General features: G+C 37.8%; 1 long non-coding RNA gene across 1 annotated transcript; it reads left to right on the forward strand.

Annotated features, from left to right (window-relative positions):
• Nucleotides 1-6507: 6507 nt before the first annotated feature.
• On the forward strand, nt 6508-59874 carry LOC116899228. The gene is made up of 3 exons (XR_004387698.1): nt 6508-6834; nt 50283-50345; nt 59794-59874. It is a non-coding gene; the product is annotated as an uncharacterized LOC116899228 (long non-coding RNA).
• Nucleotides 59875-61188: the final 1314 nt, after the last annotated feature.

Raw genomic sequence — 61188 nt, forward strand, 5'->3', positions numbered from 1 at the left:
TAGTAAGTAATAATTTGGAGTTCTTGATTAAAAAAAAAATAGATTCTAATCGTGGATGCAGGCAGCTACTGTGTTGCCTATCATATTGTAAAAATATGTCTTTCATCTGAGAACTCAATAATCAAAGACGGGGTGGAAAGCCTGCCTATCAGATATGTCTAGACAGTCTCTTCGTGAATCTCAATAGTAGACACACCCCTAAAGGCTTTTGCTGTAGGACTATACCTTCAAATGTTTTAGCATAAGATATGAAAGTTAAATGAGAGAATATTCTGATACATGAAATTTAGCTCTACTCCAGTTTTTCAAAAATGCATCTGTTCATGTCTTAAGGCATACATAAATGAATTGATAATTTGATATCAGGGGGAGTTGGCCACACATGTGACACATTATGACGCTACAGAATTTGGAAGGAATAGCATTATGTTCTTTAAGTATTTTTGATAGAACAGTATTACAACTTCTGGTATTTAAGTGTGCAAACTAAATTCAAATTAACTACCGCATAGTATCTAATGTCCTTAAAATAGCCAGATTAATGGCAAGCTGTGAATTATTTCATATTAATCCGTCTTAACTATTCAGAAGATACTAAGAAAAAAACAGGCAACTACAAGAGTATGTGTGTTAAAAAAAGTCAACAGAAAATAATATCAGTTTGCCAGGTTCATGAAGTCAACTTTCTTATGAGAAAATAGACCCCAAAGAAGAACCATCAAGTGAACTGTTGAAATTTGGAACAAAGACATAGAAAAATAAAACCTATTTCATTTTATTTGGATTATGACATTGTAGCATTTTTTTAAAGGAAAGAAAATGACTTTATAAAGCTACCTATTAAAATATTCAGTCTATGATGTTGTATATTACTTGAGGTTTTGACCATAAGATAATATTCCCCATGTAACTTTCTAACTGGGCTCATAACTCTTTTTGTATCCTTGTGCCTGAATATGCATAATTTCTCTTCTGCTTGTAGTTAGGACTTCTGTCTTTACAGTATATGGGCACAAAAAGGCTATGTTATATTTGCCATGGGAACCATAATTTTTAAGACCCCTGTGCTTGTAAAATCTTTACCTTTATTACAGTACTATAAAGTCGATTTTGTATTTTATAGAGAATTACATATAAAAGTAACACAATGCTGCATTAGTACATGGCCTGTGGAGATGGTTTCATGATATTGTGCCTTATTTTTTTTTTAAAGCTCCTCATACATTATAAGCTTTTTGACCAGCAGCCTCTGCTGTTGGCTACCTGTCAATTGCCTTATATCACTAATCCTGAATCTTCAGATCGCCCTTACAGTGGAATGATTCATCACATCTTCAACCTACCGGTCCTGAGAGAAGAAAATACGTGTTTCCCTTTCATTGAGATATTGGGGTTGATGGTTACGCATCACTGTTGGGGCTAATATCATTCACATCATTGGTTCCTAAGCATCTGTCTTCCTTTGTGTCTGCTGAGTGTTTTTAACTGGTTATTCAAATGGGTGGAATCAACTACATGTGCAAAGACCAAATCAGACACTTTTGCTATTCATTTCCCAGGGTACAAGAAAAAAATATACTGCTTTCAATCTTCACATTTCAGGCATCTTTTGAAAAGAATTTTTTCAGATACTAGCTTAATAAACTGCCAATGTAATGAGGCTCAACTACTGGGGTTAATGTGTTGGAGCTCATCTATTCCTACGGAAAGGACTCTGGCAATAGACATTCTTTTATGCCGTAGTAAGAAGTTTTAACTAGTTCAAACATTCCCATGATCTAGTGAGGATTCTTTGTGTGAACATGCTACACGCTCACACCTCGTTCATGTGCTTGTATCACTGGCAGACACACTTGAGGGCAGTTTCTGTTTTTCTTGAGTCTTGACAATACTTGGCCAAGAACGTGTACTGGTGAGCAGAATGTCACTTTCAGGGTTATATTCTTTGTCCTGTCTTATTTCTGGATCTCTCTGTCTCTCTGTCTGTCTCTGTGCCCTGTTTTAATGCATCAAGTTTCTGTGTGGCAAGGTCCACATGGCAAGATCTGTGAGCAGCCTCTAGCTCACAGGCAGTTAGAGATTGAGGATCCTGATTATAAAAGTGTCAACTGACTCACTTTTGCCACCTCCAAACACAGATAGATGGCAACCTCAGTTAACAACTTAGTTACAAATGTGCAGAGACACCTGGAAGCAAAGACCCTGGTTAAACCACGCACTGTTGACCTCTGCTGCAGATTTAGAAATTTGTGCTGTTTCAAGTTGTTAAATCTGTGTCACTCCAGTACTTTTTATCACGTAATAATACTCTATTTAATCACATAGCAAGTTGATAATTTCTATAATGTGATACATACTTATTATTTGTTTCAGTCATTTATTGATCTTAACAACTTGGATGACCTAGTAGAAAGATTAAGTCCAGCCTATGCCATATTTTGCTGTGTCAAAAGCCAACCAACCAACCAACCAACCAACCAATTCCATCAAATATAAGAAATTTCGTAAATCTGGAAATAAATAAGATATATTGCTTGCTTTTGAAAGGCCTATAGAATGTCAGACTTTTTAGGCAGCCACTCAAAACAGAATGGGGTAAACATTTAAACATAGGAGCTGACAATATGAGCTGCATGGCTTATGATGTAAAGTGGACTTTACAGTATTTAAGTATAGCATCTAATACTAGGTGTCCATAAACACAATATTATTTCTGAGAGAAAATGCATTTATAGTTCTATGCTTTAAAAGATGATTCAGACAGTCTTACGTAAGATTCTGCACCTAGCAACTTATTTACCAAAATACAATGCCTTAGATATTGTCTTTGGCTTTAATGAAAGGTTTAAAATTCAGTGGCTTAAATAAGTTATGCATTTATCTTTCTAATAAAAGTCAGTGTAGACTATATTGACTAATATTGGGTAGATAGGTTTCCATGAAGCAATCCAGGGACCCAACAACTATGTTTAGTGACTCTGCCAGATTATGCATCCTGGGAGCTAGGTCACTATGACTATATTTTTGGAATAGAGTATGTAGCAGAAATAGAATGGGAGAAACACTGTAGGGTGGACATTTTTTATTTTTTTTGGTAAAGCAAGTAATATAGAAAATGAACACATTGCTCCCTCTAGCATTCCATGGATGAAAATGGAGTCACATGCCACACCCAGCCACAAGGGGGAATAGAAAATGTAGCCTCCAGATGGATGGCTGTGTTCCCAGCAGAAACTCAATTCCAATGGAAGAAGAGAAAATAGATTTGGAAGGGAGGAGGAGCCAGAAGTCTATCACGCATAGGTATGCAGACACGACATACAAATTGATTTCTGGTTTCAGCATTTTTATTTTCACTTTCTTGGTAGGCATTCTAAAAAATAATGTCAATTTTACTTTCTATGACTAGAATGAGAGTTAAGACGCCTCTAAAACCACACCTTCGTCCTATAGCTGCAGTGTGAGGATGGGACAGAGGATGAGACAAGGCTGTGTTTCACTTCGGTTCCTCAGAGGAGCAAAAAAACCACAAAGAGACTGAATGCATCAGTTTTATTGTAAAAGACAGCAACAATGATAAAGGATTGAAGAAGAGACACCCACAATCCTCTCACTTCCCAGTAGACATGCCATACTGCAGGGCTTATATTTTATTCCCATATTAGCCTGGCTTAGGTAGATGAAGTTGAATGTTCATACAGACGGAGGCTAAGACAGCAGGTGGTGGCACATACCTTTAATCTCATCACGAGGATGCAGAGAGACATGGATCTCTATGAGTTTGAGGCCAGCCTGGTCTACAGAGTGAGTTCCAGAACAGCCAGGACTACACAGAGAAACCCTGCCTTGAAATGCCAAAAACCAACCCCCCCCAAAAAAAATCAGTTATAGGCAAGGGCTGCCCCCCTGTAGCCAGCACTGTTTCTAAAGATTTGCGTTTCTTTGTGCATTAAGTTGTGTCACTCAAGACAAAGAGTTCACTTAGATATTGCTATATTTCTAACAAAGCTGAGATATTGTAACTCGTGAATTGTACTACAATAAGTCAATTCTATGGAATTATTATTCATCAGTTCAGTTTGTTTTTCTAAGATTACTTTAAAAAAAAAACAAACTGCTGAAGACTGAACCTAAGGGTTTATTCTCCACCATGCGCTATAGACACCATGGTCTTATAGACAGACTGTTTCTGAGTAATAAAGAACAAGCAGGAGAGAAGTCCCTCCTTAGTTAAGTTACTGTTGGGATCTATAGAATTGAGTTGCATTTAGTAGGGTCAGGTGGGCCTGCCAATCTTGGAACAACCAGGCAGGATACAGGTTGTGGGGGATATTTGGACTGTTTTTCTTATCTTCTTACATTTTTTTGTCACATCCTAGGCAAGCCAAGCCGGGTCCCTTACTGGCTCTTCCTGGCATTAAAGAGAATGAGTTCTCAGGCCTGGAGACCTAATATTCTAGCTGGTCGGGCCCTTCACTTGGCCAAAGGGCTACCCGTAGAAGGGTAGACTCACCTTAAGTTAGAGAGATAGGTGGGGTAAACTAGGAATCCGAGAGATCTTGCCCTCTTTCTTACCTAGAATCCCAATGCCCTGTGCAGGCTGCAGCTGTGTAGTTAGATAAGCCAGCCTACTTTTACAATCTTTTCTCTCTTCCTAATCTTGCTTTCCTTAACACTCTGGGCTTTCTTTGTTTTTGTAAAGTCTCCTTCCCTATGCAGCTGCTAGCTGGCCATGCATATCTACCCTCTGTGCCAGCTTCAATGGTGTCTTAATTACTGTTCTATTGCTGGAGGAAACACCATGACCAGGTCAGAAAATATTAATTGGCAGCCTGCTTACAGTGCCGTCATGGTGATGGGCATGAGGACGTGCAGGTAGGCATGGTGCTGGGGAAGTAGTTGAAAACTATATCCTGATCTGCAGGCTGAGACAGAGACAGAGACTGGGCCTAGCATGAGCTTTTGAAACCTCAAAAACCAACTTCCTTCAACAAGGCCACACCTTCTAATTCTTCTGTTATTCTACTCTCTGGTGACTAAACATTCCAGTGCACGGAGCCTAAGGGGGCCATTTTTATTTAACTACCACCAATGGCATGGCTGCTTCTCCCTCTTGGAAGCAGCTGAGGTTCACATTCTTCAGAGTTGTTCTTTTAATCTCTAATAAATTTTTTTTTATGAGACTAAGCATCCCAAGAGGGGGATACAGATTTCTCCTGTGTCATTTGGTGAGCACACAGAAGGACCTCTACCATCCTAGCAACACCAGCATATGGAAGAACCTCAGTACTTCAGGAAGGAGATGAGGCTCTGGGGTGAGAGCTTTGGTGCTGGAGAGGAAAGTCCCTTATACATTGTAGGATACCAGTCAGATGGCGGACTGCTGTATTGCTAGCTGGGAGAAGATCAATATCCAAACACTGCTTCTGCTCTGTTTCTTTGTATGATGTATCCTCCTGTTTCTTAGGATTCTGTTGTTAGTCCTCTAACTGTTAGTTCTCTACCCTCTCAGAATTCATGAGACTAATGTAACCGTGGGTTTAGCCAGAAGTTTCAATGAGTTTTTCTTAAAAAACATTTTATTAGCACTGATTAAATCTAGCATGAAGCACTCAACCTGTCCCATTTCTGCTACAGCGGGAAGGGAATTTAAAAAAGGGAATCACTGTGTGAAGTGTGGTATGCCTTCCTTGGAAGCTAGCTAACTTTCTGACCTTTCTCTGCATTGGGTTCCATACTCTGAACATAATGACCATTTCCTTTTGAGCTATTTGTAAAGATAGATTAATGAAAGAGGTATACCTCTCTTTCTCTTTTTCAACTCAAATGAGGTATTTACCACAGTAACTAGCGTTATCACTCAAAAGTTTTCCTACTGGAGAAGAAAATGCCAGTATCCCAATGCTGGAGGTTAAAGGTAATCTTAAATCATGATTAAACAGGGGCAGAGGGGGTAAAACCAGGGTCTAGTCATTTGCCAAAATCGTCAGTCATTAGATGCTTAGGGAGACTAGAGTCAAGAGGAAACCTATGTGGTTTTACAGGTGTGGGGTTGCTAGAAAAGAACACCTCTTTCTGAATTCATACAGAGGAAGTCTTCACAAACAGCTAATGAGTCCCTCCAAACAGAGTTGGGTGACATGAGCTGTCATCAGTCTGTACAGCTGTAGACCAACAGTGAAGGGAAGGCCATTTACAGGTGACAAGGAAATTGTCCGATCCTAGGCAGAGTGCCAGATTAGGACGTTCCCAGGGGTGACTTTTCTCCTTGCAGCCAATTCCACCCTGAGAAGCTGGTGGCAAGTGGGGTCCTGGGGTTGCAGCACAGGGCCCGCTCTTACAATCTAGTCTAGCCCTGTGTGGAGGCCCCGCGCGCATGCGCACTAGTATGGCCCAGGCAGAGCCTTAGCTCTCGGGCGTCCCCTCTTACCTCCTCACCCCGACCTACCCCAGACACCAGGCTCCCAGCGCGCCGGTCACCCGCGGGTCACCCGCCGGCTCGTCCCAGCCCGGCCGCGCGCCTGCGCTGGGGTCCTCGGGCGCGTGGGGTTACTAGAGGTGGAGCGCTGGGAGGGCGCGCGGCAGGAGGCGGACGCCGTTACGGCGGGAGCGTGGTCACGTGGCCGCTGGTCACCGCCGCCACCTCCCGCCCCATTCTCTTGCTGGTCGGGCCAGGCCCCGCGTGTTCCACGAGAGCCCGGCAGACTGACGGGGAGAGAGAGAGCGAGCGAAAGAGAGAGAGAGAGAGAGAAAGGAGAGACAGAAAGAGAGAGAGAAAGGAGGGGAGGAGGATGATTCAGGGAGTAGGAGCTGGGGAGCCCTGCTGCGCTACAGGTAAAAACATAACGATACTAACGGTGAAAAAGCGCCTCGCCTCCCCCGTCAGCCTCCCCGGCCAGCCGCACACCCGTCGTTCCCTCTCCGGCCTCTCCTCAGCCTCGCTGGGCCCGTCCCGCCACCAGGGAAGGCCCGAGCCGGCCGCGGATTGCGCGCGGGCTGGGAAGGGAGGCGGGCGGGGGCTCCGTCCGCTGGGGGCCGGAGGGCGGGCGGGCAGGCGAGCGAGCGCGTACACGGGCAAGGCGGCCCCTCAGCCCGCTCGTCTCCGTCCGGTCCCCAACTCCTCTGGAGGTCCGGGCGAGCTCGGCGCCTCAGCCATCCCTACTTCCTCCTTGGCCGGTTCCCTGTTTATTTCAGCCCTGGGCAGCACGTTTCCTTCACAGGCCGGAAGTCAGGCGGCTGGAGCCCTCAGTCCAGCAGCCTCGGAGGAGAGAAACCCTCTCCTGCCTTCATTTGCCTTAGTGCTAGTTATTCACACCAGCACCTGTGCGTTCGAGGCCTGTCAGGACCCGAGGAAAACTACCGGGAGAGTTGCCTGCCCCTGTCCCCTCCGTTTTCCTGGAGATGTACTGTCTTTCCAATACACTCTATACAGACAGGACCTAGAGTTTGGTCAATACTAGTTACTAATAGAGTTTCAGTATTAGTTACTAATTTAGCGCTTGAGAATACTAACAGCTTTTGAAAGTTACATCTTTAATAACCCCTCACCCTCCACCCACACCAACAAACATCACTTTCTGCACAGTCTCATTTCTCAATTCTGAACTGGACTGACTCCTAAAACCTTAACATGCAGGTTACATGCTAAATCGCTTGAGGTGGGTTGAGCTGAAATATCAGGGCTTTTGTACATGTATTACATCAGAATGTAGTCCGTAAACCAACTCTTATAAGTGCTGTTGCACAGGGTGCATTGCGCGTAAGCACTATTGAAAAATCTTTGAATCGAGTGGCGAAGAAATTCACTTTTACGTTATGTGTCTTTGGTTCTGTCCTGTTCTAGGACTGCAGCAGTCTGATAGAAAGCACTGATTAAACCTGAGTCTCCGAGGTTCTTGTTAAAATGGGATACTAATTCAGCAGATGTGATAGCTGATACAACTTGTTATTCTGCACTTCTCACCTGGTGCTGGACAAGACCTTGTTCAGTACAAAAGATTTAGATATCGTTTGTGTGGAGAAAAAAAAAATATATATATATATATATCTCCATTGTAATACTTTCTTCGAATGAAGAGATGGCCTGGTATAGGAAGGTTCAGTGACAGAATGCACTAAAAAAAAGTTTGCTGGGGGACTTAGCTTGAGCCAACGCTGGATTCCAGGAGAAGGAAAAGAAGTACAAATTTCGTGTTCTGTATGCTGTCTGGAGCTTTGGTCTAATTTTTGTTTTGTTTTTTGTTATAATAATTTGGTGTACTTCTTGAAAGACTTGCTCCCCAGTTCGTTGACTTTTTAATGAAGGCATAGGCTTGGAATCTTGGGTCCAAATGTAATGCTGGATCAAAGTTTCTTTTATCGGCAAAAGCATTGTGTCTAATGTCTTCAAGTGTAGCCTCAGTTGGGAAGTGTGTTCTTGATATTTGAAGTATATTGTTTAAATCAGTTGAGAGCCACATGACGGTGTCCTAACTGGATTCAGTTTTTTCCCCTTCATGTAATTTTTATAATGTAAGTGAAAGAGTTTAACAAACCTCATACTTTACATATATAAAAGTGGTAAAAGGGTCCCTTTACTTCTATGGTACAAGGAATTGAATGTAGAGTCCTTGTACAGGTTAAAGAGCTTTATGGAATAAAATCTTGTTCCTTTTTTTATTTCCTGCGTTCTAAAATGAAAGCCTCAGTGCTGCTCTTCTCTGAGAGAGGTGAGTATGACACACCTGTAAAGTTGGATTTCCCTTGCACTTCTTTGCACAGTTGGCTGTCCCAGTCTCTCTACATTTTTTGTGTCACCGCTAAACGTAAAATGTCTCCTTTGCTTTGACTTGGAAGGCCTTCCTGGCCTGCCTCTGCTCTGCCTTCAGCCCTCATACATATTTCATACTATAGGCTTTTTCCTACCCTTTTATCCCAATGCCTGGTTTTGATACAATTTCTTTGTATTTGTCATTTATACTTGTGATCTTAATATTTAGATTTAAATCTTAAATTCCTGGCTCTCTATTTGACTAGTAAGGGCAATAAAAACTAGCCATTGGTCATTAACATACTTGAACACTGAAAAAGTAGGAAGGCCAACCCATGAATAAAGGATTATATTTTAAGTTGAATAGTATATGTTTTATTGCAAATGAATATATCACCTTCCCTGACCTCTCTTATTGTGTCTTTCTCTGTGTCAGTCTGAAGAGTGGTGCTTTATTGTCAATCAAGGTAGTTCTTTCCCTATGGAGAGATCACTAGAATGGCAGTATGCTATGCTGTGGGCTGAAACTTGAGAAATTATTATTGTTTGTAGCATTCTTTTTCATGTATCTCTTCATAGTTTTAGTTTAACTTATTTGTAAAACCAATACTATTTCATTTGGGGGGTGTGAAGTTACATTCTGTAATATGATTAATGTATTTAGGCTAAACAAAAGCTATTAAAATTATACTGTGTCAGAAATAGAGTCTTCTAATTAGTCATGACTGGTTATGTAGAATAATGACATAAGTATTCCTATGCTATTTTTTATGGTATTCTGCTGAGGAAACACCCTATTTTTGACACATACCAATATTAATGTACTAGAGCTTTAATCTTTAATGGAAAAACTAGTCTCTTATCCATGGTTTTAAAATACAGGTTATCTTAGAGGTATAACTTTTATTTGAAACGTTGTAGTACTTTTTGTATTGAGTAATAATCCATTATAAAATCAGTTTAATCGGTTTTAGAAGTCATTGCAATATTTAATTACTTTTATATTGTTTGATTGTAGCCTCTTGCCAGGCAGATGGTGGTTGCTTTTAACCCTAGCACTTGGGAGGCAGAGATAAATCTCTGTGAGATAGAGGCCAGCCTGGTCTACATTCTGAGTTCCAGGCCACTCGACTACACAGTGAAACCCTGTCTCATAAAAAAAAAAAAAAAAAAAAAAAAAAATGCAGCGTCTGAAGGTGGTGGGATAAAAAAATCTACAAATTATCGAGGATACTGTTGTAATCGAACCTTTGTGGTTAGATGGAAAGAATCTGCAGTTTCCATGTGTTAGTCTGTGTGCATGAGAAAGCAGGAAGTTTTGTGATTAGACATTGCAGAATTTCATAATTTGTTGAGCCTTGTGTCACTGAATTCATTGTTCTTTCACTTCATTTGTAAATGATTGCAGACTATCCTAATTAAACATTGGAAATTATTCAGTTGGTACAGTTTGTTTGAGATGTCTAAAGTCTGAAAATGGTGGTCTAACAATTAAAATGGTTAACGTAATTAGTTATAGGTCTTTGTGTTGGGAGAGCTGATGAACTAACCCTTCTGATATGCTAGAGAAGAACTTTATCTTTCTTGCTCTCTTGTCTTTTTCTACCCCACTTTGGTGAGGAAGAAGGAAAAGCACTCAAGTTGTATCAGTGCCTCCTTAGTGGTGTTAGAGTAATGGTCTTCTAATGGTAGGTTAGTGTTTCTGAGACCAGTTTGTGGCCTGCTACTGCCATTAAAAAAAGTAGGAAAAAGCCAGTGCATTATGTATAGTCAATACAAATGTGGTTATTATGGAATTTTCATTTTAGCTATGTAATGGGTACATGGTTGAATATACCATTTATTCCTTAAAGAGGGAGGGTGTGTGTGTGTGTGTGTGTGTGTGTGTGATTTGTTGTTATTTGAAAAGAAGTGATGTGGAAAATACTGGTACCCATGTATCTACTAGAAAGCAGATGTCAAGATTTTGACGGAGGATAGTAGACAAGGAGCATTTCATCTTGTTTTCAGATACAAGCCCATTAAAAGAATGGTTGACTAGGACGAGCTAGCAAGACTAGTCTGTCAGCATAACCCACGAGAGAAGTAGGTAGGATGCTGGATTTGGAGATGTTGATCTCATTTTTGACAGTTTGTCAGTAAGACATATATAGTAATTGGGAATCATTTAGGAATCTTATAGTCTGTTTACTTATAGAACCTGAACATAGACTCAGTAAAGCTGGGATTTAAACTAGAATTATTTATGTTAGTTATTTGAAAGCTCGATATTAAAGATTCTTGAAAGATAAAGGCGCAAGTTGTTTCTGTTAAAAAAAAAACTTGTTTTATTTTTAGTTGTACTTTGATATTACCCATAGGGCATCTGATTCTAGAGGAAAGAAGGGAGGATTGTTAATAGGATTATAATCTAGACCCAGACAATACTGAGCTGAGATTCTACTTCTGTTTGTTGGTGAGTCAGCTTAGAAAACTTTGTGTACCTTTTCCCGAAATCATCTCATACAGTTTGAAATGAGATAGTGGTTTTATATAAATGTCTGGAGTTTTGTTCTCAGCAGACACTTCTAAATAATGTCAGGTCTCTTCACCTCCTTTGCATTTCTCATTTGTTCAGTGTCTGCAATCTTAAATTGATCGTTAATTTTAATTTGTGCATTTATGGGATGTTAAAATACTGTTTTGATGAGATCAAGACCATGCATTCAGAGATTAAGAAATGCTATTTATTTACTAAAAAAAAAAAAAAAAAAATGTTTTTACTGTGGAACTGCCCTGTTTTCTGAACTCCAGTTTGGACAGAGAGTGAATTATTTTACCAGTCTTCTACTGGGATTTTTTTTCTTGGTAATAATTAATGAAAAAAGAATTGAGAAGTCTTTAATGTAATAATCTGTTGTTAGCTTTTGAACCACTTATGGATTATGCTTACATTCCATATGTTTGAGGTGATTCTTTTTTACTTTGCTATTTTATAATCTTAAGCAAATGTGTTGAAGTATGTTTGGATAAACAGATAGCTTAACTGAATAGTCTGGTTTGATTTATCTTTACAGAGTTTTAAAAAAAAGTCCTCAGTTTTATGGATTTGAATGATAAGTCAGTGACAGGAGGTCCTTAACAGTTCTTTCCTCTGAACAGATGTCTTGGCCTGCAGTGACTCCAAATCCCATAATCTTTCCAATTTCCCCTCTACTAAGTAAGTCTCAAAAAAGTGACATTTTATTGTACGTGATTGATTTATTTCAGGCAAATATTGCAGCTGAGTAAAGACATCATCCCAATGAGAAATAATTTGCTATGAATAAAATGTTAAATTTTTTTATTTTTACTTTTAAGAATCTAAGGAATGATTTTCTCTGTATCTGTGTTCAGAATAATGTTTTTGTATAATAAGCTATCTTCTCTTTAAAGTTTTTAATACTTTGCTATGCTGAAATGTAGTCAGTACATTCTTTTTTGTTGTTTGTTTTCCAGAGCTAGGATTCTATGTAGCTTTGATTTGCCTGGTACTCACTATGTAACCCTGGCTGGCCTTATACTGTGTCTCTCCTCACTTCTCAGTTTTCCAAGTGCTGACATTACAGGCTTGGGGCACTCTGCCAAGCTGATAATTCATTTTTCTAGAAAATAGTAACCTTACGAGGTTATTCAACAGAGGAAAGTTAATCCAAGAACTAATTTCACTGATAATGGAATTGGTCAGGAACCAAACCAGGGGTCTATGAGCAGCTGAGATATTTGCCATAGAAGGAAGTGTCCACATATTCATTAGGTCTGCAGCGGCTGTGAGAGCAGGTAGCATTATCCAAATGCAGAAGATACGGCTTTGGGAAGGAACAAAGCACGTTGGGTGCTCTAGTTTCATTTTGTTGCTGTGATAAAACATCAAAATAGCACACCACAGTCAAGAGTAGAGAGAGGTGAATGTACTCATCTGCCTGATTTCTTATGTTGATACTCAGCTACATTTCTTTACTCTTACACAGTTCAGGGTGCAGTGGATGGAATATGCCACCCACAATAGGCTGGTTCTGTTAACAAGACCACATCCTGTAGGCACGCCCACAAGCCTAACTGATCTAGAAAATTCCTATTCAAATTGTCTTCCTAGGTGATTCTAGGTTGACATTTAGATGAACCATCACAGTGGGTTGTATGGTAGAAGCTAGTGCATCAGAAGACTGAATAGTCTGAAAGGACCTGGATTTAAGGAAGAGACTGTCAGCCAGGGATGCCACAGGATGGGAAAGAGGAGGAGAAATAATGGCTTCTAGCTATCTTGTAGTGCTGCCTCTCCACTGGACATGTTTTTGCCATGGTCAAGGGTGCTAGAGAAAAGTAACTGCCTGTGATACTGAGAAGGACAGGCTAGGTGTGGGGAATGGCTTGAAGTTTGTTGACCAGCTCAGCAATTTTGTTGCCTATGTGTAGTATTCGTCAATATTGCTAATTGCTAATGAGAATTTGGGGTACTCATTTGTTACAGATTTTCAAACTGAAACCACATCATTCCTCTCCCTTCCTTTCATCCCTCCAACCTTCCCCTTGTCCATATCACTCCTGCTTCGTCCTCCTGCCTTTCAAATTGATGGCTTCTCTGACTTTGCTACTGCTTACACACACACACACACACACACACACACACACACACACACACACACACACACACACACAGAGAGAGAGAGAGAGAGAGAGAGAGAGAGAGAGAGCGCTTAACTTGCTCACTTTCTTGTGTTACTTGTGATACTTAAGATAGTTATTTGTATTTGTTAATGAATTTGAGTACTTTTCTCTGGTGAAGATTATTTCTCCTGCTCTCAGTGTTCCTTAGTTGCTTGTAGTATTTTGTTTAGGGTTGGGGCCCTGTGGAATTTCTCCCTTCCATGATGATATATTTACTGGTAGTGTCCTTGTTCAGGTCTTATTTAAGGTCTTATGATGTTGAGATATCATGGGTACAAGAGTTGTGTTTAGCAGCCCACCATTTATCTCTGCAGTTTGACCAGTTGTGGTTTTCTGTGGTGGTCTGTCTATCGCTACAAAGAGCTGTTTCTTTGGTGAGGAGCAAGAGCTGTGCTTAGGTCTGAAGACATGGGCCTAGGAGCTGCAGATGAGAGAGGACGTGTTGCATCTGTCTTTCCGGGCTGGGTTACATCAGTATAATTTCTGGTACAATTTTCCTGAAAATGTCACGATGTCCGTTTCTTCACAGCGGACTAGTAACCCAGTGGAGCGGCAGTGAACATGGCTGAGCAAGGGTCTGGGCAGGATGCTGCGTGCTTTGGGCAGATGCCATGAAGTGGTGGAGCTGGTCTTAGGGAAGATTTATTATCAACATGTTGAGAGCTCTCCTCACAGGTTTTCTGAGTGATTGCAGCGGTTTTCAATCCTTTCAACAATGACCGAGGGCTCCCCATTGGCTGCAATCTTTTCAGCTTTTGTTGTTGGTTGTTTTGCTGATCTTAATCATTTTGATTGTGGAAGAGGAAATCTCAAAGTTGTTATGACTAGCATTTTTCTAGTTGATAAGGATGATGAAAAATTTTTTTTGAGATATTTCTTAGCCACTTTTATTTCTTCCTTTGAAAACTTTCTTTTCAGATCCATAGCCTGTTTCTTGAATGGGCTATTTGTTTGACTCTCTGCTTTTTTGATTCTTTATATTCTGGATATTAATCCTTTGCTGAATATATAGCTGGCAAGAATTTCCCCCTTTCCTTCCTCTACTTCTACTTGCTTGAATGTTTCCTTAGCTGTTCAGATGCTCTTTAGTTTTATGAGGTTTCACCTGTCAATTGTTGCCCTTAATTCCTGGGCAAATGGAGCCCTGTTCAGAAAGCTCTTCCCTGCAGATTTATAGCTGCTGCCTGTATTTCCTTCTAGTAGTCACAGCCTCTCAGGTTTCAGTTGGTCTTCGATGGACTCAGAGTTACTGTTAGTGCCGTGTGGTGGAGATGGATGGGTCTAAGCATCCTTCTACACATGCATATCCAGGTTTCCAAGCACCACTTGGTGAAGATGCTTTCTTTTCTCCAGTGTTTGTTTTTGGAGTCATCATTACATATTACATGATTGTAGTTATGTGTAGTCAGATTTTCTGTTTCCTCTGTCAGTCTGTCTTCGTGCTAGGTACCATGTGCTTTTATTAATGTAGCTCTATAATACATCTTACAGTCTGCACTGGTAATCCCTGCTGCTATGCTCATTTTTATCAGGATTACTTTGCTTATCTGGGGTCTTTTCCATATGCATTTTAGGAGGTTTTTTTAAAAATTTTTGTGAATAATGAGATAGGGATTTTGATTTGGATTGCATTGAATATGTAAATTGCTTTTGATGGAATTGTCATTTTCACAGTATTGTTACCAGTGAGTATGGGATGTTATTGTGTTTTCTAGACTCCTGCTCAATTTCTTCCTTTACAGACTTGAAGTTTTAATTGTAGAGTCCTTTCACTTCTTGGTTCTATGTATTCTAGATAACTTTCTGTTCTTTGAGGCTACTGTGAACAGGAGTTTGTCTATCATGCTTATTGTTGGCCTATAGAAAGGCCTCTGACTTTTTAACTTGATTTTGTATCCTGCCACTTTGCTAAATTGTTAAACATTTCAGTTTTCTGCTGGAATTTGGTTTCTTTTATGTGTATTACCATATCATCTGCACATAGTTTGACTTCTTTTGTTGTTTGTAACCATTTAATGTCCTCTTGCCTTACTGCTTCAACTAGTGCTTTGAGCACTACATTGAAAAGGAGTAGGAATGGTGGGCAGTCCTGTCCTGATTGTTATGGATTGATTCAAGTTTTTCTGTGTTGGGATGATATTGTTTGTGGGTTTCTCATGTACAGCATCATTATTTTGAGATACATGCCCTTCAGTCCTGAAATTTCTAGAACTTTTATCATGAAGACTTGTTGGGGTTTCTGAAGGACCTTTTCTGTATCTATTAAGATTATTATGTGAGTTTTGTCTGTAAGTACATTTATATAGTTTATTGCATTTATTAATTTGTTTGTTTTAATATCTTTGCATCCCTGGGGAAAAACCAACATGGTCATCATGGACAATCATTTTGGTATATGCTTGTATTAGGTTTGAACATATTTATTGAGGTATTTTGAATCTGTATTCATCAGAGATGTTCACCTATACTTTTCTTTTTTGTTGAGTCTTTATCAGGTCTTTGTATTATCTAAGTTAGGGTTCCTATTGTGTTGATGTAATACCATGAGTAGGACTATATCTTCAGAAGGATAGCATTTATTTCAGCTCAAGTCTCAGGTCACAATCTGCCACTGAGGGAAAGCAGAGTAGGACTCTGGAGGTAGGGACCTCAGTAGAAGCTTTAAGGAAATGCTGTCTTCCTCCTCATTGTTTGCTCATCTTGCTTTCTTATACACCCAGGACCACCTGTCCAGAGATGGGACAGCCCACAGTGGGTTGGCCTCTTTGACATCATTGGTCAATCAAGACAGTGCCCTGTAGACTTGCCTTCAGGCAAATCTTATGGAGGCATTTTCTCAGGAGTCCCTTTTTGTGACTGACTCCAGCCTGTGTCAGGTTGGCATAAAACTTAATCAACACAGGTGACTACTGGCATTATAGGTTTCAAAGTGATCCTTCTGTGTATATTTTTTAAGCAATTTGAAAAAAAGATTGTAGATTTTCTTTGAAAATCTAGTAGAGTTCTGCTGTGAACCTGTTTGACCCTTAGTATTGTGTATTTTTTTTTTCTAGAAGGCTTTCTATTACTATTTAATGGAGTACACATTTTAAAAGTATTCCTTTCTAATATTCTAATTTTTTTTTTGGTGTCTGCTGTAATGTTTCCCTATTTATTTTTGATTCTCTTGTGTCTTTCTTTTGGTTAATTGGGCCAAGGGTCTGTTGCTCTTGTTTAACTTCTCAATGAAGCAGGTTTTGGCTTTTCTTTTTGTTTTTGACCTACTCACTGTTCATTGACTAATTGTTTAATCTCCATGTTTGTTTTGTTCTTACTTATAGATTTGTTTGCTCTGTCAAGTTTCATTTGCATAATGGTCAGATTTGATACATATAACTTATTTCTGTTTTTTTTTTTTTAATTTCTTGAAATTTGTTTTGTATCCTTGGATATGGTGTATTTTTGTGAAATTTCCGTGGGCTGCTGAGTAGAGCATAGGTTTTCTGGTGTTTAGGTGAATATCCTTTAGATATTTGTTCAGTGTGCTTGGCGTATATCTGTGCTTTCTCTTGTGTACTTTTTGTCCAGACGGCCTATCTGTTGGAGAAATTGGGTATTGAGACCACCTAGTGTTAAAGGTTGATGTTTACCTGTGTCTTTAATTGTAGTACTAAGGTGCTTATAGAATTGGGTGCATTGGAGTTCGGCGTATATATGGCTAATATTACAATGTCTTCTTGGTTAACTGTTCCTTTGATTAGAATGAAGTGCCATTCTTGACCCCTTTTGATTCATTCTACTGTGACGTCTTTAGTTTGATAGACAGTAGGATGTCACTGCCTGTTTGTTCCCTGATCGTGTTTGATCGAGGAGCTTGTTCTATCTTTTCACTTTAAGATGGTGCCTATCTTTAAAGCTGAGTTTCTTGTACAGAACAGATAGATCGATTTTGTTTTTTAATTTATTCAGCCAGACTATATCCTTTGATTGGATAATTGAGGCCATTAACATTTAGTTCTTTTGGAAAGATGTTGATTACCATCTTTTTGTTATTGTTTTTTGTTGTTATTTGTGTTCCTAGACATATTTTGTGTTTTGGTTATTATAGTTTCATTTGTGTTTTGATGGGTATGGTAGTCCAAGCTGGCATTCATGGTCTTTTAGAAGTTGACCCTAGGCTCTTCTGACTATCCAAGTTTATACCTGAGAAATTAATGATTATTCTAGTGGATTTTTCATTTTATTTGACTATTTAATTTTCTTTTGCAACCTTTAAAACTTTTTCTTTACTCTGTATATTTTCTATTTTAAATATCATATGCTATGGGGAGTTTATTTTCTGGTCTTGTCTATTTGGTATACAATGTGAGCTTTTTGTATCCATGTGGGTACTTTGCTCTAATTTGGGGACATTTTCTTGTATAATTTTTTTGAAGATCTGGTCTAGCCGTTGACATGGAAGTCTTCAAATATGCTTATAATTAGAAGATTTGATGTTTTTATGTTTTACAGTTTCTGCTTGTTTCTCTCCTGTGTTAATGTGTATGTGATGTGATGTGTGTGTGTGTGTGTGTGTGTGTGTGTGTGTGCGTGTGTATTCTTTATGTATATGCTTTAGTTCCTCTTCAACTTTGTCTTCAAGTTCTGTGTAATGTTCTCTTGTCTACTTGCCCCATTCTACTTGTGAGACCTTGAATTTTCTAACTGGAATGTCGAGTTATTCTTCTTTCATTTTATCATGAGTTCTCTTCAATATTATTATCTCTTTATTGAATTCTGTTTTCAAATCCTTGATTGTCTCCATCACTTCATTACTTAGGCATTTGTTTTCTTAAAGTTTATTCTCTTTTAGTTCATTGTTTCTTTATGTAGATTCAAACTGGTTAGGTGTATGCATGTGTTTTAAGTTCTGTGGTGTGGGGTTCATCTGTTGTCACTGGAGATGGAGATGTAGGACTTGTGGGTTTTTAGGGGAGGTGGTGACACTGTCTTGGTCTTTCATGTTATTTGTGTTTTTCTGATGATTTTACATGTGGATTTCTTTTCTGTTGGTTTTGTGTCTGATATGGACGTGATAGAATGGGCCAGAGTACAGGTTATATGAGTCAGGTTGGGCCTGAAAATCGGATATGATATGGATAGTGAGAGGGCACAGGGGCCTGCACTAGTGCATGCAGTTGCTTCCTGCTCTAAGCCTGGAGGTGGATGATGTGGGTATGGCCAGCCAAACTAGGCTCGGGTGCTGGACTCTATACTCAGAATCGAGGAGGCTGCAAGGAGGGAAGGACCTGGCGACTTCACTAGGCTGGGGTATGGGTCTTGACTGGGATGTGGGTGCTTGTTGGGGTGGCTGCACTGCAGGTGGAGAGGAGTGTAGGTTTCCCATCGAGAGAAGCAAGGACTCTGTGAAGGCAGGTGGGGTTGCTGCTCCAAGTTGGGGCTCCCTACCTTAACAGAAGTGTGGAAAGTGACCCAGGGAGGTACTGTGGGTATCAGTCTAGAGTAGTGTAGAATGTAGTGTGGTGTCAGCCCTAGAGTAGAGGGGGGGAGGCATTTGGAGGCAGAAGTCTGTTTTGCTTTTTAATTTTAAGCGATAAAAAGAAATAATTATCTAAAACTAGGTATATACGCAGTTCATATAAAACATAAATATAAAATATAAAGATGAAAATTAACCCTTGGTTTGGTGACACTCAAAGTCTGTTGGAAGAAAGAAATACACTTTAAAAATTATTTTAGTTTTTTATGGCATGTATGATAAGAGATGTGTATGTGGTTTTGTCAAAATTCAAGTGAGCAAAGTGTAGTCAGGTTTGTAGTTTGTGAGTGTTCTTTAGCTGGGTAGAAGGAAATGAGCCATGCTTTGATAGAGCGCTCAGAGTGGGTAAATAGGCAGAGGGACTCGAACGGAACATGGGCAGTTATTAACAAGGGCACACGGCTAAACACATTTCAAGCAGGTTTGTGAAATGTGAGGAAGGTTGCTTGCTAGAGCTTCTGGTTTGTAGCATGCAGGATGGAATTGGAGAGCAAGGGTCAGTTGAGATTATTTCCAGTCTCAGGTTGACTGAATGCTGTTTGAAATTGGTAGAGAAAGATGAGTTTGGGAGTGTGGACTTCCATGTTGGAGAACAGCTATGTAACAGCCCAGACAGTGGAAGAGCATGGCTTCTTTTTTTTTATGACTTAAGTTACTCATTTAATCTAAGTGCCTCCCACTGTCAGGCTTTTAAGTCTATGCCTTAATTTTTCATACCTTTCCTCTATGTTATTTGGAAATTCATAACAATTAAATAATGTGACTTGAAAGTAAAGAACAGGGAAAACACTATTTTGTTTTCAAGTTGCATATGCCTTCTTGGCTAATTTGATATTCTTTAAAAAAAAATGACTATGATGGGGCTAGAAACAAGCAGAATCTTGTTTTCATTTTCTGGGGGAGGGGATGTAAAGTGTTTATTTCTGCTCCCTTGCTCTTGATCACAGTTCCTCATAAAAGAAGTCAGGGAAGGGAAGGGATGCAAGGCAGGAATCTTGAGGCAGAAACTGAATCAGAGAAAATGGAAATCACTGCTTTGCTGGGTTTACCTTGTATTGCGAACCCTACTTTTTTTTAAAAATTTTTTTACTTCAGTTTTTTTTATTGGTTATTTTATTGATTTACATTTCTATTTTTCCTTTGATTGGATTTTTTTTATTTATATTTCAAATGTTATTACCTTTCCCGGTTTCCCAGATATAAGCCCCCTATTCCTCCCCTTCTCTTTCTACTATAAGGGTTTTCCCTTACCCATCCAACCCCCATCCCTGACTCTCCTCCTAATATTCCTCTACACTGGGGACCCAACCTTGGTAGGACCCAGGGCCTCTCCTTCCATTGGTGCCCAACAAGGCCATCCTCTGCTACATATGCAGTTGGAGCCATGGGTCAGTCCATGTGTAGTCTTTGGATGGTGGTTTAGTCCCTGGGAGCTCTGCTTGGCTGGGATTGTTGTTTTGTGGTGTTGCAAGCCCCTTCAGCTTTTCCAGTACTTTTTCTAATTCTTCCAACAGGGGTCCAGTTCTTAGTTCAATGGTTTGCTGCTAGCATTCACTTCTGTTTTTGACATGCTCTGGCTGTGTCTCTCAGGAGATATCTATATCCGGTTCCTGCCAGCATGCTTCAATCAGTCTTATCTAGTTTTGGTGGCTGTGTGTGTGTGTGTGTGTGTGTGTGTGTGTGTGTGTGTGTGTGTGTGTGTGTGTGTGTGTATGTGTGTGTATATGTATATATGCCACATGTGGGACAGGCATTGAATGGCCGTTCCTTCAATCTCTGCTCCAAACTTGCTTCCATATCCCCTCCTATGAATATTTTGTTCCCCCTTTTAAGAAGCACTGAAGCATCCACATTTTGGTGATCCTTCTTCTTGAGCTTCATGTGGTCTGTGGATTATATCTTGGGTAATTTGAGCTTTTGGGCTAATATCCACTTATCAGTGAGTGCATACCATGTGTGTGTTTCTGTGGTTGGGTTACCTCACTCTGGATGATATTTTCTAGTTCAATCCATTTGCCTACAAATTTCATGAAGTCATAGCTGAGTAGTACTCCATTGTGTAGATGTACCGCATTTTCTGTATCCATTCCTCTGTTGAAGGGCATCTGGGTTCTTTCCAGCTTCTGGCTATTACAAATAAGGCTGCTATGAACATAGTGGAGCAGGTATCTTTTTTATATGTTGGGGCATCTTTTGGGTATATGCCCAAGAGAGGTATAGCTGGGTCCTCAGGTAGTTGAATGTTCAATTTTATGAGGAACCTCCAGACTGATTTCCAGAGTGCTTGTACCACTCTGCAATCCACCAACAATGGAGGAGTGTTCCTCTTTCTCCACATCCTTGCCAGCATCTGCTGTCACCTGAGTTTTTTATCTTAGCCATTCTGACTGGTGTGAGGTGGATTCTCAGGGTTGTTTTGATTTGCATTTCCCTGATGACTAAAAATGTTGAACATTTCTTTAGGTGCTTCTCAGCCATTCCATATTCTTCAGCTGAGTATTCTTTGTTTAGCTCTGTACCTCATTTTTTAATAGGGCTATTTGTCTCCCTGCATCTAACTTCTTTGTATATTTTGGCTATAAGCCTTTTATCAGTTGTAGGATTGGTAAAGATCTTTTCCCAATCTGTTGGTTGGCATTTTGTCCTAACAACAGTGTCTTTTGCCTTACAGAAGCTCTGTACTTTTATAAGATCTCATTTGTCGATTCTCGATCTTAGAGCATAAGCCATTGGTATTTTGTTCAGGAAAAATTCCCCAGTGCCCGTGTGTTCAAGACTCTTCCCCACATTAGTTTAAGTGTAACTGGTTTGATGTGGAGGTCCTTGATCCACTTGGACTTACACTTTGTACAGGGGGATAAGAATAGATCAATTTGCATTCTTCTGCATGTTGACCTTCAGTTGAACCAGCACCATTTGTTGAAAATGCTATCTTTTTTCCATTGGATGGTTTTAGCTCCTTTGTCAAAGATCAAGTGACCATAGGTGTGTGGGTTCATTTCTGGGTCTTCAATTCTTTTTTTTTTTTTCTTTTTTTTCAGAGCTGGGGACTGAACTCAGGGCCTTGCAAGCGCTCTACCACTGAGCTAAATCCCCAACCCCCGGGTCTTCAATTCTATTCTACTGGTCTACCTGCCTGTCTCTGTACCAATACCATACAGTTTTTATCACTGTTGCTCTGTAATACAGCTTGAGGTCAGGGACGGTGATTCCCCCAGAAGTTCTTTTATTGTTGAGGATAGTTTTCACTATCCTGGGCTTTTTGTTATTCCAAAGGAATTTGCAAATGCCACTTTCTATATCTATGAAGAATTGAGTTCGAATTTTTATGGGGATTACATTGTTATTCCAAAGGAATTTGCAAATGCCACTTTCTATATCTATGAAGAATTGAGTTCGAATTTTTATGGGGATTACATTGAATCTGTAGATTGCTTTTGGCAAAATGGCCATTTTTACTATATTAATCCTGCCAGTACATGAGCATGGGAGGTCTTTCCATCTTCTGAGATCTTCTTCAATTTCTTTCTTCAGAGACTTGACGTTCTGTCATACAGATCTTTCACATACTTGGTTAGAGTCACTCGGAAGTATTTTATATTATTTGGGGCTATTGTCAAGGGTGTCATTTCCCTAATTTCTTTCCCAGCCTCTTTATCCTTTGAGTAGAGGAAGGCTACTGATTTGTTTGAGTTAATTTTATACTCCGACAGTTTGCTGAAGTTGTTTATCAGGCTCAGTAGTTCTCTGGTGGAACTTTTGGGGTCACTTAAGTATACTATCATATCATCTGCAAATAGTGATATTTTGACTTCTTCCTTTCCATTTTGTATCCCTTTGACCTCTTTTTGTTGCCTGATTGCTCTGGCTAGGACTTTGAGTACTATATTGAATAAGTAGGGAGAGAGTGGGCAGCCTTGTCTAGTCCTTGGTTTTAGTGGAATTGCTTCAAGTTTCTCTTCATTTAGTTTGATGTTAGCTACTGGTTTGCTGTATATTGCTTTTACTGTGTTTAGGTATGGGTCTTGAATTCCTGATCTTTTGAGGACTTTTATCATGAAGGGATGTTGAATTTTTGCTAATGCTTTCTCAGCATCTAATGAAATGGTCATGTGTTTTATTTTTTGAGTTTGTTTATATAGTGGATTACGTTGATGGATTTCCGTACATTGAACCTTCCTTGTATCCCTGGGATGAAGCCTACTTGATCATGATGGATGATCGTTTTGATATGTTCTTGGATTTGGTTTGCGAGAATTTTATTGAATATTATTGTGTCAGTATTCATAAGGGAAATTGATCTGAAGTTCTCTTTCTTTGTTGTTTTTCTGTGTGGTTTTGGTATAAGCATAATTGTGGCTTCATAGAAGGAATTTGGTAGTGCCCCATCTGTTTCTATTTTGTGTAATAGTTTGGACAGTATTGGTATGAGGTCTATGAAGGTCTGATATACTTCTGCATTAAACCCATCTGGTCCTGGGTTTGTTTGGTTGGGAGACTTTTAATAACTGCTTCTATTTCTTCAGGGCTTGTTTAGATGATTTATCTGTTCCTGATTTAACTTTGGTACCTTGGTATCTGTCTAGAAAATTGTCCATTTTCTCCTGGTTTTCTAGTTTTGTAATAGGATCTGCCTTTTCATTTCTCATCTTGTTAATTTGGATACGCTCTCTGTGCCCTCTGGTTAATCTAAGTGGTTTATCTATCTTGTTACTTTTCTCAAAGAACCAGCTTTTAGTTCTGTTGATTCTTTTTTTTTTCAGAGCTGGGGACCGAACCCAGGGCATTGTGCTTGCTAGGCAAGCACTCTAACACTGAGCTAATCCCCAACCCCTAGTTCTGTTGATTCTTTGTATAGTCCTTTTTGTTTCTTCTTGGTTGATTTCAGCCCTACGTTTTATTATTTCCTGCCTTCTACTCCTCTTGGGTGTATTTGCTTCTTTTTGTTCTAGAGCATGTAGGTGTGCTGTCACGCTGCTAATGTATGCTATTTCCTGTTTCTTTTTGGACGCACTCAGCGCTATGGCTTTTCCTCTTTGCACTGCCTTCATTGTTTCCCATAAGTTAGAGGATGTTTTGCCTTCATTTTCATTAAATTCTAAAAAGTCTTTAATTTCTTTTATTATCTCTTCCCTGTCCAAGTTATCATTGAGTAGTGTGTTGTTTAACTTCCATGTATATGTGTACTTTGTGTAGTTTTTGTTGTTATTGAAGACCAGCCTTAGTCTGTGGTGATCTGATAGGATGCATGGGATTATTTCAGTCTTCTTGTATCTGTTGAGGCCTGTTTTGTAACCAATTATATGTTCAGTTTTGGAGAAGGTGCCATGAGGTGCTGAGAAGTTTTTTCTTTTGTTTTAGGATGAAATGTCCTATAAATATCTGTCAAGTCCATTTGGTTCATAACTTCTGTTAATTTCTCTATGTCTCTGTTTATTTTTTGTTTCCATGATCTGTCCATTGATCAGAGTGGGATATTGAAATCTCCTACTTATAATGTGTGAGGTGCAATGTGTGATTTTGAGCTTTAATAAGGTTTCTTTTATGAATTTAGGTGCCCTCGCATTTGGAGCATAGACATTTAGGATTGAGAGTTCATCTTGGATTTTTCCTTTGATGAATGTGAAATTTCTTTCCTTATCTTTTTTGATGACTTTTGGTTGAAAGTCGATTTTATTCAATATTTGAATGGCTACTCCAGCCATTTGCTTGGAAAGTTGTTTTCTAGCCTTTTACTCTGAGATAATGTCTGTCTTTGTCTCTGAAATGTATTTCCTGTATGCAGCAAAATGCTGGGTCTTCTTTATGTATCCAGTCTGTTAATCTATGCCTTTTTATTGGGAAATTGAATCCACTGATGTGAACAGATATTAAGGAATAGTGATATTTGCTTCTTACGGTTGTTTTCGTTGTTAGAGGTGGAATTATGTTTGTGTGTTTCTCTTCTTTTGGTGTCATTGCAAGGAGATTACTTTCTTGCTTTTTCTAGGGTCTAGTTTCCCTCCTTGTGTTGGAGTTTTCCCTGTATTATCCTTTGTAGGACTGGATTTGTAGAAAGATATTGTGTAAATTTGGTTTTGTCATGAAATATCCTGGTTTCTCCATCTATGTTAATTGAGAGTTTTGCTAGATATAGTAGCCTGGGTTGGCGTTATGTTCCCTTAGGGTCTGTATAACAGTTACCCTGCTTTCATAGTCTCTGGTGAGAAGTCTGGTGTAATTCTGATAGGTCTGCCTTTATATGTCACTTGACCTTTTTCCCTTACTGCTTTTAATATTCTTTCCTTGTTCTGTGCATTCGATGTTTTGACTGTTATGTGACGGGAGGAGTTTCTTTTCTGGTCCAATCTGTTTGGAGTTCTGTAGGCTTCTTGTATGCCTATGGCGTCTCTTTCTTTAGGATAGGTCCCTGTGCCCATGGGGCACAAATGGCACTATGCGATTTTTTTCTTGGCTCAGGAATGTGTAGCTGTCTCCTCTGAGTTCTCAGCAGTGTTTGTACTTTTGAGGGTCCAGCTCTCTCCCCAAGGGGATTTGGGTACAGGGAGCTGTGTGAACATTTCAGTTCCAGGCACAGGCAGAAACCAGCAGGTTCCTGCTGCTGACTGCTCCTATATTCCTGTGTCTAGAGGCACTATGCAGTTTCCTCTTGGGTCAGGGATGTGGGCAGAAATGGGCAAAAGTCGCTGTCTACCTTGCAATCTTAGGATTGTCCGCACTTCTGGGAGTTCAGCTCTTTCCCTTGGGATTTGGGTGCTGGGAGGTGTGAAATGGTTCAACTCCTGAGTCTTGTTTTCTTAAAGCAAGAACGAGCAACACCAATTAGGATTTAGTGTCCTCCATACTTTTGAAAGAGCTTGCTTTCTTGAGGTAGTAACTATGCTATGGTGGCATGCAGTGTTTTCATTGGGGTTCAAGATACTTATTCCTGTGTTTTGTAATGTAATTTCTAATACTTTCAAATGACAGATTTGCAATATGATATTTAAGTTTAGTAAATATATCCTTTAAAATACCAAAGTCTTACACTTGAATGAGATCCATTTCACAAATTGGTTTTAATGTATATTTTCTAATTTATTCTGATATGTGAGATAGGTGTCATTGGTCTATCTGATATCACCCATTCTGTCTCTCTTATATTCAAATTTAGACTCTATTACATTAAGCCTAGAGGAATTTAAGAAATTATTTTAATTTCTTAGTAGTTTCTAAGATAGGGTTGGTCTGGTGGCCACCACTATTACTACCACTATTGTCATTTAAATAGTTTTTATTATTTTAAAATCATTTTTAATAATAATTAAAAATATTTATTTATTCATTAGAAGCTTAAAATATCTTTTTATTATATTTCCTGCACCCAACTTCTCTCAGATCCCATCTCCCTACTTACCTAACTTTATGTTGTATTTTTTAAAAATAAAAAAAATACAGAAAAATTAAAACCAAAACCATAGAGTCCAGCTTGTGTTGACCAACTGTTCCTGATGACAGGACCTCCCCTGGATCGTGCTTGATATACTTAGTATCACTCCATTAGAGAAAACCAATGTGTTTCCCTCTTCCAACAGCTATCACTTGCCAAGCTTTTTGACTAGGGGTGGGATTTCCTGCTTCCTTCCCATTCCCATGCTGTGATTTTGTCTGCCTTGAGCTTGTGCAGGTCTTGTTTTGTCACAGTGTGTATGAGTCCGTGTGTGTGTGTGTGTGTGTGTGTGTGTGTGTGTGTGTAACTGTGTGTCACACACAGTTTGCATGTGGATGTTAGAGGACAGCTTTGTGGAGTTGGTTCTCTCCTCTTTTATGTAGGTTCCAGCTTTTGAACTCAGGTTGTCAGGCTTGCTTGGTTAAATGATTTATTGGCGTCTTACCTGCAGGCTAGTGAAATTTTTACACTATCATATATGAGAGAATTTTGATGACTAAGTGTTTATAATCTAAAGGAGGTTGACAGTAAGTACTAAGGCAAAGCAAAGAGCCTTAAAAATGAAGTAGAAAGTATAAACATTGAATTGGGAATTTAAAGAAAAATCATTATTTTGTACATTTCTATTTTACTATTTCTAACATTGTTAACCATCTTGTAGTTTGCTGCCATCTTGAATATGAAGAAATGTGTATATTTTGAGAATAGCATAAGCCTTTAGGTGTTGTTGGATGAGCCATTTGGTTGAATAGTAAGAATTTTAAGATAAAGCATCCAAACATGAATCCTGTGGTGTTCTAGAAAACTGGTTCCATTTGTGACTGACAAGACTCAAGAATGATGATATAAGAGGTAGTTTGAATTCAGTTTGTGAGAGACCAAGGGATTTGAAAAGGACAAAGTATGGTATGTTTAAGACTTTGAGGTTTTTGATCTGTTTGAAAACAAAAGGCCACATTAGAAGAGGAATAAGGGAGAGAACCTTCTTTTCTAAAGTGATTGGTCTTTTAACCGACAGAAAAGGAGTTGAAGTGGAGCTGACAGAAGTGGTTATTTAATTTGGAGTGGAATGGTTGGTTTCAAGATGAGGAGTCCAGGTTCAGTAGCATGGCTGGGACTGTAGCACCTGTTGGATGAGACCAGCATTCTGGAGTAGGAAGGAGAGTTTGATCTTCGTGAGTGATGCGTTTCTTTTTGTCATACATAGAATAGAAGTAGAGAAATTCAGGTGTAGAGGACAGAAGAGTTGTCAAGGCTGGTACCAGAGATTTAGAAGTCTTATGTAGATTAATTGAATACTTTTGAAGGAATTAGATTTATAGAAGGACAAAGACTTTTATAAAGCTGAGTAACATTGTCTTTTTAACAGTTTGAAATAGGCTGCACATAACAAATATCTATTCAATTGAAAAGTATATAATGCAATAGTTTCCAGATGTTTATGGCTTTGTGTAAGTTAGCTTTAGTTTTAAAATAATTTTACTCTTCCTGTAAACATTGTAGCACCTTTTTGTGTTTATGTAAAAAGTCATAGAATTTGGTAGTGATTTCATCGAATCTTACATCACTTTGGGTGATTCTAATATCTTAATAACTCCTAATGTTGATACAAAAACACACCTTTAATCTCAAAGGGGAATAAGTAAGTTGTTTATTCTGGAGCCAAATATGAGAGACTATGGCTTCGAAACACAGTTACCTCAAGCTTCATATTCTGATATGATAACAGCCTGAGGTAATTGTTATAGTAACAGGACAAAGAAAAGCTATAAGTTAAGGTACTTTGCAAATACATTGATGGGAACATTGCATAGGTGGGTTAAAGCAAGGTGGGGACATCTCTGCAATGAGCCTTGATTCTGTCTGAAAACTCTCAGCCTTTTGGTTGGTGGGAGCTAGTGGCCTGTTAAGTTAATACACCTTAAAAGACTTTTACCCTTTAGTATCAAGGATGTTAGGTCAGACACAGAGAAGGACAAGAAATGGCTATTAACCAGGCTTACGATTACCCACAATAATTCAGGCATGGTAGCATACACCTTTACTCCCATCACTTTTGAGCAAAGGCAAAAGAATCTCTGTGAGTTTGAGGCCAGCCTGTTTTACAAAGGAAATTAAGGTGTGGAGAGGTGCCCACAATAACTTATAGTTATATGATTAGACTCTTAGGCAATGACCTGCAGCACCATGACCTCTCCAGAGGGAATTTCACTTGTAACTAGTTAATAAGTCTTACAGACGGTTCAGTGTAAAGTTTGGTTCTCACTGCCTATGCACACAGATGTCTTTCATCTCTTTGAAAAGCTTGTAATTTATCAGTGTTCAAGTCTTGTTCAATCTTGTTTAGATTTGTTCCTAGTTATGTTATTCTTTGTATTCTCTTGAAAGTAGAATAGCCTACATTTCCATTTTGGGTCATTTATTCCAGATGGGATTATAGTTAATTTTTCTGTGTTTATATTATACACTGTAACTTTACAGACATTTTTTGGTGTAATTCATTTATTATAGATTCTTTATGGTTTTCTAGATATAGGTTCATTTAATCAATTAAAAAGTTTTACTTTAGGATGATGATGATGATGATGATGATGATGATGTGTGTGTGTGTGTGTGTGTGTGTGTGTCTGTGTGTGCATGTGTGCATGCACGCACACATATGTGTGTCTGCTTTATCATGGTCTCTTTAATTGAGTGTTTTGCCCCTTCCCCATTTCTGTTTTAATGAAAGAGTATTTGGGTATTGTCAGATGAATTTTATGCATCAGTTGATATTGTTATGTTTGTTTTTCTATTAACATTTATTACATTGGTTTATATTGAATATCTTTGTGTGTATGCAATAAATCCTACATGGCATGGTATATAATCCTTTTAGTATGTTGTCAGATTTTGTTGGTTAGACTTTTTTTTGAGGGTTTTTGAGACAGGGTTTCATCAGGCCTAGGTTGGTAGAATGAGCAGCTTGGGATGGTCTTTACTTCTGATTTTCTGTCTCTGCTTCCTGGTACTGTGACTGTAGGTCACAACACAGTATGATTTTGCTTGTGGTCAAACCCAGGGCTCTATATGTGCTTGTCCAGTACTGTATATAATCAATCTGAGCTCATCAGAAAGCTACGGTGCTGGCTTTACAGAATGAACTATGGAAGGTTTTATTCCTCTTTCAAAAATTTGAGAGAAATTAAGAATTGGTCTGAAATCTATGACTGTTCATTAGAAATCACTAATGAAGTCACTTATCTTGGATTTTTCTTTCTTAGAAATATTAAATTACTGATTCAATTTGGTTTTAACAGGTTTACTGAATTTTTAAAAATTTCTATGTAAGTTAGTTTAGGTAAACGCTGTGTTTCTAAGAATTTGTTGATTCATATTTTTTATCTAGTTTGCTGGCAGTTATTCATAATTTTCTCTTGTAATACATCTTATTCTATAAGATTGATAGTAATGCTTTCATTTTCAGTTTTCCCCTCACCCCACCCCCACCCCCAATAAGAACCAGTCTTGGGATTTGCCAAGTTTATTCATCCTTTTGAAGAACCAGCTTTGAATTTTGTTGATTCTCTCTGTTGATCTTGTTTAATTTTTCAATTTTCATCTTTTCCCTTTTCTGATACCTTTGAGTTAACTTAAACTAGCCTTAAAGGTAAGGTATTGATTTGAAATTTTGTTTATTGTAAGTATTTACATTATAAAATCCATGTGAACAGTATCTCAGTGGTATGCCATGACTTTGGCATGTTGCGTTCTCATCTCTGCTTATCTCTAGTCTCTAATTTCCTTTGTGATTCTTTTCCCCTTTGGCCAACTGGATGACTTGTTTCCTTTCCACACATTTGTCTAATTCCCAATTTTCCTTCCATTATTGAAGATAGGTTATTCCTTTGTAACCAGAACAGATGCTGTGTATGAGTTTAGCCTTTCTAAGTTATTGAGACATAGTTTGTGGTAAACATATGGTCTTATAATAGTCTTTCTTGGAGAATCTTCTATGTATGCCTGAGGTGAATGTATATTTTTGCATTGTGTTTTGTGTTCTCATATTTCGTGTTCACTCTCATGTCTTTTACTCTCTATAAAAATGTGTATATATGTGTGTATACATATATATACATATGCACATATATAGGTGAGTTCTTGTTGAATTATATTATTGTTTCTTATACTGTTTCTTCATCCTCTTCCAAATTTATTCTTGAGCCTTGGAAAGAGGGTGATGTAATTTATAGATTTGTTTTATTATATAGTTTCTTATCGTTTGCACCTGGCTAGTTGTTGGTCTCTATAACTTGCCATCTACTGCAAATAGAAGCTTCTCAGATGAGGGTTGAGAGATACATGGTCTATAGGTCAGTAGCAGTTCATTTAATCTATGTCCATTTATCAGAGTAATACTGGTAGGTTTTCTCTTAGTGCCTATAACTTGTTCTTGGCCAAATAAGATAACACGTATAGGTTTACTTTATGGAACAGGACTTAAATTCAATCAGAAATTGGATGACTACTCCCATGATTCATGCTACATTGGACAAATGGGCATGACTTGCTAGTCCAGTCATTGCTTTAGCTTATAGAATTTAAAACTGGGTATAACCGATGATTACTTTTTTCCCCAATAGTTTGCATAGTTCTTTATAGAAGTACTATGAAAGCTAGCCAGTAGGAATGAACCTTGCAGATCTATAATCAGCTTGATTTTATTATGTTTCATGACTTAAGTATAAGTAAGGAGTCTTAAGTCCTGGGGTCTTATTGTCAGCTTCTGTAGATTAGCCAAGAACAATGGTAATAGTCTGTAAGATGTGAAGGTCCAAGAGACCTAATTGTCCCACAATTCCAAAGGAAGTATCTCATTTCTGGCATTGTGATTTCTATTTGTCAGCCTTTGCTGTCTAGTAAGGGCATTGTTAGTGTGCCCCGGAAGCATGGTGGCACACAGGTAGACATGGTACTGGAGGAGCTGAGAGTTGTATATCCAGATCTGTAGGTGGCAGGAGAGAGACACTAGACCTGGCTTGAGTATTTGAAATCCCAAAGCTCAACCCCAACACACTTCTCCAGAAGAGCGCATCCATTCTAACAAGGCCACACCTCCCAATCACTGTCAGTTAGCAACACTCCCTAATAACCAATCATTCAAATAGATGAGCCTATCGGGGCTATTCCTGTTCAAACCACCACATCCCACTGCCTGGCCCTCATAGTCTTGTAGCCAAATAATAATGTAAAATACACTCAAAAGTCTATCACAGTCTCAAAATTATTTAAAAGTCCAAAGTTCAAATTCTCTTAGGAAAACCATGGTAATCTCTTAACTGTAATCCCCATAAAATCAAAATGAAAAAAGCAGGTCACATACTTCCCACATACAGTGGTGCAGAATGTACATTAACATTTCAAAGCAGAGGAAAAGGAGCAGAGTGAGAAAATACGGGACCAAAGCAAGACCTAAAAATAGCATGGCAAATTCTAGACTATCCATCCCATGTCTGACGTCAAAGCACTCCAGTTCTCCAACTCCTTTTAGCTTTGTTGACTGCAATGTAGCCAGACGTTTTACTACTTTTGTGGGTTCTTTTTTCTTCCATCCTTTTCTACCCCTTTTCTTCTCTTTCAACCCCCTAACGCTAGATAGGAGAGAAAAACAAATAGAGGGAGAGGAGATGACATTATTGTTAGACTATTTCCTGCTGATCAGGCAGGAGTTCCTTGGGCTGAGTTTCATCTCCACTGTCAGGATATCTAATTTCTTCTTTTTCTTCTTCGCACACAGCTACTTACAAACTGACTAACAACCAACAGCAACCAGCTAACTACACACACCGACCGCCTCTCAGGGCCTGGCATTCGTATATCCTCAGAAAAGTCCCTAGGATTCCCAGCATCACACTGTCTGCTGCTGGCAACATCACGCCTCTGTTAGAGCAAGAGGAAAATTATAGACAGTTGCGCAGACAGTCTGAAGTAGCCCCACATCTCTATACCTGGGATTAAAACAAAAACATGTTCTTAGACTATTTCCATGTTCTTCAGAGAAACCCAAACTCTAAGGTGGTCAGTACATCGCAGCACATTCCTCTCTTGGGCTTTTCCACACTGGTCTGCAGGGTCCCCTCAGCTCTGGTACACAGTGGCTATCCATGCCGAAGAAACCCCTGAGGCATAGCTGGCTTCAGCAGCTTTCCTGAGCTGTGGAGGAAGATTCAGTAGCTCCTTTCTTGACTCTAAAGCGGGGGCTAGAACATAGCCCTCTTATTCAAATACATTTTTACTAGCTTTCTGTTTTTTTGATACTTTACTAAGTGTGCCTGTCCTGGAGCTCACTCTGTAGATCAGGCTGGCCTTGAACTCTGATATCTATCTGCCTCTTTGGAGTGCTGGGATTAAAGGGGTGGGGGCACCACCACACCAGCCCTAAGCTGTTCTTTAATTCATTTTCACAAGTTGAAAGCTTAACTGATTAGGGTCTTGCCCTGAGGTCACAATTTCCTTTATTAGCATCAGGGGTTTAAGTTTTTCCTAGTGTTCCATTTCTGTACATTTTGTATTTTTCTTTATTCAGCCTGCATTTTACCAGCTTTTTATTATAGATTGGCCTAATAACCGTACAGCATAGTCAATACTAGGCTGTTTTGAAATTGTCTCTACAATGTTTGTTTGTTTGTTGTTTTGGAAAAGAACAGAAAACAGCCACATTTTCTTTCTTTCTTCCTTTCTTCCTTCCTTTTCTTTTTTTTTTTTAAGATTTATTCATTTATTACATATAAGTACACTGTAGCTGTCTTCAGACACACCAGAAGAGGACATCAGATCTCTTTTCAGATGGTTGTGAGCCACCATGTGGTTGCTGGGAATTGAACTCAGGACCTCTGGAAGAGTAGTCGGGTGCTCTTAACCGCTGAGCCATCTCTCCAGCCCCACATTTTCTACCCAAATGCCATAAGACAGATCTCTAGGTCACTTATTAATAATCTCTAAAACCTTTTGAGAGCTAGGCCATCACAATGTACATTGCTTTCAGACCCATGGTTTTCCCCTCTTCCCTGCTCCTACAACTGTGGCCCATTTAGCGCCCCTTAGAGCATTCAACTGCATTCCTAACCCAAAACCCCAAAGTCCACAATCTACCAAGAAGCATAGTCAGACCTGTCACAGCAATATCCCAGTCCCTGGTACCAGCTTCTGTCCTAGTCAGCATTCTGTTCTTATAAAAGAAAGCACTTGGGGGCTTCCTTCTTACTGTTTCATTGTTTTAGTCCATTATCATCATGGTGCAAAGGATGGTGGCATGAAGACAGTCATGGTCCTGGAGAGCCTGTGGGGCATTCCTTTTTGGAATCACCATATTGGGTCTTTTGAGTTTCCACATGAAATTTAACATTGTCTTATCAACTGAAAAATTGTATTGGAATTTTGATGGTGGTTATACTCAATCTGTACATTGCTTTTGGTTGGTCGGTTATTTTCACAGCATTAATCTTGCCAATTATGCATATGGGAGGTCCTTCCTTCATTTGTTATATTTTTAGTTTCTTTTTTTGGTCTTTAAAAGTTTTTCAGTCCAACAAATCTTCTCACCACTTTTGTTAGATTTATTCCAAGACTGACTGATTTTCTTCTTTTTGGAGATGATATTGAATGGTATTGTTTCCTTGACTTTTTTTTGGGGAGGGGAGTAAAATTTTTGTCATTTTTATTTAGGAGAGCTGCTGATTTTTTGTTAATTTGTATTCTGCTACTTTTTAAAATATAGTTATCAGTTATTGGAGTTTTCTGATTTAATCTTTAGGGTCTTGTATGTATAGAATCAAATCATCTGCAAATAAGGATGCTTTGGTTTCTTACTTCTGACTTGTGTCCCCTCCATCGTAGTGACTTGTCTTATTGCCCTAGGTAGGTACTATGCTGAACAGGAGTGGGCAGGATGGATATCCTTATCTTACTCTGACGTTAGTGGAGATGGTTTTTCTGTTTAGGATGGTGTTGGTGGTGGGATTCCTGTCTGTTGCCTCTACTGTATTGAGATATCCGTGTATCCATAGCCTCCCCAGGCTCTTTATTCTGAGTTGGATCTTATTAAAGGTCTTTTCTGCATCTAATGAGATGGTAATGTTTTAAAGCACCTTAGTCTGTTTATATCATAGATTATATTTATCGATTTAGATATGGTAAACTATCTAGATCAGTATTCTTTTTGATGTGTTCTTGAATTTGTTTTACAAGTATTTTATTGAGAATTTTGTATCCATGATCAGAGACAGTTTCAGTTTTTGGGATCTGGGTATCTTTGTCTGATTTTGATATCAGGGAAATACGGAATGTTCTTTTCTTTTCTTTTTTCTTTTTAAAATAGTTTCAGAAGTACTGGTATTAGTTTCTCTTTGAAGTTCTGATTGAATTCTGTACTAGATGTTTTTGAGTTGGGAGAGTTTTAATTGCAGCTTGTATCTCACTGGCTGTTATAGATCTATTTATAGTATTTATTTCATCTTTATTTAACTTTGGTAGATTGTATACATCTAGAAATTCATTCATTTTTTTCCCCTTGAATTTCCTGTTCGGTAGAATATAGACTATTAAATTTGGTAGAATATAGAATATTAAATTACATTCTTAGTATTTTCTGAATTTTCTCACTGTCAGTTGTAATGTCTCTTTTTTCATCTGTTTTAGTATTTTGGATAATCTCTCCTTGCTAGCTTGTCTAACAGTTTGTCACTTTTGTTAATTTTTCAAAGTAACAATTCTTAGTTTCATTGATTTTTTTTTTTGTATTGTTTTTGGTTGTTGCTTCTATTTCATGAATTTGAGCCCTGATTTTGATTATCTCTTCCTATCTACTTAAAACAAAACCTTTTATTGATTTTTGTGAATTTCACATTATGTACCCCAATACTAATCATCTCCCTATCCCTTTGTATCTGCCCTCTGCCCTTGCAACCTACCTAACCCCCCCCCCCGAAAGAAAACAAAAATTAAAACATACCAAAAATATCTTAGCGGCTGCAGTGTTTCATGTAGTGTGTTACAGTATACGCTATTAGCTACATAAATTTACTTTCAAATGTTCATTGCAAATGTTCATTCCATTCTTCCTGCTGGCCCTCAGGCCTTCAGTCCTTTTCCCAACCCAATACCAGATTGTGTTTCCCTTCCCTTCCTCCCTCCCGTCCCTCTCCCCTTGTGGGTGCTTTCTTCTCCCTCCCAAGTGGAACTGAGGCGTCCTCACTTGGGCCCTTCAGCTTATTGACCTTTTTGAGTTCTATGGACTGTATATCTTGGGTATTCTGTACTTCTTTTTGTCTAATATCCACATATTAGTGAGTATATAACATGCATGTTCTTTTGGGTCTGGGTTACCTCACTCAGGATGCTATTTTCTAGTTGCATGAATTTGCCTGCAGAACTCAGGATGCCCTCATTCTTAGCAGCCCAGTAATATTCTTGTGTAAATGAACCACATTTTCTGTATCTACTCTTCTGTCCTAGGACATCTGGGTTGGTTCCAGCTTCTGGCTATCACAAATAAGGCTGCTATGAACATAGTGGAACACATGCCCTTGTGATCAAGTCAATGGTAGGACATCTTTTGGTTATATTCCCAAGAGTGGTATTGCTGGGTTTTTAGGTAAATCTATTTCTAATTTTCTGAGGAACCTCTATGTTGCAGTAAAAATAAAAAGTGGTAGGACCTGTTTCTGTGTGTACCCTGGTGATCCCTAGTTCTGGCTCCAGCAAGCCATTGGAGCTAATTTATCTCAGATTAGTATCTCTCCTGGCGGCTCTCCGCTAGCTGCAAACTCTCTGCTTCCAGCGACTCAGTAAAATCATGGTTCTGGAAGTCCAACATGGCTGGCCTATCACAGCTCCCCACCTGTGTCTCTGTTTACTTTGTTTCAATGACCTGTCCATTGGTGAGAGTGAAGTGTTGAAGTTATTGTGTGGGGTTCAATGTGTGTTTTGAGTTTTAGTAAAGTTTCTTTTATGAATGTGGGTGCCTTTGCATTTGGGGTATAGATAGGACTTTCTCTTGGTGGATTTTCCCTTTGATGAATATGAAGTGTACTTCATCATGCTTGATAACTTTTGATTGAAAGTCTATTTTATTGGATTTTAGGATGGTAACTCCACCTTGTTTCTTGGAACCATTTGCTGGAATACCTTTTTCCAGCCTTTTACTCTGAGATAGTGTCTGTCTGTCTTTGTTATTGAGGTGTGCTTCTTATATGCAGCAAAATGCTGGATCTTGTTTGTGTATCTAGTCTGTTTATGTCTTTTTATACGTGAGTCGAGTCCATTAATATTGAGAGATATTAAAAATAGATTACTGTTGGTTCCTGATGTATTTGTTTTTGTAGGTGGCTTTATGTGCTTGTGGTTCTGTCCTTTTGGCTTCTTTGTAAGAGGATTAATACCATCTTTTCTTTGGTGTAGGTAAAACTCCACCAAAACTCCTTGGGTTGGAGTTTTCCTTCTAGGATCCTCTGTAGGGCTGGATTGGTAGATAGATACTGTTTGAATTTGGTTTTGTCCTGGAGTATTTTGGTTTCTCCATCTATGTTGATTGAGGGTTTTGCTGGGTACAGTAGCCTGGGCTGGCATTTGTGTTCTCTTAGAGTCTGCATGACCTCTGACCAGTCTCTTCAGGCTTTCATGTCTCTGTTGAGAAGTCTGGTGTAATTCTAATAGGTCTACCTTTGTGTGCTACTTGGTGGCCCTTTTCCCTTGCAGCTTTTAACGTTCTTTCTTTGTTCTCTGTGTTTAGTGTTTTGTTATGTGATGAGAAGATTTTCTTTTCTGGTCCCATTTGTTTGGTGTTCTTTAAGCTTCTTGTAACTTTATGGCCATCTCTTTCTTTAGGTTGGGGAAGTTACCATATCTGATTCTGTCGGAGATGTTTTCAGGTCCTCTGAGCTGGGAGTCTTCCTTCTCCTCTACTCCAGTTATTCTCAGATTTGCTCTTTCCATTGTGTCCTGCATTTCCTGGATGTTTCCAGTTAGTGGTTTTTTATGTTTTGAATTTTCTTTGACAGTTGGGTCATTCTTTTCTAAGGTATCTTCTACATCTGAGATTCTGTCTTCTTTCTTTTGTATTCCGTTGGTGATACAAGATTACATCTTTAATTCCTGACATCTTTCCTAGGTTTTCCATGTCTAGGTTTGCCTCCGTTTGTGTTTTCTCTGTTGTTTTTACTTCCTCTTTTAGGTTTTGGACTGCTTTATGCAATTCCTTCACCTGTTTTCTTGTATTTCTTTAAGGGATTTGTTTCTTCTTTAAGGGCTTCTACCTGTTTACCTGTGTTCTCTAGTATTTCTGTTAGTGAGCTATTTAAGTCCCCCTTAAAGGACTCTATTATCTTCATGAAATAGGGTTTTTAGGTCATTTTCCTGACTTCAGGTGTGTTGGTGCATTCAGGGCTTGCTGCGGTGGGAGAACTGGACTCTGATAATGGCCACATAGAGTAGGGTCTGCTTCTTATGGTCTTGCGCTTGCCTCTTGCCATCTGTTTATACCTTGTGTTTACTGGTCTGGATGACTTTGTCTGGAGTTTGCCTCTTCTGTTGCTGGATTGCTACATGTCTCCTGGTAGTCCTGTGTTCTGGCTGTAGTAGACCTCCTGTGGGGCCTTCCAACTTGGGAATCTTCCAGGGGCAGAGAAGCTGCTGATCTGTTGCTTTGGCTGCAGTAGATCTCTTTAGAGGACTTCAGACTATTGGGTCTTCAGAGAAGCAGTCAAACTGTTGTCCTGTGTGAAGCTGTTCTTAGGGGTCCTATGGACTGTGGTTTCTGTTTCCCTGTTTGCAGCAGAACTTCAGCAAGGCTTTCAGGGTCAGTTGCTCTGCATGCCACAGAGCCCCCAGGAGGACTTCAGACTGTGGTGTCAGTTGCCCAGTTGCCCTGTGTACAGAGGAACTCCTGGGATGCCTTCAACCTGTGGAGCCCTGGATGCAGTGGATCTCCTGGGATGTCTTCGACTGTTGTGTCAGATGCCCTGGGTACAGCAGATCTCTTGGAATGCCTCAGGATGTGGTATCAAATGCTTTGAGTGCAGCCAATCTTCTTTTTTAAAGATTTATTTATTTATTATATATAAGTCCATTGTAGCTGTCTTCAGACACACCAGAAGAAGGCATCAGATCCCACTACAGATGGTTGTGAGCCAATATTATAAGGAATATATAGATATGAAGAATAGATACCTAAGGAAGATACAAGAATAAATGAACTACAGAAAACTAACCCAAGGAGACCTAATAGAACATCACAAAGGCAATAAAAGTGGACAGAAATCAATACATGTTCCATAATAACTTTTATTAATGGTCTCAACTCCCCAGTGAAAAACATGGTTGCACTCACATGTCTGGCAGCACTCAAATGCACATCAGCTAGAGGTAGAGTGAATAAATTGTGGCGTGCTCATATATTGATGTGCTATTTAACTGCAGTGGATGAGCTCCAGGTTCTGATGTCCACACTGATCACTTTAAAAACTAGTATTTAGTTTCTTAACCAAACAGTATCGGAGTGCTCACCACATACAATAGGAAAGTCAATACCGACAATAGCTAAATGTTTTAATTTGTATTCTACATACGGAGGGAAAAGTAAGAACGCAGTCACGTTCAGTTCAGTATGATGTTGATTAGCTGTTGTGTATGGGGCAGGACAGATTTGGGGAGGAACATAGAAGTAGAAGATATTGGAGATGCATTTACCATTTTAATCTTATACTTAATACATTATTTTTATTTATGACTTCAGGATATATGTTTAAAACTCTTGGGAACAAATGTATATATCTGTTATAAAAATACTTTAGATAGAAATAAAATTCTTAAGACAAAATCCTCAGCACTTCCTTACAAGATGGCAATAGCCACTAGTCTTGAAATGCAGTGCTCTGTCCCAGATCTCAGTCAGAGTCAAGCCTCAGGGCTCCTCTGACACTTACATGAACTTAGTAGTGCTAAAGATATTATAGTAGAGTTTTACTGAAGTGTTTCCTGATGGAATGAATAAATAAATATAGACACTTTCCCTCATTTCCCTTTTTAGACTATTAAGCCAGTGATGTGTCAAGCTCACTTTGTTTCCTTGGTTTTTGCAGCCAGGGTCTTCAGAATTCCTGGATTTCAGGACCGTGTATACCTTTGTTTCCAGATTGATTCGTCTGTGTTTTTTTCTTCCTTAGTTCATTCTTCTTGATTCTTTATTAATCTTCCTAAAACATCTATTTGGTCATCCTGTACATTTCCCCAGCAACTTTTATGATTCCTTAGATTAGAATATTGAGGGAGATCTTTAGATTGGGTACCATGCTTTTCTAATTTGATTTTCACCATGGGCCATACTTACTATCCATTCCTTGAGGGGACAGATCTGTTTCTTTTGGCTTTTTGGTACTGGAACATGAGAGATATGGAGAGCTGGTGTGCTGGGATGTTCTTATTACTCACACTGTCTTCAATTTCTCCCCACCCACCCCCTTTTAAATTTGGAACACTCTCAAGGTAACTTTATATTTTTGTATTTTTATTTTTTAATTTTAATGATAGTGAGCTATTGTTTCCTATCTTTGTGGTGTTCCTTTTAGTTTGTAATCTGCCTTAGTCATCTAGTCTCTTTCTCACTCTTTCACCCTCTGTCAACCATCTGGTATGGTTGCAATAACTGACAGTGAAATTGTTAACCATTAGTGTGCCATAGCATTCATTATAAATGCTTATGTGGGTGCCTGCATCAGGAGCCCCACAAAGGTTGGCTATATAATTTAAGAATTTTTATTAGAAAATAGCCACAGACATTTCACAGAACTAATAAACAGGGATGTTAGCTGATGCTTTGTGTGAGGACTAGAATTTAATAATTGCATGGTTTAGATTTAATTTTTGTGACAAGAGAGAAAGACTTGGAATGTGTGGTTAGGTCACCATTTTGATTTAGTTAGAATCCATTTTTAAGGTCAGTTTGATAACTTAACAGGTATATATTTTTATTGTAAATGTCTGACTGCTTATATGTAGTCTGCTTTCTTATTTAGAAGTCAGCATTAAAAGTGAAAATTGTACTATAAATGATGACATCATTCAGCATATTTCAGTCAGTTATTTAAACAGTTTGGTCTTGAAAGCTTTAGCAGGAAATGTAGACGAGGCATTGTAATCTTGGGTCTTCTGAAAAGACAGTTTTAAGAAGATTGAAGTAATTCAGTATATTAATATTAATAGCGTGGATTCTCAAAAAATGTGTGTGTGTGGGAGGAAGCAGGGGAGGGGGAGGGGGAATGGAAGGGACTATTCTGTAGATAATGTTCTTACTGAAGTTTAGAGGCGTTCTTTTCTAGTAGAAACATGTGCACACCACTTGACCTTAGATACCTTCTAGTGGCGTTTCCCTTTGGATAATTAGGGATTTATTTCCTTAGAAAATCGATCACTGTAGATTATCAAGTTTTGTTAAAGATGTTTGGAAATAGAGAATATTATATGATGGTAGAAATGTATGTTGGTAGAGATACTTAGTGAACAGTTGGGCAGTATCCAGGTAAGTGGGAAGTATATTCCCCATTCTCTCTGGAGACATTACGGCAGCAGTTCTCAGAAGGATCATTTTACAACTGGGGGACACCTAACAGTGTCTGGAGACATTTTTGTTGGTCATATAGGGTATTATTGATCTCTACTAGACAGAGGTCAGTGACATTGCTAAACTTGCTACCTATAGTAAGCCACAAATATAAGGATTACTTAGTCCCAAATATAGCTCCTCAGGTGAGAGGCTTACTGCTTTAGAGAAACTACATTCTCTTTGTCTGTTTCTCTCTGTCTCTTTCTCACTATCTCTTCCTCGGTCTCTTTCACACATACACACAGAGAGACAGACAGAGACTTGTTCAAGAATATTTTTTAGAACCTTGTAATAGTGAAAAATGAGAAATACCGCAAATGTTCATTAGTGAGGGAATGGATAAATAAAATATATGCCCTACTATTTTATAATAATTAAGACTAAATAAGTAGATTGATGTACAAGTAGATCTCAAAACTACTATCGAATTAAAAGTAGCAAATATTTTTAGTGTGATACCATTTATAACAATAGAATTGAAAGATGTAATTTTTTTTTTCCTTTTTCTTTTTTTTCAGAGCTGGGGACCGAACCCAGGGCCTTGTGCTTGCTAGGCAAGTGCTCTACCACTGAGCTAAATCCCCAACCCCTGAAAGATGTAATTAAAAGATGAGACGTGAATTTACCTTCAAATTAGGAGAGTGGTTACCATTGAGCAGTGCTTCTCAACCTTCCTTGTGCTACGACTCTTTAATATAGTTCCTCATGTTGTGACCGCCAACCATAAAATTGTTCTCACTGTTACTTCATAAGTTTAATTTTGCTACTGTTATGAATTGTAATGTACATTTTTGATATGCAAATGGTCTTCTGTGACCCCCGTAAAATGGCAGTTTGACCCCTAATGGTTATGACCCACAGCTTGAGAACTGGTGCTCTAAGGTAGAGCCTCCTCTCCAGAGGTTGTGCACATGACCTTCAGTTTACTCTTTTATAATGGACAGAGAACTAACATTCTTTTACATTTATTTAAATTAGAAGGCATAATATAAATTTTACTCAATATAAATTTTAATTGGAAACAACTCAGATATTGTAATGGTACTATGTGCATTTCTTAAAAATACTTTTAAAAATTTCAACCTGAAAAGCCAGTTAGTAAATTTTCTGTAAGATTTAGTATAGCATGTTTTTTCCATATCTTATATCTAAATCTATATCAGGAATCTTAGCTTTTTATAAACAGATATAGATATGTATTTTTGCTGTTTATGTATCTTCTATGTGCAATTGTGAATGAAGTGTGCTAAGTAACAGTGATTATTAAATTTGTGTCTAACTCACAAAGATAAAAACTCGTATAAAGAATTACTAAACTACTTTGTTTATCTGACTTGTGTGTGGTAAAATATTGAAAACATTGTTTCTACAGCAGAATGTAAAGTATTTTTCTTACTTAGATATTTGTTACATTGATTTTTGTTGTAAAAATTTTTGATTATGGTAGTTTAAATAGTCCAATCAATAACCATCCATGAAGTAAAATTTGGTCTCTTAAAGTGATTCTAGGAAATTTATCCATAAACTACTTAGATAAGTTCATATTGACTAACAAATTCATTATGGGCTGCACTTGACTATAGACATTTTACAAATGTTATTGAAGATTGAAAATGAGTGCAGTTCTCTGAGAACACAAGGATTAATTTTAATATAAGATAAAATGACAGTAAAATGAAATGGAAATGGTATATAACCTTAGTTTTTCTTAAAGTGACATTAGAATAAGTATCTCAACCATAGTCTAATTAAAAGTTATAATAACTATTCTTGATGTCTTTGAATTTAAATTATCTTAAATTAAGTAACAGATTTAAATTGCATTTATAATTATATGGCAGTTTATACTTTTTAAACAAAAAGCATTTACCAAAAATTATCCCAAGTTTAGGGAACCTAATTTAAATTGAAAAACTTTAAATAACCTTTAGTTAATGATTTTTATTTACACTTGTTAGTAGGAACTTAAATCAAAAAATAATAACCTATATATCTTTACTTGTAAATGTCAATCTAATCAAAAGATGACTGAAAATTAATGACTTTGTTTACAAAAAGGTCGTAGAATTTTAGATCTATTTTTTTGTTAAAAGATTTCATATAAATTATAAGAATGGCTTAATTGTAAAATTCATAATGATAATTTAAATTCAGAATATTTAATTTATTATAATTTCAGTTCGGATATATAATTATGAATAGTTATGATTTTAAGTATATAGAATTTGAAATAAGTCACATAACCTTTTAAGATAATTTTTATAATTAGGTGAGAACAAGGCATGAACTATTTCTACTTGATTTTCTTGCTAATATTTACAGCTTAACACTAGTGTTAGTTCTTAATTGATGGGAAAGATGATGATAAAGTAGTTAGCAAGTATTCTTCTGTAGAATAATATGTAGTGAATTTTAAGAACTAACCATTGAAAAATAAAATGCTACTTCAAAAGTTTCAGAGGAACCTAGCCTGGTGGTTTAGGCCTGAAATCCCAGGTACGTGGATGGTGGAAGCAAGAGGATTAAACGTTCAAGGATAGCCTCACCAATTAAATACTTCCCTACCCACCCTAAAAGAAAAAAAAAAGATGAAAAAAGAAAGAGAGAAAGAACAGCAGGCTGGGAATATGGCTCAATGGTCGAGCTGTGTCCAGGTGTGTAAGGCCCAGGGCTCGCTCTCTGGTACCACATCAATGTGTGTGGGTAGACATGTATGTGTCTGTGTTTGTGTAAAGGCACTCTTAACTCATTGATGTGTTTAGTTTTATAGGGGATAATAGCTGATTAGCTGTAAAAATTTCATATATTTTCTTTCAAATATAAAATGTGAGCTATTTTGAAAAAAGAATAGTATTATGATTTGAGCAGTTGACCTTTAGGTCTGCTCTTTAGAGACATGCAAACAGGCTGCATTCTTCTCAGATGCGAATTCTAAATGGCTATTTCGGAGTGGGAGGAATTGATGTAAGTATCGTGACTAGGCAATATATGTAACACGGTGGAGAAATGGTTACTATACTAGTTTGGGGTCTTAGTTCCAGAGCAGTGGCTAATGCAGTGCCTGTTACAGATATTTTGGAATAAGTGCTTGTGATCCTGATTCATGATTTTAGTGTTTAGATATTGTAGTTTTGGTTATTAAAATCTCTATAATAATGTTCACATCCTCATTGACATTGGCAGATTTAGAGGCAAGCCTTTTGGTTTTTTTTTTTTTTTATTGTTTGGAAGAAAATAAAAAAGTAATACACTTATGATTTACTTTGATAATTTAAAATCTATTTTTAAAGTACATTAAGTTTTATTTTGTATTGTTCAAAATTTTGTTTATTCTTATTTAAAATGAAAAAAGTCACAATTTGGGGAACGTTTTTTGAACATGAATGTGCCCATGTAAGTGCTTTTTAAAGTCTACTTTAAGTAAAAAAATTCTTTTGAAGAACTGGGATACATACGGGATAATGATAACAGTAAAATCTCAAAAGTCACCATGCATTAGTTTATTTATGTATTCGTCTTAGAATGGGTTGGTGTTTAAACTTGGTGTGAGTTGGTAAAGTTCGAAATGGTAAGGCTAAACAGTCTCCTGTGCTGAGCATTAATATCTAGTTGAAGTAGCTTATTTTCTTTTAACTTCACCATAAACTTCCAACTTAAATTCAGTTTTAAACTGCTAAATTGTTTGCTGTTTTCTCAGGAATTATATCAGTACAGAACAGGCACAAATAGTTTGGAGAAGAATTCTCTAATTTGAGCATCCTACCACTGATTTTCTCTAAATGCTCTCTCTCTCTCTCTCTCTCTCTCTCTCTCTCTCTCTCTCTCTCTCTCTCTCTCTCTCTCTCCCCCGACCCCCCTGTCTGTCTGTCTGTCGTGCATGTATGTGGGTGCACATGGATCTATTTACACATGTCCATATCTGGTGTCTTCCTCAGTCAATCTTCTCTATTTTTGAGACAGTATCTCTCAGTGAACTTGGGTCTCACTGATTCAGCCAGATTATCTGCACAGTGAGCCCCAGAGACCCTCAGGTCTGTGCCTCCTCAGTACTAGACCATAGGTACACACTGCTATGCCTGGCCTTTTTTTTTTTTTTTTTTAAAGAGTCTAACACCGGGGGTTTTATTGTAGGCACAGTTAAATACAGTACAATTTGGAAGAGTTTTCTGGTATAATGCAATCCTCTGTACACAAGGAGGCATAATTACCTTGACATTCTTCTCAAAGTACATGTCACATCTTCCACGAAGCTGAGTTCTGAAGATAGGCTGCGTGTATTATCTTGAGGGCCATGGGGAGGTTCTAGTGTGATCTTTGTCATACAGACAGTAGAGGTCGTTTGGACTGTTATCCATCTCTGCTCCTGGTTGTTGGAGCCTGGGAAAGCCCCTGGCCACACAAATAACGTAAAGGTCACCTAGACTATTAACCACTTGCAGTCCTGCTTGTGGAAACTTGATCTGGACTGTCCCAACAGATCACACAGATCATCAGGTCATTAATCACCTCCATCCCTAGTCTTCTGGGTGGAAGAGGGTGATAAACACTTTCCAGACTGAACCATCTTCTAGCAACATAAATAACATAAATTCTTCATGGCTAAGTATTGATGACAGTTTTTAGCTACTTTAGTCTTTAGTTTGATGGAAGTTTAAATCTGCTCAGCTTTTTCTATTTAAATTCCTTTTCTGTATTCTTAGAGGTAGTGTGTGTGAATCTTACCAACTCCAATTAGCAAATTCATTGAATCATAATCTTGCTACATTATTTGAATTGGGTGGCCCTGAATCAAGTAGGTTAGTGTATCTTTTTTTGTTTGTTTGTCTGCTATATATGCCTAATGGTTATCTTTTCATTTTATGGTAGCATGATTAGTAAGTTGCCATTGAGTGGATTTTAAATATTATTCTTTTTACATTACATGGGTATATTCTTTTCACATATATACACACATATGTATGTATATGTATTCTCACATGGTGTTACTCTCTAAGTTTTTAGCCATTACTGAATCTTTTTCATATAAAGCCCGAATTCCATTTAGTTAATGTGATGCTTCAGTTAGTTATACTTCAAATATTTGAGAAAACCCAAACATTTATGAAGGTATTAAGTTTTTCTTTGTGGGTATGATGCCATAGTTTCAGCTTACGTAGTAGATTTTAAATTTACATTTGATTTCAGAATATTTTAAATAATACTTATGACTTGTGAGATAAATTTAGTGTCTAGTATCAGTACAAGCACTAATATCTTCAAAAGAAATGTATTTGAAAGTAAGAGAGTCTGTTGTACTTAAGTGTTTGAGATATAAGTATGCTGAAATGTGTAAGTCACCTCCTAGTGAAAAGGATAGGTGTTGGAAATTGGGAACCTGTTCAATATAATCGGAAATATTTTCAGTTCTTACTGATACACTGTTAATTCTTTATTTGTCGTGTATGAGTGTTTCTATACACATCTGTATGTGTACTTAGAAGTGAACATATGCCACAGCATATGTAAAAGTAAAAGACAAAGGTGGGTACAGGTCCTCACTGGAGACAAGGTCTCTGTTGGTTTTCCTCTATGTATGCCGCCTCTGCAACTTCTCGGGAGTCCTTCTGTCTTTTTCCTTCTATCTTCCATTAGCTAGTTGACTATTATATATAGTTTCTTTCTCTTTTATATTTTTTAATATTGAACTATTTATATTAAAAACACATTGTTTTTATGGGTATTTTGTCTGAATGTTTGTATGTTTCATGCATGCCTGGTACCCTCAGAGGCCAGACGAAGGCATTGACCCCTTGGAACTGGAGTTAGAAATGGTTTTGAGCTACCGTGTTAGTGCTGAGAATTGAACCTAGGTCCTCTGGAAGAGAAGCCTGTGCTCTTAACTGCTAAGCCATCTGCACCTGCTTTATTTGTATTTCAGCCCATGCTTTTCAAAGGATCGTAACAGAGACAGTGCTGAGGGACAAAATGATTTCATTTCTCTCTGATGAATTAAAGACAAATTCAGAGTAAATGTCTAGAAGCTTTTGTAGTAACCTTACATTGTTGTGACATCTAAGAATGTGATTAAAAATTTTACTGTATTTTATAAGTTTTTTTTCTTCAATACATTGACAGTGTAAAGGGTTGATCTTTTATCAAAGATAGCTTCTATTCTTTTTTATCTTTCAGGTGCTTTTGCATTGTTTCTTTTTGTCTTAGTTTCATTTAAGATAAATCTAAAAGAGGAATTTCTTTTCCGTTTCAAAGAATTGATTTGTTGTAGCTCTACCTTTTACATTGAACGAAAGTTTTACATACTTTTAAGCCATTTTTACTAAATAATATTTCAAAAAATTGAATGCAATCTAATTCTACACTTGTTTATGTTGGTTTTTGTTAATTGCATATGCTATCGTACGTATACAATGCACATTGTGTGTGTGTGTGTTGGGGGAAGACTGACTGACTGACTGCTGGAGTAGTGTTTGGTTTAAAGGACACTTTATGATCTCATTCCAAAAGAATTGTTGCAGTGTCAAAATGACAAAATTTTAAAATGTGGATTAATTATTAGTAGAGATTAGGGATACACAGAGAAGTAACTAGTAAGCTTGACTGCAAAGGGGTAATAATAGCAAGGAGATATTTGTGACAATTTCTTTAGAAATTATATTATATTAGAATATAATATTTTGAAATAGCAACTTCATATAGTTCTTGACTTTTGATAGATTCTCTTCCAAGCCTTGTATTTCAGAATATAAATTCATTTTCAACATCTTAGGGGCGTACCCTTAAGATTGAAAGATGGCTTTTGAGTTTTCTTATTGTTTCTAAATTTTCTGCATTTGTTTGTGTATTGCTTATGTGAACACTAAAGTTTATTGCTACCCTAATAGTAAAGTAAAACAAAATTTGCAAATAACTTCTGAATTTGTATTATAATGTGATCATTGTATCTGGTTTTCCATTCAGCTAGAATCCAGTTCCCCTAGGTGTATAAAACAGTATATATGACTTTTGTGGGGTTTTGTTTGTTTGCTTGTTTAAATACTATCTTTTGATGCCCCCGAGACAGGGTTTCTCTGGGCAACAGAGCCTTGGCCCTCCTATACAGAGCAGGCTGGCTTCAGACTTAGCAGAGATCCTCCTGCTTCTGTGTCCTGAGTGCTGGGATTACATCACACCTGTAACTATTATCTTTTTATTGAAAAGATTACTCTATATATTTCCTGATTGTTTTCCCTTCCCCTACCACACACTTCCATCTCCCTATTCACCTCAGTATTTTTATTCTCTTCCTTTAAAATGAAAAATAAACACAAAGCAGAAAGCATAATAAAATGCCCACAAAAATGAAAATGAAAACAAACGAAAGAACAGTTTGCTGTTGCTATGAATAGATATTATGACCAAAGCTATGGGACCAGGGAACCATGGGACTGTGGAGAACTGGCCTGGAGTAAGAATGGGGCAACTTCTCCCTCCTCTGCCCTGTCCCAGACATCACCTAACCTAGTAGCCAGGTTAAACTTCCTCTCCCCTTATAAGACCATATAGGGCAGTTGCTAGAATTCCCCCATATGCAAATGAAGTATCTCCAGTGCCCTGGCCTGGCCAATAATGTACGCTTCCCCAGAAGGCCCTACCCAACCCATTAAACGTTTTCCTCACTAAATGAGTTGCTATTGCCTGAGGTCTCTTCCACAACTGGCTATTCCTATTCCTTTCAAGATCTGATTTGTTGAGATGGCCATGCTAAGGTCAGGAGGTAAGGGCTCACCAGTACAAAGCAACTCAGATAATAAAGCATTTAACTGGAGGCTTGCTTATAGTTTTAGGTTAGTTTATTATGGCAAACAGGCATGGTACTGAAGCAGTAGCTGAGCTTGATCCGCAGAGAAAGACTGAGCCTGATGTAGGCTTTTGAAACCTCAAGCCCACCCATAAGAAAGAAAGTCTACCTCCTTCAACATGCCACACTTCCTAATATTTCCCAGTCACTTCACCAACTTGGGACTAAGCATGCAAATATATGAGCCTACAGGGGCCATCCTTAATCAAACTATCACACTTAATATGCAAAAAATGCCAAAACAAAACACAAAACAGCATAAAACAAGTCCACCTAGTCAGCCTTTTCTAAAGGAACAAAACTTACAGAAAAATAACACGCACGCATGCACGCCTCTCTACCAATGAACAGTCCAAGAATGTAGTTCACCAGGCTAGATAGATGTCTCATCTGGTCTTCAGTAGATTGCCAGAAGGCATGGACAAGTAAAGACAGCAAACTTGCTTCTTCCAGGTCCTTTATATAAGGCTGTCAGCAGAAGGTGGGGTCTAGATTAGATGGTCTTCCCACTTCAAATGATTTAATTAATTATAGTCAAGTTGACAAGCAGGAATGGCCATCACAGGTGCTTTTAAGATTTTTTATTATTAATTTTAATTCTGTGTGGCAGTATGTTCCTATTGAATGCAGGTGTCTCAAAGTGCGAGGGCACTGGACTGATTGCCCTGGAGCTGGAGTTGTGTAGGTGGTTGTGAGCGTCCTGGGTTTTGTGCTAAGAATGGAACTCTCATTTTCCTCACTTAACCACCAAACCATTTCTTCAGCCCCTCAAGTAATTTTAATAATAGTAAATACTGTTTCAGGAAACATTTGATCAAGGTCGTATATTGTTTGTCAGAATGTTTTTGTATTTTTGAAAAAAATTGATAGCTGAAAAATTAAAACCATTTTTTATGACTTTTATGTTTAGTATTGTTTCAAAAATATTTTATAACTTCAGAGTTAATTAAATGAAGAACAAAAAGCTAAAAAATCCTGAAAGTTTATGGACAAATCAGGACTATTTCAAGAATTCTGCATTTTATGGAACACATGAGAAACTAGATAAATGTTCAGTGAAGATTAATTTATGTCTGACCCCTGTGGTATGCTCATTAGAGTGTGACTAAATCCTGACTGTAACAGTCAGGTGATCTCATTGTACTCTTTCCAAGATTTAAGGACACTTACGTCTCCTTAAATTTAGACATCAGCCAGTTACTTTGTCATTTCAGTTTTGTTTTATATCTGAAATCATGTGAATTGTTACATCTTGTATGTCAGCTCCAGTAGAGAATGCTTAACGCTGATGCGGAATTTCTAGAACTTGACATAGTTTGTGACTGATGTGGTTTACTTCCATTATTTTCTGTACACATAAAATATGGCTTGTATGTGAATGAAATGCTGTCTATGTTAACTAAGGCTGTGCTTTCTGTTGTCCCCCTGCAGAAAACTTCTGATGGCTTGGTGAAGAGAAGAAAAACGTCAGATAGGCCGAAGTACTGTCATACTGTAAGTATATTTTTGAAAAGAAGTTTAAGAATATTTCATGTCCCATTTGTTTTGGGGAAAATACATTAAAGATATATGCAAAATATAGAGGTAGACATTATAATCATCTTAATAATTTATAAGAACTAATTCTGTGTTGCTTTTAGAAATTGAAAATGTGTTTTTATGTATTAAAATGAGGATTTTTCCAATAGCATTGACAAATATTTCTAATTCTAAAAAGGATTGATCTATTCTGTATACATTTGGTTATTTAAAACTATCAGAATCCAGAAAAATCATTGTAGTTTTATAGGTTGTGATTTGTTTGGGTGGCTTATTGTTTTGGTTATTTTGCAGAATTATTTATTTGCTGATTTATTTATGTATTTCATTATTTATTTATTTGATTATTTAGTAAATTATTTATCTGATGAATTATTAATATATCTTCATGACATGCTTTAAATTATTTATAACTTAATTTTGAGTTTATTGCTTTTAGACGCTGCATTGTTACTGACTAGTTTTGATCTTTTTCTTTGTGGTTCTTGAAAATTAAAGTATTAGCTCTAAGGCAAAGAGTATATTCATTCCAGTGTCATAGACTTCTTTTATTTTTACTTTGTGGGTAATTTATGGCAGTGATAGAATTTTAGCTATGCTTTGCTGTTCAGCATTAAATTTACCCTTTCAGGGTCCCTCGAATGTGATAAAATGTCAGGGCATTGTGTATGTGGTCATTGTGAGTCGTTTGCTGATTAATGATACAGTGTTCATGTGTAAACAAAGTGGAACTTGTCAAACCTAACTCCACATTGTTTTATGTCTCTCTAAAGGCACGTCTGCATATTGTTGTAGAATAAATGGTGGAGTTATTTGATTTTGGTGGCAAGTCTGTTTTACTACTGGAATGCTTTTAGGAAAGTTTACAGAATTGAATTGCAACTTAGATTTGGATCCTTTTATTGTTTAAAGTCTGTTATGTAGGCATGTGGAAAGCAGCAGGGCTTTCTCTGAGTAACTTTTGGATAGTCAGTTGAACAAAGGCATGCGATGTGCACAACCATCTTCATTTCTAATTCTTACACTGAATGACTGTGTGCTTTATAGTTTTAACACTTGGGAGAGTAGCTCCATTGTATATCTCAAGTTGAGATACTATGACTTCTATAGAGAAATTCTGTTACAGAACTGTCAATTATGTACATACACCTAAATTTCCTATTTTGAAGTATTGAATATAATAATATTCAATTAAAGTATTCCAATAATATCTTCTTAGTCTTGTCTTGAAAAATGTTCTACGGTGATTTATGTAACATGGATTAGAAGCATCTATATCATATATATCTGTGACTTTTGTATTCTAGAGATAAAGAACTTGATATACTATTAGATACAAAATTCTGTTATATTTATGTGGTCCTTTGAAGAAAAGAAGTTACTTTCTCCGTTGCTGAATAAATTACGTATTAGCAGTCACAGTAGTGTACTGAGGGTGCACTGTTATTCACATCTCTTGATGGATACTAACTACAAGTGGGCATGCCTTTGATATTACCCTTTATATACCATTACTCCCACACAGGCATCTGGGAATTGCTTTTACAGTAAGAGAGAGCTTGTGTTTGAAAAGAGAGTAGTATACCCTATTACAGGTAGTCTTACTCAGTTATTACATATGCTGGGCAGTGTTTACAAAGTTTACTTGGATTTCTTGACTTTCCCAATGAGGTAACTATGCTGATTGTAATCTTTTATTTTGAGGATGAGGAAATAGAGTTGGAGATGTTAAGGACAGTTGCCCATTGTCATAGATAGAGCTGAAAGTAAGTGGAGGGCACTGAGATTAAGAATCATTTAGTTTGATCAAGGGGCCTTTCTACCCAGTTACAGTTTTGTATCTATAGATAGTATTTAACCAGAGATTTCTTTACAGTCTAGAGGATTATTTGCTTTCTAGTCTCTTACAGGTTTAGCTAGCTCAGTATATTCAGTGTGTGTTAGACTTATCTTTCTTGAACAGTAGACGGATACTTGAACTATTTGGATTTTTCCAAGTGGAATTTTATCATCTGTATAGTTGAACAAAACTGCACATACTTGTATCTTTGAGATCTTGTGTAATTGCTTGTTAGACAATCAGTTCTAAGATCAGCTCTTTGACAGTTAAACTCAAGGCCATTCCCAAGGCTCTGTTTGTTCAAACATGATTTGTTCATAGGAACAATATTTTTAGGAGTAGACACAAAATTGTAAAAGAATGTCTGATGCTTAGGTTTCACATATATGACCACATACTATGAAATCAAACCTTAATATACTGCTTAATACGCAGATGTTTTAACATGTTTATAAACAGGACAGATAATCATTTTAGCTTCTAATACATCTACTTATATTTGAGACAGGGTCCCATTTTCTAGCCCAGGCTAGCCTGGGACTTTTTATACTTTTCTCACCACCTCTGAAGTGCTGAGATCAAAGACATACACCACTGTGCCTATTTCAATATGGCTTTTAAAGCTCATACAATTATCTAAAAGACTCTTGGAAGTCTTCGAGAATAAGAAGAGGTGTCAGTTTGTATGAGGCTGATGGGAAAATTTCTCTCCAACTTTTATTTGCTACTTGAAAGCAGAGAGCTCTCCTTCTTGGATCTTAAATATTTATTCAGATAATGTTGTATCATGAAATCTTCCATAGTTGCATTAGTAATATGAAATATTACCATTGCTATAATGACTATGATTGTCTCGTTATGGTAGGACAGTTTTGAAATTGTTACTTGTCAAGGTAGAAGGTTGTATAGTGGAACCTTCCTGGGTTCTTTTAATGTCTGTCAAGCAGGACTTTAACTTGACATACAATATCATTAAACTTGTTTTCTGGTATAGGTAAAACTAAATTTTACTATGAGCCTGATTTCAAACTTGTTTTCCTATATAAATAAAACCAATTTTTATTATAGGTTCTGATAGCTGTATATTGTCTTTCAGTAGGACTTTCACTTGATCTGCAATATCATTAAACTTATTTATAAGAGTATCTTTTATTTGTTACCTCAAAGGCTTACTGCTGAATAAGCTCACCCTTTCTAGTTCTTTCTCAACTCTGGCTGGCTGGTTCAACTCAGCTATCCTAGCTCAAACTCCTCTCCAAGCTGGTTCAATCTGGCTTCTCTCAGCTTCTCACTGAAGTGCTCTGCTTGGCCTCAAACTAACTCTGGCAATCTGTTCTAATCTTCTAGTTCCTTCTTATTCTTTGGCTGCGTCCACCTGTGCTGACCAGCACTGAACTGCATGAGCTCATGAGCAACTCATCTACACTGCACTGCCTTCCTGTGCTGATGCCCATCGACTCAGCTCCCTTGAACCACAGCTCTCTGCCTGTTCTGCTCCCAAGTAGCTTCTCTTTCCTGTGCTGTTCTCCTGAGATTGGGGAATTGTTTCTCTGACTCATTCTGTCAGTTCTTTCTCTTATTCATCACTTTATCTGTCCTTCACTTTCAAGCATGGCTGCTTTCTCTTACAAACTAATTTTATCTTAAAGGTTTGTTCAAAGGGTACATTCCAGCCCACAGACCTAGAAAGTCTTTGGATGCGATCAGAGCAGCCATGTTGCTGGATTAGAATTCCTGTACATTTGTTTTTCTGTATAGATAAAATTAGTTTGTATTATAGACCACTGTTTGTCCTTTGTTGTTTTACACCAGCCCATGCAGGTTGGTGGCTGTGTCTTTTGGGAAAGGCTGATGCTATATTGGATGCTCTTGGGAACTATTTACTTTTCTTTTACTTGTGAATTATGGTTAATCTTATGAATATGAAGCAATGTAGTACTTTACTATAGGCACGTTTACATTTACTTTTTTAACTTTTTTCATATAAAATACTTTGGCCATGTTCTTTCCCTTCCCCTTAGTTTTCTCAGATCTTTCATCCCCACCTAACTTCATGTTCTATCTGTCCAAACAAAGCAACCCAGACAATGAAACAAGGCACAAAACAAATCCCACTCAACCATAACAGAAAAGCATACGTAAGAACACAGATTTCGTTTTGTATTCGCCAACTGCTCTACAGCATGAGACCTGCCCTGGAGCGTGGTTGCTAGACCCCGTGACACACCATTGAGTTAACTCATTTTCCCTCTCCGACCGCATATTAATTACAAATAGCTAATAGCTTTTTGGTTAGAGGTGGGACTTTGTGTCCACTTCCCATTTTTTTTGTGCTGAGATTTGTCTCATTAGAATTTGTGTGTGCTGTCAAGCCTTGGAGCTCTTATGCGTATCAGTACTGTCTTGTCTGGAAGATTCTGTGTTCTTGGAATCATCTACCCACTTCTGGATTTACATTATTTCTGCCTTCTCTTTCATGTAGATCTCTGGGCCTTGAAGGGATGGGTTTGATAAAGACATCCTACTTAGGTATGAGTGCTTAGAATTTATTTTCAAGGTGAAAGTACGTACAAGGGTATTGTTGGGAACAGAAAGACAAGCAGGCAGATTGGACCACAGTGAAGTGGACGTTGCACACTTTTCTCTAATGAACTATTGCCATAAGTTGTGTTGTTTGCACCCAGTAAGTATGGTCATTGATAGGGTATTTTACATTGCACTGAAAGCTAATCCCATTTGTTTAAACCTTCAGAATTTTCAATTTTGCTGAATGCTCCAGTGATCATATTATTTTTTCTTTAACAGCTGTGCTATGTGTCACATATGTTGATAAAGTTGGCAGTTTTGCCAAAACATTTTTCAATACTATTTTCTGAGTAAAGTGTTGTGTTAGAAAATAGACATCTTTGAGAGTGGAGCTTAAATTTTCTCCCCTTCCCTCCCGCCCCAACCCCAGGTATAGTCTTTTTTTCTTTTTTTCTTGAGGCAACTTACATTATTAAACTCCAGTTAGAATTTAAAAGCTTATTTTCTAGGTTGTGTTTAGATTACAGACGACTTGGTATCTTTAACTAGGTAACTGTAGAGGTATGCTTGTAGATTAAAAACAGAACAGTTGTTTAGCAAAGCTTCTTCTTCATTTGTGCATATGATATCACATGCATTTCTTTAGAAAGGTTTATTTAAATCTAGGATCAAGTGAAAGAGGGGCTAGTATACTGTCCCTGAGTTTTGTCACCTAATTGAACATTGCATGAAGTAATTGTGTCTTTCTAATTATGATAATATGGCTTATATCTTGGATCCTTTATACTTATGACATGTAAATATATGGCCAGAGAACTTGTTGAATGAAAGATTTCCTTAATATCCCATCCATTTTGTGGATAATATGCTATGAAGTAATTTGTGTTTCTGCACTGATATTTTGTTTTGTTTGAAGTCAACACTGTGTAGCCCTGGCTGTCCTGAAAGTCACTGTGTAGACCAGGCTGGCCTTGAATTCAGGCTCTCTGCTTCTGCCTCTCTAGTGCTGGGATACAATGCCTTCTGCACTGATGCTTTAGGACAACTAAGTTTTTCTTGGGTTGGAACTAGATTTTCCCTATGTAGCTGCAAATTTGGTGTTACTGTTTATGTGAATTCTGGACTTCTTAAACAAAACTTTATTAAACTTATACTTTATAAAATTAAAAAAGGGGGCGTGTTGTGTTCTGGGATTTCTTAGGGCACTTATTGATGTGTAAAAGCCTTTAATAATAAAAAATGATGACTCCCAAATCTAACTTTTAGGATTATTTATTAGTATTTATGTTGCGCTTGGAAACAGTAAAACTAAACACTGTAGAAACAAAACCAGACAGGAACCAAATTATGTAAGTTAAATTTCATTAGTATGGCCTGCTTATGGATATGTTGTATAATTTACTAGATCCTATGTCCCACTTTAAATTGTCTACATAGAAGCTGGAGTATTAATGACATCAATTTATACTTCCACATCATACTCTATCAGTGAAGAAAGTCAAGGCAGGAACTCAAACAGGGCAGGAACCTAGAGCTGATGCAGAGGCCAAGGAAGGGTGCTGAGTACTGGTTGCTTCCCATGGTTTGCTCAGTCTGCCTTCCTCCAGCATCCAGGACCAGGGTGATGCTCGGGGTCGCTCGGATTAGCTGGGCTCACCGACATCAATCATCAGTCTAGAACATGCCTCCCAGGCTTGGTCACAGTTTCTCAGCTGAGGTTTCCTCTTCCCAAATGACTCTAGCTTGTCTCAAGTTTACATAAAGCCTGCCCACACAGTCCTCATTCTTGTGTGGTTCCCTCTCCCCTTTGTAAACACCTTACTAGTGCAGTACCCTTTTCTTTCCTTCTTTCCCTCCCTCCCTTCCACCTTCCTTCCTTCCTTCCTTCCTTCCTTCTTTCTTTCCTTCTTTCCTTCCCTCCCTCCCATTCACCCTCCCTCCATCTGTCCTTCCTTCTTTCTTTCCTTTCCTACCTTCCTGGCTGCTTCCACTTTTTTCTTTTTGTGAAATAAATCATTAGCTATCATTTTGATGGGGTTTGGGAGCCCCACCCCACCCCCGGGCTGGCCAGAGCTACCATTGTTACATCACATTTTTTTTCCTACCACCCATCTTGCGAAGTACAGCTCTTGAAAAGTTTTTTTTCCCCTGGGTTTTCTGCAATCTTTTTTCCTATTTCTTTCTGGTTAGGTACAGTAAACTTTGTTGTTGGTATTTCAGAGAGAGCAGGGATTGCTAAGTGTCCCTCCTTTTTCTGAGGGTCTGGTATAGCAACAGTGAAGTAAAATGCTGTGTTTAGGGGTTAAGGGCTAGCAAGAACTTGTCAGCACTGAAGGTTTCTCTCATCCTCCTGTGTTCTTGCTGGGGTGGGTGAGCAAGAGCTCCTTACCCATTGAAGGCCATGTGGACTTTGAGGGTCACCATCTGTCTCTGTAGACAGATTTGTCGTAGTAGCAGGGAATGAACTTGGCAAATGGTCAGTGATAGCAATACAAGCTGCAGCATCAAAAGCAGAAGAGGGATATTGCTGTGAAAGTCAGAGGAGACAGCCTGGCCCTTAGTATAACCCAGGATGCCCTGAAGGGCGCTCTCTGATGTCTACTTTACCACCGTCTTGATGCCAGTATACTTGGCAGTCTTGATATTAGTGGGATCCTGCTCTTCAAAGTGGACATAGCCTTCTTGTTTATGATAGGTTTCCTGTTCCCAACCTTGACTCTCCGGTGCAGCTTTTTATGGGTGCAATTATAGTGGAATGTGCAGATAGTGGAAGAGAGGCCAGTGATGACAGCACCAGAGTTGAAAGCAGCCCTGGTAACCAGTTTGCCAAGTATTTACACTCTGATCTTGGCCGGCTTGTCTCAGGGACAAAGCTGACACTGCGTGAGAAGATATGACTTTGTGTGAGGATGACTAGCAGTAACTCCTCATACTTTCACATATTTCACTGGAGTACCTTTATACCATATTTTAATTTTATTGATTTTTTAGGAAGAACAGGAATTACATTATTTTTATTAATGTCTGTATAAAATAATAGTGTTTCTTAAATGAGGAAGAACATAAACAAAATAGAAAAATGAGATAGATAAGGGATAGCATAAGTATCTTTACTTATAAAGGTTCATTATTTCTTTTTTTTATTATTTCATTATTTTATTTTTATTATTTCATTATTTTAATTCTATTTGTGTTAGTATGTGATAGATTAAAATATATAGTAGAGATATATTTGAATAAAATGTTAATGATATTTTCCTAGGGCTATTAATGTTTTCATGTTGAGGCTTAATTGCAGAAGAGTCAAGAGAGTTTGATTTTGAACCAGTGCTATGATTTAAATGTGTGCTTCAAAGTTCTGTATTTTAACACTTAATCCTCCATGTAGTAGTACTGAGTAATAAAGCCTGGTTTTAGATACATGTCAGGAGGACTTTGCCTCAATTAAGAGATTAATGCCATTATGACAGAAGTGAATCTTTTTAATGAGAATTGGATTCTTAAAAGACAATTCTGGCTTTTTCTTTCTTTCTTACACTTCCTTGTTTCTGTCATCAATGGTAGTTCTTCTATCTTTTCCTTCTGTTCTTCACTTCAGACTTTTAGCCAAATGTATGCTCATTCACTATAAATTATCCAGTCTCAGGTAATTGTTAGGGCATAGGAAAGTGAATTAAGATTAACAACACTTTTTTTTGATGTATTATATAAGCTATACATATTGACAAAACTAGGTAAGACATCTAGTAGATGCTGTTGTGTGTCAGGGTCGATAGAGCAAAGTTCTAGAAAGAGAAGAATGAAGATTTCTTAACATTAGCCCATGCTCCAGTCATTGCTTGTATGTAATAAGAACATTTTTTTTTGTTTCGTTTTGTTTTTTCTTTTTTTTTTTTTTTTTTTGGAGCTGGGGACCGAACCAGGGCCTTGCTTGCTAGGCAAGCGCTCTACCCTGAGCTAAATCCCCAACCCATTTTTTTTAATCTTATGAAGACTTAGCATGTTTTCAGACTTAAGGAAAATATCTGAGTTTTACAGTATATTGTCTTAAAAGATACTTGTCATCCTCTTGAGTTAAGATGTTAATGATTTCCTATGTAGTTATTTCCTCTAGGTTAGATATAACCATTGCTGTTGAATCAGACCAGCTGTGATCACCTTCAAGCGATCCTTCAGATGGAACCTCTTAATATTTCCGTATAGAGGGCAAAGGAGGTTCTTTGATTCCTAGATCTTCAGAGGATCTTTAGGAGGGTCCCCTTTCCATGTTTTGTAAGATGTAAGTAGTCGTAGGTACTCTTTTTGTAGTGTAGATGCTCGTGTATTACCTAGTGGGGCTCTCAGTGGTGCAGCTCTCAGTCTTGTATGATGCGCTTGATCTGCCTAGTCTTTAGGGGACTTCCTGGTGGTATAGCTGCTTTTGAATTATCCATGTTTTTGTAAGTAAACTCAGTAAACATTTTTTCACCAAGCTGGTCTTGGCCTTTGATCTGTAGTGCTCCATTGGAAGCGAATAAATGTTTCTTTGCATCTCCTTGCAAAGAGCCCATGATGTCATTGAAGAACCTGTTGCCTCTTTCAACAGTTTTGTTAATTTGTATTTATTTAAATGAGATAGAAGGAAAAATAATTCTTTTAATTTAAGCTGTTTATACAAAGAATAGCAGCCAAAAAGTATACCATATGCCTTGTTCTTCAAGGTGAAAGGTTCAGTAGACTAAGAAATGTCTTGAAGCTGTTACTGATAAATTATTATTGGAAGGTCCAAATGAAGTCAGCTACTGATGACTTGAATGAAAGTGGCCCTGTAGACTCATATGCTTGAACACTTAGTCCCCAGTTGGTAGAACCATTTGGGAAGGATTAGGAAGTGCAGCCTTGTTGGAGGAGATGTGTTACTGGGCTTTGAGGTTTCAAAAGTCATGCGTTTCCAGTTAGCCTTTTAGTTCTATCTTCTTCATGCAGTATGTAAGCTCTCAGCTACTGTTCCAATTCTCTCTCATGCCTGCCTCCCTATTACCATGCTCCCTATCACAGTGCTCATGGATGCCAACCTCTGAAGCTACAAGTCTGCAGTTCAATGGTCATGGCATCCTATCACAGCAACAGAAAGATAACTAAGACAGCTTCCATGCTTCCAGCTATATCTTTTTAACTTATTGATGTACTATGTAAGGGTAATTAATTTACTTAATATTGTTCTGAAGTTATTGAAGTATTTTGTTGTTTGTGTTTTGTTTTTTGTTTTGTTTTCTTTTTTTTTGCCTTGCAATAATATTTGTATAACCAAGGTAAATGATTTTAAGGATTCCTTTTTCTGCCACCATACATTTTGATTCAAATTTAATATTAGTAATTTTCAAGATATTATTAGCATATTAGTAATTTTTAAAATTAAAATTGGGCTAATTGTACTTTTTCTTGACCGCCATGTCCTTCATTGAAGACTTAGTAAAGTTATTTATTGAGTGTACCAAGTTCTTTTTTTTATACCCTCTCTGTCATTACATATCTTAAATAGTTGTTGTTGTTGTTGTTGTTGTTGTTGTTGTTGTTGTTGTTGTTCTTCTTCTTCTTCTTCTTCTTCTTCTTCTTCTTCTTCTTCTTCTTCTTCTTCTTCTTCTTCTTCTTCTTCTTCTTCTCTTCTTCTTCTTCTCTTCTTCTTCTTCTTCTTCTTCTTCTTCTTCTTCTTCTTCTTCTTCTTCTTCTCTTGCTTTTTCTTCTTCTTCTTCTCCTGCTGCTCCTAGTGCTTTCTCTTTTCTTCTTCTTCTCCTTCTTCTTCTTCCTCCTCCTCATCCTCCTCTTCCTCATCCTCCTCCTCCTCCTTGTCCTCCTCTTCCTTCTTTTTTTACTTTGTCCCCCATTGCCTCTATTAAGCTGCCCTGAGCTCAGTGTATACAAAAACCCTCATGAGAGACTCAAGGACTTAGGAAGAGATGCTATAATTATTTCACTGTATAAACTTTAAAATGTCCCTAAAGCTACATTGTTTAATAGGTGTGATTACTTCATTGTTTTAAGTTCATGCCAGTTAGAACTGCTAGAATTCAAGCATATCTCGTATATTTATGAGATTAATCACAATACTGCACAGCATGCTTCAGGTAGAAAATGTCAGTATAAGTCGGATATGATTTTTTTTCTTTTAAGACAATAGGCCAGTAAATCTTTAAATCAGATGGCTGCTACTTTTTGCTAGTTTTTGTGACAATTATCAGTGGTTCTGTTGTTGTCCTTTTTTTTTTTTTTTTTTTTTTTTCCCGGAGCTGGGGACCGAACTCAGGGCCTTGTGCTTCCTAGGCAAGCACTGTACCACTGAGCTAAATCCCCAACCCCATATCATATTTTTTTTAAACATTTATTATATATAAGTACACTGTAGCTGTCCCATTACAAGATGGTTGTGAGCCACCACATGGTTACTGGGACTTG

The sequence above is a fragment of the Rattus rattus genome, chromosome 4 (genome assembly GCF_011064425.1).
Source record: "Rattus rattus isolate New Zealand chromosome 4, Rrattus_CSIRO_v1, whole genome shotgun sequence".
NCBI lineage: Eukaryota > Metazoa > Chordata > Mammalia > Rodentia > Muridae > Rattus > Rattus rattus.